The following is a 60,948-nucleotide window of genomic DNA, read 5'->3' as shown; positions in this document are numbered from 1 at the left end:
CCAAGGGTTATCTTGACCCTATTCAGGGAGATGGAAAGTTCCCAACATCTGAGTACGTGCATGTGTGCATGCGTAGCTGTTAGGTCCTTAGTCCCCAGGGGGGAGGGGAGCACTACTGCTGTGCCTGAGAGGGCTCAGAATTGTCCTCAGAATTGTCTTAAAGTTTTACACCACAAGGTGTCAGTCTGGTCCTGGGAGACGGATGGCCCTAGGGTCTGTTGTCCATGTCCTCTCTGGGCTGAATAGACATATTCCTCTCCCCAAGAAAACTTCCTGCAAAACTTAGTACCTGCGCTGGCTGATTTTTTTTTCAAGTTAAGGCAAGCTAGAGTGCTAGAGTTATCTGGGATCCTCAGCTGAGAAAATACTTCCATCGCATTGCCTGTCGACAAGTCTATCGGGCATTTTGTTGATTAGTGACTGATGGAAGTGGTCCAGGTCCGCTGGAGGCGGTGCACCCCTGGCGGGTGGTTCTGGGTGGCATATGGAAGCAGGCTGAGCCAGCCAGGAAGCAATGGTTGGTTTCCACTTCCAGGTTCCTGCCCCAATTTCCCTTCATGATGGACTACAGTTGTAAACAGAAATAAACCCTTTCCTCCCCAAGCTGCTTTTGGTCGTGGGGTTTATCACGGCAGTAGCAACCTAAATCGGACAGTAGCTAAACATGGGTTCCTACGGAACCAAAGATGAATTCGGCACGATTTGTATTGAGCCAGGATTTCTAAGAAAAAAGAAAAAAAGACAGAAAATCAAACTCTGTGTTTGTGAGACTCTCTGAAAAGCTTTAAATTTTGAGAAAAGTTTGGTGCCATGAAAGATAGAGTGGTTCAGTTTTAAAATTTCTTTTTTTAAAAAAAGATTTATTTATTTATTTATTAATTATGTATACAACATTCTGCCTCCATGTATGCCCGCATGCCAGAAGAGGGCGCCAGATCTCATTACAGACTGTTGTGAGCCTCCATGTGGTTGCTGGGAATTGAACTCGGGCCTCTCCAAGCTCCAGTTTAAAAATTTCTAAGCTTTGCTCCCACCACTGCCACACGGTATGCGGCGGAGCGGAAGACACCTAAGAGACACCCCGCCACGGACCCCCTCCCTCTTCCCATCCTCCCCACCCCTCCCCACCCCCCACCTCCCACCCCTGCTGCCATGCACCTCAGGAGGGGCATAAGACACTGGAGAGGGCCCTGCCGGGTAGAGTGGGCACCCCTATGAGCAAGTATGGGGTGGAGGAGAGCTGAGAGGGACCGACAAGTGGAATGGTTTGTGCGCTAGGCAGAACTGGAGTTTCGAGGGTGGTGAGGAGCAGTTTCACAGTGAGTTGCCTACACTGCCACCTGAGGCCATGATGATGTCCTGGGAGGGTTGACCCCCCACCCCTGCCTGGGGGACAAGGGAGAGCTGGCTGGCCTTGATGGTGCTGGAGAACAGGTCCCACCCCTGACTGGGGTGATGTGGAGATTTGGCTCCGCCCCTCAGGGGCTGCGACACCAGGGAGAGCAGTCCGCACCTGGCCTGGGTAGCTCAGAGGAGCTGGCCCAGGTGGCAAGGGGCAGGAGAATCGCCCCAAGGGCGTGAGAGCAGGCAAACTGGCCCCTTCCCTTGTCAGCTGTGCACTTGGCTGAGCTGGCCTCGTCCCTGGTGGCGTGGGTGAGGAAGAGCTGGCCAGTGAGCGCTAGAGAACACGTCCTGCTCCCTGCCACCTGCCACAGACAGGAGAGCTGGCGGCTAGCTCTGCAGCAGCAGCAGCAACAGCAGCAGCAGCAGCAGCAGCAGCAGCAGCAGCAGCAGCAGCAGCAGCAGCAGCAGAGCAACGGGCTGACAAAGCCAACAACCACCCAGGCCCACATCCTCATCCATGAACAGGCGGAGTGCACAAGGGGCCGGTCCTGCAGAATCAACGGTGGGGGATCTCCATGTCGCAGGGCAACAACAGGATATCAGAGAGGAGTCCCAGTGAGGTCCCGATACTGACAGTGTATCAGAAGCCAGAGACCTCGAACCAGACCAGTGACTCTTTGCAATGGCCATTTGCAGTAAAGCTATTTGGACAAAAGGATGTATACTGTAAGACACACCGCGGTTTCCATGGTGAGATTTTGGGTTTGGTCTTATTTATTTTCTTTTGGTGTTTGGAGGTTGCAAGGGCAGAGAGCGGATATGGAGAGATGGGGAAATAAGTGGAATTGGGATGCATTAAGTGAAATTCACAAAGAATCAGTAAAAAGTTAAAAAAAAATAACAACAGGGGGCTGGAGAGATGGCTCAGTGGTTAAGAGCATTGCCTGCTCTTCCAAAGGTCCTGAGTTCAATTCCCAGCAACCACATAGTGGCTCACAACCATCTGTAATGAGGTCTGGTGCCCTCTTCTGGCCTACAGACATACACACAGACAGAATATTGTATACATAATAAATAAATAAATATTTAAAAAAAAACAACAACACTAAGCTTGTCCCGGGGAGGGCAGTTAGTCCCTCCAGAACAAGCTGTGCACATCTCTAAGAGGATACAGAAATTGTGGCCAGGCCTGGCCAATAGAGAGACAGCAGAGACTCACAGCTTGGCCCAGAGACTGTCAAACCTGCCGTAGCCTGTGAAAACATACCACACACACACACACACACACACACACACACATACACACACCACACACACACAGCACATACATACAGAGTCAAACCTAGGGAGCCTGTGGGGGCATAGCACACACACCACACATAACACACACACACACACATACCAGACAGACAGACAGACACACAGACACACACAGAGTCAAACCTAGGGAGCCTGTGGGGCATAGCACACACACCACACGTAACACACACACACACACACACACACACCACACACACATAGCACATACATACAGAGTCAAACCTAGGGAGCCTGTGGGGGCATAGCACACACACCACACATAACACACACACTCATACACACACACACACACATACCAGACACACACACACACACACACAGACACACACACAGAGTCAAACCTAGGGAGCCTGTGGGGGCATAGCACACACACCACACATAACACACACACTCATACACACACGCACACATACCAGACACACACACACACACAGACACACACACAGAGTCAAACCTAGGGAGCCTGTGGGGGCATAGCACACACACCACACGTAACACACACACACACACACACACACACACACACACCTGGCTCTAGGCACTACCTAAGTCAGTCCTCACTGGCTGGGAGATGGTATGACATCCTGCGCGATGACCCAGAGTCAGGGTGGCTCAGGGAGGATGGCTGGATAGTGGAGTGCTGAGGTAGTGTCTCCCACTCGCCCCACTGCACCCAGCACTGACCTCCCGAAGAAACAGTTGCTACAAAAGACGGCATCTTCGCATGCTGTGTTTGACTTGCAGGCATTTCTCTTCAGTATCTGCTCAGCTGGCCACTTCTGAGACCAAGGGACTTTTGTTTGGCACAGGGGGTAGTGGGACTTCGTAACCCTTTGCAAATCTGTTTTATTTCAGGGATGATAGGCGGCTAACCTCTGAGGTTTAGGTTTTTTTTTTTTCTTATAAAAGCATCCAGAAGATGTGTAGGAAACTAAAGGAACAAGGAGAAGGAATCAACTCATACAGTCAGCCAGGGCACCTGGGAAATTCTTGGGAACTTTCTAGTTGGGTAAGACATGAATGACATACAACAAGATGAATGGGAGAAACCCTCAAACAGCTGGTGCCCTTGTGCACACTGAAAAAGGCCTCTACAAACCTTAAGGTTATTAGATGAAAATCCCAAAGCTGGGAACTGTTGGTCAGGGAGGTCCCAGGACCTCCTGACAATACCGGCTATTGTCACCGCTGTTGCTTGCTTCCCGTGGTAAAATCCCATGGCTGGAGTCACTCTGGGCTTTGTGCAGGCACTGGGAAATCAAGCTGGGATGGAACCATGAGGCTCCCCGCTACCCGCTACCTTCCACAGCGCTTGAAGGTCCAATGCAGGCTCCTGGGGGAGAACTGTTAACAGTCCTCTCAGCTGTGGGTCCTGTGTGCCATGTATACCACCGGTTTACCAGGCAAGATGGTTCAGTGGTGATGTGATTGATATGCAGGTATTCAGCTGCTTTCTGATTGGACTTACGGCCCATTCTACACGAGGAAACTCATAGCTGGCCCAGAGCCTGAGGCTGGGAGGTCGTATGCTCTAGTGGGCGAGTGGCAGCTGTTGATTTGCTTACTGGATGTGACACACCAGTGAAGCTGCCTTCTGAACATTTACGCTTAGGCCTGTAGAGTAGTGTCGCTATCAGCTCTAGTCAGAGAAGCTTCTTTTTATGAAGGGTAACAGTTACTGCAGAGACCCGGAAGTCATCCGAATAAGTGGCTGTTGAGTGGTCAGCCTTCAGTGGCACAACCGTATTATTTCCAAGGCTCAGGGAACATCAGGGAAGAGGGAGTGGAGAGAGTGTGAGCTGGACAAAGGGGTGGGGAGCTGTGGAACACTGTCTTCTAGGTGTGACATGGCCATTGTGCCAGCAGCTACGCTTGTCGAAGGGGGACCTGCTCAAGATGGCGCTCATGGATTTTCCATCACAGGGGGTGGGGGAGGACTCATGAGGCCATGCTCCAATCCAAGATTTACAGGCAGTTAACAGCTGTGGGGAAGGGAGACATTTCTATTTTCTTTAGTGGTGGAACTGTTTGTAAGTTGCCCAGGACTCTGTATGGAACCCTAACTAAACTCATTGTTTCCCAGGCTAGACTTGAGTGGAATCTGTTGTAGGAGGTCCACGTGGGTAACTATATGTTTGTCTCCACACACACACACACACACACACACACACACACACACACACACACACACGGGCCCTGGCACAAAGGGACACAGACTGGTGAGGACATTTTCGGCCACTGTTTGATGTGAGGATTAGCTTGCACACAGAACATTCTTTGGACCTGGTGCTTTCCCGAGGACTTAGCACTCATGTAGCTTGTCTGCTCTTCACGTTGACCTGTTCCTGCTGCAGCTGTGAGCCACACTTCAGCCTGAGGAGGCTGAGGCACTGGGAGGTGACTGTGCTTAGCCCTGCAGAGAAGCTAACGGCAGAGTCAAGACCTGACAGTTTCTGCTCCTCCTGGCTGTGTGGTTTAGGCCACGCATGGCTAGAACAGAAACTTCCTTTGAGCAGGGGTATTCTAACAGACCTACCTCTGTCCAACTACCCAGACAGAGGAGGCTTGAGTCAATGGGACAGCGGCTCTCGCTCTGGCTACCTTGAGAAGCTGAGTCGCCAGGAACTAATCTCAAACCTCCGAACACCCCAAAGCTCCAGGAAGCAGACTAAATTGTTGTCACGGCTCCCATCAGGCCTTTGATCTAGGCAAACTCTCTCATCCTTCATGCTCAACCTGGAATTAAAGCCAATTTCCAAGCTATATGGAGAGCTGGTGACCCAGGTCAGAACAGACGTCTGTTTCTCTAGAGCCCCAGAGTCTGGAAACCACAGTTTCTGGTGTGAGCTTGCAGGATAATCCTCTCTGGAGCTTCTAGATAGAGTTCCTCGTTGTGCAGGAATCTGATATCACTAAAAACAGGACGATGTAAGATGCTAGCTGCCTGAGAGCCCAGTGTTTGTGAAGCTTTAGGCTAGAATCTCACCAGTTCAATTTAGGCCGCAGAGTAATTCTCTAACTCAAAACACAAAAACAGATTTCTTCAAAAAAAACGAAGACAAGATTATGTAAGAAAATATGCTGGGTGTGGTGGTGACCCTAGGGCAGGCATGGGCAACTTTACTAATAGGGACTTGCCCAGTAACGTATGACCTGGGGCGTGTTCTTGCTTCAGTGCTTGGCTTAGCACGAATGCTAACTCCTGTCAACCTAGATGTTCCGACAACACTTAATGTTAAAGGTTTGCGGCAAACCCACACATCTCTGCCAGAGCCCTAACCGTCACGGGTTGCAGCCACAGAGGACTAGTGACATCAGTTATCAGAGAGGCTTCAGCATCCCCCTTACCTCAGGGGCTCATGCTGCCTGAAAAGCGAAAGGAAAACTGTATTCCGTCGTCCTAGGTCATCCCCCAGAAGAGTGACAGCTCCGTGAAATACAAGACAAGACTCGAGGACAGGCAGGTGCCAGTAAAAAAACGGTACTCATTTTCGATGACTGTGCTATGTTTTAAGGCAAGTGTCACACATATACAAAACATCGAGAGATGAACATGTTAGAAAAATAGTAAGGAGACATTTCAAACGGTTACAGCGGAAGCTCTCTCATGACTCAACCCCATCCACTCTTCCGGGAGCCAAAACTCAGCTTCTGGCCTCCAAGAGGAAGATCCCATGTCTGTCACCTTCCTCCAGACCACGACAGCACTCTTTATTGGGGGTCCAGGTTGGGACCCAAGTGTCTAGCCAGTTCACTGTCCAGCTCCAATCCCTACTTAACAAGATTCTTTAGAAACTGGACTCTCAGGATGTCAAAGACATAATTTGTATTAGTTCCCCCTTATCTGAACTCAAACCTGCTTGGAGTTAAAAACCACGCAACACACACACACACACAAACACTGTACATAAAATATATGTAAATACTCAAAAAAAAAGATTCACTGAAACTTAAAAAATACCAAATGCTCATTCATAATCAAACATTGGGATTGATTCCCCATTAAAAACAGTGTTGGCAACGAGGTCTGGCCACTCTCTCCTTAGTACACGGTCGCTCCTGGCTCCACAGCAGAGTGAAGCAGCTCCGTTGTTTTAAGAAGCTGGGCCTTCACACTTGGGGCTCTGTTCCTTGTGGATCTTCCCCATCCCCTCGCTCAGCATAGTCCCAAGTCTGTGGGGCCCAGCGATACACATACCGGGGAAGCGAGAGGATGAGCGGGGCCAATGACTCTGGCCGAGGCTTAATCTCCTACTCTGGGAGGGGTTGGCAGAACTGTGGTGGGAGGTGGTGGCCTGCCAAGGAAGAGGCCACGCGGATGGTTATCACGACTCTTCGGAACAGTTCTGTTCAGGAGAGCCGCTCAGACCAGGAGGCAGCCTCCATGGAGAAAGCGGTCTCCCAGGTTAAACAGGGCGCTTACAGACGCAGTACTTGACTTCCAAGAAGCAAAATGGTAATTTCCACAGATTTCCTGTCTGCCTTACCAGATCCGAGTGAAGTAGGTAAGAGGCGGGTAACGTCAGACCCAGGACTGTGGAAACCAAAGCCAGGGGCCTGGGCACAGAGTTCCTCCCTTGACTAGTGAGTGAGTTTATTGGGGGGGGCGGGTACTTGATTCTGCTGGTCTAGGGGTTTTAGTGAGGACTTCGTCAAACTGTAACAGGAAAGTGACCGACCTATATGGGTCAGCAATGCAGTGACCACATCCCCCTCCCAGAAAAAAAGAGGTCTTAGGGTCTGTTGCCAAGTCAGAATGGAAATAGGAGGTGCTGGCAGAGACCCCCGTCTCAGAAGGAGGGAGTTAAGTGCCTCTAGTCTCGAATGGGAACAATTCTGTTTTGTCCTAATTGGGGTGCTTTCTAGTCTTCCCTGACCTCAGACTTGAAATGGCTTACTCAAGCTGAGACCCCGGCTGTGCTTACCACCACCTGGAGTAAATCCACCACTGGGCAGCACCTCTGGTCCCTCAGAAGCCACCCTCATGGGTGGAGTACAATTCTTTAACCTGAAGGCCGGCTCATGAGATTCCAGCCAGTCTAAGAATCCGGGAACTTCTTCAGTGCCTACTGCTGATGATACGCAATCATAAACCCCTCTGGTTTGCCCAGAAAGCACCAGATGCACAGGTAGCCAATGAAGAATAAATCTGCCTTGCCCCGACCTTTACCCCTAGGCCTCCAAGAACCTGGAATTCCCTCCAGGCCTGTCAGCTTGAGGGGGTTTCCCAATAAAGTCAAGGTATATCTACAGCTCCACTGAGACATGGATCAAGTCAAACGTCAGAGTGTTCTGGTCCTCAGTGATCAGTCCTGGCCTGGGAGCCCAAGGCCTGTGCTGAGGGATCACCCTCAGACTGGTGATTGGGCCAACGCGTTGATTGGGCCAACGCGTTGCTCGGGAGACGAAAAGTCTGAGGGCTAAGCCCCTGTCTAAATGATGGGCAGGCTATCTGGGACGGGCTGCTGGCAGCTAGAAGGCTGGCCCAAGACCCAGCACCATCACAGCACCGACTCCTTGGATTCGAGTTCTGGAGCAGTGGCCACGGGGCCTGCCGGGTTCTGGTGTGTCACCAGAGGCGAGGTCTCCTCCTCCGACTTGGAGTTGGGAATGGCTTCCACCTTCACTTCTTGCAGCTCCTGTTCACCTTTCTTCGTTGCCTTCTGATTCAGGTGGTTGAGTATTCCGGCTCCCAGGGCATCCCCCTCCACATTCACCACAGTAGTAGTGCGGTCCCTGGTGGAAACAGGGAGAAAGGACTGACGTTATCCTTGGCGTTACCAGTGGAGGGCACTGTCACAAGCTGGTGGCCTGAGGAAGGTGTGCAGGGTGAATGTGTACTGTCTGATGTGCGCACGGCATGGCAAGGACTCCAGGGCTTCAGACCCACGGGAGTGGAAAAGCCTTCCCCACGTGGGGCCTCAGAAGGGATGGCAAAACCTTCCCTTGGTCCATGTGAGGATGTGTGCATGCAAAAAAATGTACACTGTAGCATGCCACTCACAGAGAGAAAACATACACCGTAGGGCAACACACACACACACACACACACACACACACACACACACACACTTTATGGCCTGGAGGCTGTTCTCTTAGAGGTTAGCTAAACTTGTCTCCTTAGTCAGCCGTTTACCATGAACTCTGCATCCCTAATTCAGCAGTTGGCAATAACCTTGCCTCCCTGATCAAATGTGTCCAACATGCTCAACTTCCTGGGTGCTGTGGCTTCTCCATCCAAGAGCCTAGTACAATGGATCCCAGCCTTCCTGTATGTTTGTCCTTTCTCTATGTCCTTGGCACCCCCCGTTGGGGCAATCCCTGCCCCTGGAGTCCTGCTGGATGCAGCTGTGCTACTGGCGGGCACACCACTAACAGACCTGCTCTAAACTGCTTTCCTTGAGCAGCATTTACTCCTAGGAAAGTAATAGACTTGTAGAAAATACCGGAAAAAGAGGAGTGGAAGGTAGCAGACACTCCCTTGCGCATATTCCACAGCTCTGGGCCTTGACCCGAGCAATGCAATCTAGTCCCTTCCAGCCACCTTCCCACACGGTTCTGTTACATGCAACGGGTCCCACTACAGAGAACAATGCATGCATTTGGGAGAAGAGAGCAGATGTGGTTTTGTGTTCCACGTTTCTTCCGCTCGGTGTTCAGTATACTAGAACTTCAATCCCGCTTCCGTCGGCAAGAGCATGCCATGGCTGTGGGCAAGCATGTCATGGAAAACAGCACTGGCTTCCCCATAGCCTACTTAGCACAGATTAGCTCAACATCTACCCCAGTCACTGAAGGCCATTTTGAAGACAGGGAAATAGTGATCCTTCCGAAAGGCCCTAGAGGGCTGGAGTCCTGTCTGCGAGTGGCCCGTGTGCCCACAGGCCTCTGCTGGGCATCCAGCATGGTGCCAATTCCCTTCCCTGCTGGGCATCTCTGAGATCCATTCCCCAGGCACGGGAGGCAGCAGGAAGGACGAGACAGATGATCCCTGCTATTGCTCTGGTCCTGGCCAGCCCAGGGATGAAGCTTCCTCTGGTGAGGTGTCCGGAACTTATTGGACACTTCACCCTATTTCCGTGAAGAGTCGTCAGAATTTGGCAAGCGAGCTGTTTTAAGTTGGAAAGGCTACCACTTCCAAGTACCCTCGCAGATCAAGTGCCAGGCACCTGAAGTGAGTTCCACCCAGCGTGGCTGTGGCAGTCCAGCAGGACTGTCCTCCTTGTTACATGTTTACCGAATGTTGCTCCACCTGCCCCGTCTTCTGTGCACTGCACACATGCTGACTCATTTACCCTCGCCACGACTGGTGTGGTTACAGGAGCAGACACACAGATGGGCCGGGCTCAGGCCCCAGTGGTTTACCCTGTGATCTGTGCTTTCTGCATCACTACCTCAGCCAGCTTTCCTATAGGACAGTAGATTTATACCTACAAAAGGTATCACAAGGCTCAAGCAATCAATATCTAGAAACTCTTGTGTCTGCATGGAACCCCAGGGACAGCAGCCTGGTCATCTGCTTACCTAACATCTCCTGAGTTCAAGCATAAGGTGTTTGCATGCTCTCCTTGCATAGAAACCATTTTTTGGATGTTTGCCAAGGCCAAGGCCAGCCACTGCACCAATCAGTTATTATTCTACTCTGCCATCACCTGCATAGTTCCTTGTACCTACTTAATGCTACAAGCAAGTTCTGATGATTGTGTCTCACGCCATTCATGGATGTCCACGAGCTCTTGACTATTATACTGTTGACCTTATTTTTCTTTTTTTTGAGATAGGGTTTCTCTGTGTAGCTTTGGAGCCTGTCCCGAACTTGCTCTGTAGACCAGGCTGGCCTCGAACTCACAGAGATCCACCTGCCTCTGCCTCCCAAGTGATGGGATTAAAGGCGTGCGCCACCACCTCCTGGCAGGTGTTGACTTCTTAGAGTTCTAAATCTGGTTTTGCCAGCTTAACTATAGACTCTTTCCCCAGCAAGGATGGTTTTAAGTTTCTCTGCACATTCCGGGCCCAGTGGAGCATCAAGTTCCCAGGGGCCTCAAGAGACTTTCTTTACTCCAGGGTCCTTGGTATCAGCTACTTACACAATCCAGTCCACAGCGAGGATCAGAGAGAGGTATTCTGTGGACAGTCCAATGGCCTCCAGGATAATGGCAATGGTGAGGACCCCTCCAGCCGGCACACCCGCTGCTCCGACACTGGAGGCCGTGGCAGTCACTCTAGAGGACGGCAAAGAAAAGTCAGCCATGACCACAGAGCATTGCAGCCAGGACTTACAGAAAACACCCATACGCTCTGGGGCAGTGCTTCTCAGCCTTTCTAACGCTGTGACCCTTTAACACAGTTCCTCATGTAGTGGGGACCCCCAGCCATGAAATTATTTTCGTTACTACTTCGACTGTAATTTTGCTACTGTCAGGAATCACAGTATAAATATCTGATATGCAGGATATTGGATAATTGGCTCCTGTGAGAGGGCTGTGACCCCGAGGTTGGGAACCACTGCTCTAGGGGCTTAGGGGATGAAATAGTCTTCAAGTACACTCAGACCTCTCCTCTTCAGGTTCTGTGTTCACAAATTAAACCAACCACAGATCACACACAGTGAAAACAAACAGTCGCTACTCAATATCTACAGGTCATTTTCTTCTTATTGTCTTAATGATACAGTGTAACAACCACTCACATAACACTTACATCATATTAAGTATAGAAGTAGTCTAGAAATGATTTAAAGTATAGAGGAAAATGTATACAAATTATAGACAAGACACAAGTTTGGATCTGAAATGTCCCTGCAGGCTCATGTTTTAAGACTTGTTTCTCAGTTGGCCGCTGTACTTTGCAGGCCATGGAGTCTTTGAAGGTGGGGCTTGGCTGACCCAAGTAGTTCACTAGGGGCGGGTGGGCCTTGAAGGCTATATCTGCCCCAGGTCCTGTCTATCACTGTGTGAACACAACATCATTCTTCTCTCTCACGATGGACTAAAATAATATCCCTCTAAGCCATGAGCCCCAATAAGCCTTTCATCTTTTAAGTTATTTCTGACAAATACTTTGTCATAGCAACGCAAAAAGCTAACTACTCAACCATCCATTATCTGCGGGGGGAAAAAAGGCCCTTGGTCAGCTGATTTGGACAGTTTGCTTAAATTGGGAAACACCTGGGGCCTTAGTGGGGCACACTTCTGGGTGTGTTTGTGGGGGCATTTTGAGACAGGGTTAAGTGGGGTGGGAAGACTCATCCTAAAGTTGGGGAGCACCATCCATAGGCTAGAGGCCTGGACTGCATGGAAAAGGAAGAAGGAGAATGGCAACTAAATGCCAGTACACATCTCTCCCTGATCCACTCAGCTGTGAGCAAACAGTCTTACACTCACTAACTCACACGTCCATACCTTTCCACAATGGCGACGGACTGTGTCCGTTCAAACCATAAGCCAAAACATAGCTTTTTGCCTTAAGTTGCTTTCTGCCGGGTATTCTGTCCCAGCAGTAAGACAACTAAATCCCAAGATACAAGGGATGATGGTGATGAATTCTCGCTGTCTTACCAATGAGACACTGAATAATGGTGAGACTGGCTTTTCAAAGGAAATCACAATAAACAAACCAACCAAACAATAAAACATTTTTTTTTTAAACTGAAGTTTTAAGTCAGGCCTAGAGATACAGGAAAGAATAACAGGCTCACAGAATGGTGAAGATCTGTCCTGCGTTCAGGTCCACGTTGTTGAGCTGGGCGATGAACACGGCGGCCACGCACTGGAAGATGGCTGCTCCGTCCATGTTCACAGTGGCCCCAATGGGGAGAATGAACCTGCTGATCCTCTTGTCCACACCATTGTTTTCTTCAATGCACTTTATCATAGACGGCAGGGTAGCCGAGCTAGAAGTGAACAAAACAATCCAGCATGAAAGTAGTCCTTCCCAGCCAGGTGAAAACCACGTATCTCAGAGCCGGGAGCAGGCCATGGACAGCATCCTAGCAAGCTTCTCTTCCCTTGAATTAAGACTTCTTTCAAAATCTCCAGTGTAGCCAAAGGCTTTGCCAAGACCCACTGGATTCAGACATGACTTCCAGGGTCCACTTATTCCATTATTCACTTAGATTCAGCCAAGAGCCACATCTTGCCTCAGTATAAAATTGTTGGGGACTGCAGACCCTCAGACCCTGAGTTTTCTGTGTCCCCCTTGCCTGTCTGGAGTAAATGGTTTGTTTTCCTGTGCTTGCAGCTGCTCTGGGCACAAGACCCTCATGAGTTCCTGATGGCAGGGGAGTGGTTTCTGGTGGGCTTGCAGCTGAAAATCCCAAGAGCTGGGGCATGGCCATTAGTCAAGGAGAGCCCTATGTAAGCTGCCCTGGAACACAATAAAGGGGGCATTCTTGTTTCAAGGATGACCTGTGTCTCTGTCTGTGTGTGTGTGTGTTTCAATCTCCAGCCCCTTGCCTGACTCGCAAACCACCCCATGGTGGACAGGAGGAACAGAACATCAAATGTTCCAAAGAGAGCCACGGGGCTCACCTGACTCCACTCCCATAGGGTTGAGTAGCCAAGGACGTTCCCGAGCTCACTCACCTGGAACAGGTGGCGAAAGCTGTAGCAAACGGCGTGAGGAGGCCCAGGAGGAATCTGTAAGGGTTTTTTCGTGTAAAAGCAAAATAGACAAGAGGCAGAACAATTCCTCCATGAATAACATGGCCCAGGATAGAGGCGAAGATATATTTCCCAAGGCTGGTCACAAGCATGACGATGTCCTTCATTTCCACAATCTTGCTTCCAATCAGGAACGTGATGCCTATCGGTACGTACCTAGGTCACAAGCACAGACACTCATCAGGGAGGTGCTGAGGAGGGGCTGGGAGATGCTGGGTCTTTGGCGAAGTTCTGAGGAGGGCTGGGAGATGCTGGGCTTTGAGCGAGGTGCTGAGAAGGGGATGGGAAATGTTGGGCTTTGAGGGAGTTGCTGATGAGGGGCTGGGAGATGCTGGGCCTTTGGCGAGGTGCTGAGGAGGGGCTGGGAGATGCTAGGTCTCCCAAAACAGGAACTTTCAACTGGTTATTTTCATCACTGCATAGAGTTATTCTAAAAACAGGAAAAGATGGAGCTGACCTTTTTTTTTTTTTAAAAAAAAAATAGATTGCGTGACTGATTGAAATGAAGGTCTCGCAACTGAGTGCATCTGCACACGTAGACCGCTTTTCTTTGATCTATGCACACTTACTTTATTTTAGTTTTTCTTCTCTCCTCTCCTCTCCTTCTTCCCCTTTCCTTCCTTTTAGACAAGGTCTCACTACATAATCTAGATTAGCCTGGAGCATGAAATCCCCCTGCCTCAACTTCCTGGGTGCTGAGTTTACAGGCATGTAAACTGGCTCTACATATGTTCCTGACCGATGGATTGCTACCAACTACCTGGCAACTAAAGGCCCTGAGACTACAAACTTGACTTTCAGCTTCGCTCAGACCTGTTCTGAGAACTCAGAAAGACGTGAATTCTGCAAAACTGCTATGATAAAACGGAACATAGCCCGGGGCTTCTGGGACGGTCTACATTCTTTTTGGTTTAGCAGACATGATTCTGTGGGAAAAAGTCATTAACAATGAGGTTCTGGGAACACTGCCAGAACAAGGATCTTTTTTTAAGTGAGAAAAGGAATAAATTATAGAAACTACAAAGAACAAAAATCAGTTCTGTAAATTGAGCATCAATTCAGTAATAGTCCTACAATCGTTTTAATTTATACATTTTAATTTTTACTTAATAATGCCTCCTAGTTCAGATTTCCAGGGGCACAAAGGGTGAGTAGCATGAGCCTCTCCTGTCAGCCCCGAGCGCCCAGTGGAGACGGCCAGTGTGACTGGCTTCTTGAGTTTTCTTTCTAGAGACATTCTACGCGGTGTTAGGAATTTTAAGTCTTATCTTCAATAACAGTTCATCCTCCAGAGGACAGGCACACTGCTCTTTGGTGGCCGCCTCCAGCCAGCCTCTCCTTAGACAAGCACTCCATATTACGCTACCAAGATATTTTCATATCAGTATTTAGAAAGCTACCTTTGCTTGCGATGAAATAGACACAAAATTTAGCGTTTAGATGACCCACTGTGTAGAGTTGATCGTCACTAAGGACATTGGAATTGTGGGGCAGCCATCACCACCCATACCAAGGGTGTTTCCATCGTTCCTGAGTGAAGCTCTGTTCTCGTTGGATTGCAGCTCCCAGGCCCTCCACCCCAGTTGGCCTCTGGTACACAAAAGCAGAACACACATTTTCGTCCTTCTGTGACGACCTGTTTCATTAGCCTAATGCCTTAAAGGTGCCTCCATGCTGTAGTGTACACCAGAGGATCATTTTTACACCACTCCATGTTATAGATACAACATCTTGTTTATCCACCTGCTTGCTACTGATAGACATTTGCATTGCTCCTAACCTTCACCATGCTTTCTTTCTTCAAAGGAAGGGGTTTGAGGCAGGGTCACACGTAGTCAAGGCTGTCCTTGAACTCCTGATCCTCTTACCTCCACAAGTCATTGGCTGGGATTACAAGTGTGCATAGCTCATGGCCTTGGTTTTTAGTATTTTCTCAAAATGGAAGTGCCGTGGTTTCTTCCTAGGTTCTCATCTTTGGAAACATACCTGCTGGTGCCCATATGCCTGTGTTCTCTAGTCAAGATATCAAGTGGGGGCCCTGCTGACTTGAAGGTGTGCACATTTTAAATAGTCAGTGGTGCTGTATTGTTCTCTGAAGTGTGTGCCAATCCTCGTTCCCACTAACAGTCTAGAGGGGAGCCATCCACCCTACTCCTGCCCCAGTGGCCACCCCGGGGGGATTTCTTTTCTCTTAGGGCACTTTTGGAGTTGTCAGGAAGACATTGTCATGACTTTGAAGGCCAGTCAAGATGGCAAAAGTACCAGGGTTAAGAACCTTAATCTCATCCTCATCAATTCCTGGCAAAGCCAACTTGCTATTACTTGATTTTCAACTGGGTGGGCACCCTTAGGATATGACTGCTCATGCCAGCTTTCCCTTCTGTGCCCTGCCTGCTTGCAGACCCGTCCGTTCTCTAACAGTTCAGACACTCTGTTTTCAGGAGTAAGGGCACTTACGTGGGTGTGCTAGTGTAGGTCTGCCAGTACTTGGGAGAGTCAGACATGGGGATCGGGAGCTCTAGATGGCTGCACAGCAAGTTCAAGGCCAACCTGGGCTACAGGAAACCCTACTTCAAAAAACCGAACCGAATTAAACCAAACCACAGTTCTCTCTTCAGACGATGGCAACCAAGGGAAGAGGGACGCTTGCAGTGAGAGTTATACTGTGTCATTTTTACACTGAGCAAGAGAAACACCACTGATAGGGTCCGGATTAGGCCTGTCAGTTTCAAATTTCTCCTAAATCCAGTCCACTTGGAACCTAAGTCATCAGAGAGAATAGCGCTGGGATTGTTAGCGGTCGACAATAAAAGAAATACTTCGTGCATGAAAGCATAAACTAGTTTTTAACAACTAATGGGTGGAGGTTAAAATTCTGAGGTCTGCTCAGCGGATGTGCTAGCGAATTTTTAAGGTCAACCTGCCACAGGCTAGCTAAGTCACTTGGGAGGAGGGAACGGCAATGGAGAAAATGCCCCCACCTGATTGGCCTGTGGCGTAGGGTATTTTCTCGATTGATGGTTGATGGGGGAGGGCCCAGATGACCTTAGGCAGAGCCACCGCAGGACGGGTGGTCCTGGGTACTGTAAGAAAGCAGGCTGAGCAAGCCATGAGGACAAGCCAGTAAGCAGCACCCCTCCATGACCTCTTCATTAGCTCCTGTCCCCAGGTTCCTGCCCCGACTTCCTCCCATGATGGACTGGGATGGGGAACTGTAAGCTAAAATAAACCCCTTTCTCTCCACGCTGTTGATGTCATGGTGTTTAAGACAGGTGAAGTGCCGGAAAAGCTTTGAAGACATGAGGTCTGAGACTGGCTGGTTTCAGGGAAGCTGTTTTGAAGGAGATGGTCAAATCATTATCTTTCAGCAGGAATCAAGCTAATGATCTCTATCAAGCGATCGTCCTTCCATTAAGATGACACAGAGGAGCACTTATAAATTAGAAGCTTTCACAAATGGCCACTTCAAGTTTTACCCAAGCAGGGTGAGAAGCGTTTGTCTTCTTTGTTGTAAAAGGTCACACTGGCAAGCCTCCTCAAATCTTAACGTTTATCATTGGAAGATACAAGAACCTTCTTTTATTCAGCAGACCACAAGCTGGACATGGCAAACATACGTGCCAACATGGGAACCCAAACATGGACGGTGGTGATCGGAGTCAAGGAGTCAGTCAGTGTGGACACCACACGGTAACAATGGGCACACCAGATCTCTAGGAGATCCAGACAAGAGGAGAGATGATTGCACCAGCATCACTTTTTAAAAGATTTAAAACGTCATCATCATGGTCAATGCATGTGTGTGTGTGTGTGTGTGTGTGTGTGTACATGTGTGTGTATGGGATGTCTGGGTACATATGGAGGTTGGACAACAACTTTTAGGCATTTGTTTTCTCCTCCCACTGTGGGTTCCAAAGATGAAACTCAGGTTTTCTAGCTTACTCTTAGCCACTGAACCATCTCACATGGGTCCCATCATTACACCTTGTACCATGGCTGGTTTGTATTTCATTAACTGCACACTGGGCATGAGGCCAGGAGTCCCACAGGGTAACCTAGAGTATCAAATCTTTCCTAGATGCGAGGGGGACAGAGGAAGAGAGATGGCAGAGTGACACTCACCACATAATCCAGGACACCAGCACCATCGTTGCCTCATTGAAGGAATTGAAGAAGCGGATGAGCTCTTCTCCCTCGGGGCCTAGCTTCTTGAGAGCCACTCCTAACACCAGAGCAAAAAGGACCAGTCCTAAAATGTTCATCCCTTCAATGTCGGTGACAATGGGGACCTGCAGATCAGAAGAGATAGATTTATATTCAACAATCACAAAGTGGGTCACTTTGGAGAGGGTCTGCTCGGGGTCTGGGGCACTGTGTGTTGAACAATCAAACTCTTACATTTTCTTTAACCTTTAGCGAGTCAAAATCAAGGGAACGGAAAACAATGGGACATACAGTCAAGGATACACAAAACCAACAAATAAAAATTTTACCTACGGGCCTGGAGAGATGGCTCAGTGGTTAAGAGTACTGACTGCTCTTCCAGAGGACCCAGATTCAATTCCCAGCACCCACATGGCTGCTCAAGATGGCTCAGTGGTTAAGAGTACTGACTGCTCTTCCAGAGGACCCAGGTTCAATTCCCAGCACCCACATGGCAGCTCACAACTGTCTGTAACTCCAGGTTCTGACACCGTCACACAGACATACATAAAGACCTTGAACTTTCCAAAGAGACCAAGTTGATGTAAATTCAAGAAAGACACCATTTTGTCTTAACTTGACCAAGTGTCATTTTCCATTTTAGAAAGGTGTGTTGACAAGATAAAGTATCAAAATCCAAATCCCTGGCACAACATGTCCACCTGCAGGAGCAGCTGTGGCATTCTGGGTTACCGTACACATGATAGATGGAAAGTATTGGCTTAGCACCTATTTTCAAAAGATGCAAAAAAAGTACTAACACTATTAGGCGAGATTCTGCCTTACTGCTTCTGTTTATTTGTGACTTTTGTTATTCTGAGATGGGCCCTTGGACTATGTAGTCCAGGCTGACTTGAAACGCCCATCTCAGCCTCCTTAGTGCTGAGATTTTAGGACCTACAGCAGAGAAACTTTATTGTATTTATAGCGATGGGGTTTTACCATGATGCACTGGCTGGTCTTCACCCTGGGCTCCGGATCCTCTTGCCTTATTTCCACATGCCACCATGCTTTTTTTTTTTAAATAATTAATTTTATGTCTGAGACAGAATCTTTCTGTATAGCCTAGGCTATCCTGGAACTCACAGTGATTCTCTTGCCTCAGCCTCATAAGTGCTGGGGACAGTGCCCTATCAGTACCAGGCCCCACTGCTTTTTAAATCCAAATTTATTAATTCCAAGTAGATGGAAATACACAAAAACTTTGCTATATCTTCCAAATTGTCCATTTACATGGTAAAATATGTATTGGGTTATTATGCTATTTTTTTTTTTAAAGATTTATTTATACAGTATCCTGCCTGTAGGCCAGAAGAGGGCACCAGATCTTATTACAGATGGTTGTGAGCTACCACGTGGTTGCTTGGAATTGAACTTGGATCCTCTGGAAGAGCAGTCAGTGCGCTTAACCGCTGAGCCATCTCTCCAGCCCTATTGTGTTATTTTTATTTCTCCCTTATATCGTGTTAGTTTTTTCCCAAGCTCTGTGTGTACACTGTCACTTTCCATCGCATTAGGAAAGAAGGAGTGTTGTTCGGAAAGAGCTTACAGACCTCTGAAGATTCCTGTGCTCCAGACTCTGGCAATTGGGCCGTGGTGGTAAGGAGCAAACCTAACCTGGAGGCTTTAAATATCCCATTCAGAACCCCCAATTTCCAGCCCCAGGAAGTAAAAGACGTATGGTGGAATCCTTCATTAAGGAAGCTGATTTGCTTTCCACACCCCTTTGCGATCTTCTGGAGATTCTTACCTTCTCGTAGGTCACGTTCCCCGAGCTGGTGTTATGGGTCACCATTTTGTAACTGGTTGCAGACTGATAGAGAGGAAGAGAACCCATCGTCAGTGAACGAGTCTAGAGGCACCGAGGGCATAGTGAGGTCTTATTCTACTGCTATCCTGTGAATGTGCTGGTCAGGCTGCACTTGGCTGGCCCGACACTGACCTCTGAAACCTGCACAGAAATCCCATTAACACTAAGGCAGCCGGCCCTAAGAAGCTTTTGGGTGAGTTAGCGACCCAAGGAAATAGAATTCCCACCTGTTCCTTGGGCAAAAGGTTAAAGAAGAGGTGCACAATTTCCTGCTGATAGTTCGGCACTCTAACAGCTCATGCTCAGATTATCTGAGGTTTGGCACACATTCCAGAAAGCTAAAGTCCATCACGTTTTTTCATTCATTCATTTCATTTGTCCACTGTGTTCCAGAATGGCTCACGCGTGGCTGCTCTTTGGCATCTGTTTCTAACCTGGCGTGAGCTGTCACCTCCAGAGGACGGGGCAAGACAGAGTCTGCTGGCCAAGTCTCCCGGGCCCTGGCCTACTGTTGGCTGAGCAGACACACCTCTGCAGGGTGTGCACCACATCTCTGTCCCCACTACTGCGCGGGCTCTGCAGGAACGCAGGTCTCATCACAGCTACTGAGGTCGTGTGGCTCCAGAGCGGTCAGATGTCCAGACAGCACAGACCCAAACGTCTGCTTGTGCCCATTCTCTCAGCTTTATCAAAGTTTTGGAGAGGCAGATGTATGTAGCTGTCTCGTGATGGGGGCGGGCAGGGAAACCAACCCCACCCCATCCTTTTTGTGACAAGCACCAAAAGCTCTATGTAGCTACTGTTCTCTCTACCTCACATTATATATACAGTTCACTCCGTGCTCACATGCAGATTAAAAATGCAAAATAGGTAGCTTTCCTCTGTGTAAAAAAATATGCAAAACAAAAACGAAGAAATAAAAAGAGCATTTTTTTTTCTCATAAAAAGCAATCAGATCAAAATGCCTGGGCCTATCTACTCATTTTCTGTGTGAACAATGGCTCGAGGTCCTTCTTTTCCACACTGCTTAAAAAAGGGGGAAATCTACAAACAACCTATACATCCTACAGGGCACAGGCAGAAAAGTGTGCTATATTCTTACAGCCACCAACTTCTTGGCGAGAGGGAAAAGGTTCGTCCTAGGCTGCCATAGAAAGGGTGCGTCATAAAGCTTATTTGTGCATGTATACGTGGGAGCCATATATGTGCATAATTATGTTTAAAATCTGCATTCACAGGGTTTAGAGAAAAGGTAGAACACTGGCTGCTCTTCCAGAGGACCCGATTCAATTCCCAGCGCCCACACGGGTGCTCACAACTGTCCATAACTCCAAGGGATGTCCTCCTCTGGCCTTCTGAGGGCACCAGGCATGCATGTGGTGCACAGATATACATGCAGAAGAACATTCAAACACAGAATTAACAACTAACTAACTAACTAACAACTAATTAACTAACTAACTAACTAACTAACCTGAAGAATATACACCTAAATGTCAGTGAAAAGTTATTCTAGGTAGTGACTGTGGGAGGCTTTCCTCCTACTTCTTCTTTTTTTCTGGAACATGTTCAGCAGAACAAAAATACTATTTCTAAAAATTCTACAATGTTTAGGACATTCTCCAAACAATGGTTTGGGGGCATTTTCTAAAGACTGTAGGGGGTTTTGAAGCCCCCTTTCTACATTTTAGAGTTTTGTCATTTCTTAATCTTGTTCCAAGTATCCTTCTATAGAAACCAACCCTAATGTTTACTTATAACAAGATCCCTTTTGATCGTTCTGGAATGTCTGTGAAGAGGTTCCTCTGGCCTCCCCTCTCATCCTCATGGCACTCCCATCTCTTTTATTCTCGCTATTAATGAGACTCCTCTCCAGATTTCACAGGGAAGCCCCCTCCCTTCATGACCACACCGTTTGACTCTATTATAGATTGTCCATTTTGTGTGTGTGTGTGTGTGTGTGTGTGTGTCTGTGTGTCTGTGTGTAATGCTCTCCTTCCCTCGTTGAGGCCTGATCATGATTTCAGGGCCATTTCTCCAAATAAGACTCATTCCTGAAGGGTTTGGGGATGGTCTACAGTAGGATCCATCCTTACTCGACATTATCACATTCTGGGCATTAATTAATACAGTTCTTCAATCAAAGTTTCATGTACTTGACAAAGTAGCAAACCTTACCGTAGAGAATGCTGCAACCACAAGATTAGAAGGAAACAGGTTTCTGTTGAAAAAGAAAGTATTTCGTCAGGATTGTATATTTGTCTTTTTTGTTGTTGTTGTTGCTTTTCTTTCTTTTTTGGTTGTTTTTGTTTTGTTTAGTACTAAGGTTTGATAACTTGGGGCTCTGCATACAACAGGCAAGTGTCCTAACATTGAACTATACCCCCAGCTCATTCTTTAAAAATTTATAGCATTTTATGTAGCCAAGACAGCCTTGAACTGGGTGGGTAGCAGAGATGATGCTGAACGTCTGAGCACCACAGGCTTGGGGTTTTGTCATTGTTTTAAGATTTACACTTATGCCATGGTGGTGGTGGCTCACACCTTTAATCCCAGCACTGGGGAGGCAGAAGCAGGCAGATCTCTGTGAGTCAGAGGCCAGCCTGGTCTACAGAGTGAGTTCCAGGACAGTCAGGGCTACACAGAGAAACCCTGTCTCCAAAAACAAAAGCAAGATTTACTTTTATTGTTTGTGCATGTTTGTGCATCTTCTCGGCCACGCACACATCTGTACAGGCACCCCCAGAGGTCAAACAAGGGCGCTGGATCCTGCAAGGTGTAATTACAGCGGAGTCACCTGATGGGGCCTGGGAACTGAACGCGAGTCCTTTGCAAGGGTAGTCAACCCTCCTAAAAACTGCGCCATCTCTCCGGTCCCAGGGATTCTATTTGTTTAATTGTAGAACAAAGTTTACTGTTCCAGGCCGACTTTAAACCCTCCACCTTCCTTCTTCGGCTTCCCAAGAGTTGGAATTATAGGTGTCTATCACTACACCTGCTGAACCAATGGATTTTGTTTTGTCACATTAACTGAGATCCATTTATGGAACTGAGGGACTTTGGAAGGGAGGGTACTAGGGTTCAGAAATTTGTCCTGGCAAGAACAACAAAATCCTTTATGATTAACTTTCCCCAAACCCCTAGACTCCCCAGGGTTCAGCACGATAATAGCCTTATTTATAACCACCCGAGCCTTGACTAACTCCAACCAAGAGACTGTGTTCTTTCATTTTACAATTTGAACACACGTTCAAATTTCCAGGAATACAGTTACTATGTAAATTACAGAATAATGGTTTGTTTTGTTTGGAAAGTTTCCAAGAATTTCTCATCTTGCTAAGAAACTGCAGAACCAATGGTGAATTATAAGATCTGAATCCTTCCTTTTCCCCTGAAGTCCAAGCATCAGCCTGCATGTCTGCTCAGCGGTGATTCTTTTTTTAAAATTTTTTTTTATTGATTTTATTGAGCTATGTATTTTTCTCCCCTCCTTTCCACTCCTCTCCCTTTCTACCCTCTCCCCTGGTCCCCATGCTCCCAAATTACTCAGGAGATCTTTTCTTTTTCTACTTCCCATGTAGATTAGATCCATGAATGTCTCTCTTAGTGTCCTCATTGTTGTCTAGGTTCTCTGGGTTTGTGATTTATAGGCTGGTTTTCTTTGCTTTTTGTTTAAAAACCACTTACGAGTGAGTACATGTGATAATTGTCTTTCTGGGTCTGGGTTACCTCACTCAAAATGATGTTTTCTAGATCCATCCATTTGCTTTCAAATTTCAAGATGTCATTTTTTTCTGCTGTGTAGTACTCCATTGTGTAAATGTACAACATTTTCCTCATCCATTCTTCAGTTGAGGGGCATTTAGGTTGTTTCCAGGTTCTGGCTATGACAAACAAAGCTGCTATGAACATAGTTGAGTACATGTCCTTGTGGCACGATTGAGCATCCTTTGGATATATACCCAAAAGTGGTATTGCTGGGTCTTGAGGAAGGTTGGTTCCTAATTTTCTGAGAAATTGCCATACTGATATCCAAAGGGGCTGTACCAGCTTGCACTCCCACCAGCAATGCAGAAGTGTTCCCTTTACTCCACATCCTCTCCAGCATAAGTTGTCATCAGTGTTTTTGATCTTGGCCGTTCTTACAGGTGTAAGATGGAATCACAGAGTTGTTTTGATTTGCATTTCTCCGATGACTAAGGATGTTGAGCATTTCCTTAAGTGTCTTTCAGCCATCTTAGATTCCTCTGTTGAGAGTTCTCTGTTTAGATCTGTACTCCATTTTTTAATTGGATTATTTGTTCTTTTGATGTCCAATTTCTTGAGTATATTTCTTTGTATATTTTGGAGATCAGACCTCTGTCTGATGTGGGGTTGGTGAAGATCTTTTCCCATTCTGTAGGCTGCCATTTTGTCTTGTTGACCATGTCCTTTGCTTTACAAAAGCTTTTCAGTTTCAGGAGGTCCCATTTATTAATTGTTTCTCTCAGCATCTGTACTATCGGGGTTATATTTAGGAAGTGGTCTCCTGTGCTAATGTGTTCAAGTGTACTTCCCACTTTCTCTTCTTTAAGGTTCAGTGTGGCTGGATTTATGCCGAGGTCTTTGATCCATTTGGACTTGAGTTTTGTGCATGGTGATAAATATGGGTCTATTTTCAATCTTCTACATGTTGATATCCAGTTAGGCCAGCACCACTTGTTATATATGCTTTCTTTTTAACACTTTATAATTTTTGCTTCTTTTTCAAAAATCAGGTGTTCGGAGGTGTGTGGATTAATATCCGGGTCTTTGATTTGGTTCCATTGGTCCTCTTGTCTGCTTTTATGCCAATACCAGGCTGTTTTCAGTACTGTAGCTCTGTAGTAGAGTTTGAAGTCAGGGATTGTGATGCCTACAGAAGTTCTTTTATTGTCCAGGATTGTTTTGGCTATCCTGGGTTTTTTGCTTTTCCATATGAAGTTGAGTACCGTTCTTTTCGAGGTCTGTTAAGAATTTTGCTGGGCATTGCACTGAATCTGTAGATTGCTTTTGGTAAGATGGTTAGCAGTGATTCTAATCAGAAATAAGGGTCCAACCTCTGATTTATAGAATTTACATGTTTTTTAAAAGACTCGTTTACTTGTGTCTGTGTATATGTTCACTTGGCATGTGTGTACGAACGTACACTATGGTCACACATGCTGACGCCAGAGGCTGAAGTCAGGTATTCTCCTCAATCATTCGCAACCTCATTTCTGTAAGAAGAGGTTTCTCACTCAATCTGGAACAAACAAATCCCCAAATCCCAGCAATCCTATCCCTTCTCCTCCTCAGAGCCGGGGTTAAAGGCACACGTGGGTGCCTGGTTTGTTCCATGGGTGCTGAGAGCCAAACTCTGGTTCCCCATGATATGCAGCGCTCACTCTAACCACTGACCATTTCTCCAGCCCTGCATTTCTGGGTGTCTGGAGAGTGGTTCTTAGTGGTTAAGAGCATAAATGAGTTTTTAAAAGAACTAAGTTCAAAATAATTTTTATTGATGTCTTTTTCTTTTTTTTTAAAGACATCTCACTATATAGACTAAGCTGGCTTTGAACCCCCGGAGATTCACGTGCTTCTGTGTCCCATGTGCTGGGAGTATCCCCTTTGGAGCCAGGCTCTGTGTAGGATGCTGGTGCTGATTTCCATGCTACCACACTCCAGTTGTGTACTTCCAGCAGGAACGGGAAGTCTGGAAGGATGAAAGGCTCAGGGTCGTCATTACACAGATGCTGATGCACCAGTTCTGACTCTTGTGGTGTGAGTAGGAATGGCCCCCATGCTCTCAGGCTTAGCCCACAGGGAGTGGCACTATTAGGAGGTGTGGCCTTATTGGAAGAAGTGCATCACTGTGGAGGTGGGCTTTGAGATCTTTTTTTTTAATTAAATTAATTAATTTATTTTACATCTTGACCACAGTTCCCCCTCCCTTCCCTCTGCCCCTGACCCAATCCACTCCTCCTTTGTTTCTGTTCAGAAAGAGGCAGGTTTCCCATGGATATCAACAAAGCATGGCATATTAAGTTGCAGTAAGGCTAAGCACCTGTCCATGCATTAAGACTGGGCAAGGCAACACAGTGTGAGGAATAGGGTCCCAAAAGCCAGCCAGGGCTCTGAGGTCTTATATGCTCAAGCTATGCCCAGTGCGACACACAGTCTCCTTTTGCTGCCTGCAGATCAAGATGTAGAACTCCCAGCTCCTTTTCCAGCACCATATCTGCCTGCATGCTGCCGTGTTTCCTGCCGTGATGATAATGGACTAAACCTCTGAACTGTAAGCCAGCCCCAAGATAATCTCTTCAAAGCAACAGAAATCCTAAGGCATCCTGTCGTTGAAGTGAGATGGTGAGTTCATTATCAACTTGGCAGCATCTAGCAGCATGTGGGAGAAAGGGCATTCCTTTCAGGGATTATCTTAACTGGGTTAATTGAGGTGGGAAGACACAGCCTGAAAGTGGGTAGAGCCGTTCCCAAGGGGTCCTGGATTGACTAGAAAGAGAGCGTGAGCTCAGCACACACGTTCACTATTCTGTTTTCTGATGTGGAGGCAATGTGCCTGGTTGCTTCAGGCTCCTCCCACCTTGGTGGACTCTACCTTGAACTAGAAGCCAAATAAACCTTGTCTCCCGTAAGTCACTTCTGTTAGGGTGTTTTTTTATCACAGCAACAGGACAAGAAGCAAACACACAAACAGACAGCACTGGGGTGCTGACCCAGGATGGTGTGGTTATAACCCTGTGGTGGGAAATCTAAGAAAGCTTTTTGGTATTCGGTTTTGCATAATCCCCTTTCCTTGTGTGATGGGGTCGATGACTTCCTTGTAATTGGTACACTGCTCCAAAAGCGATAGGACATTCCTTCCACCGTTTGGTTACCTAACACGGGAGCTTCCCATCCTGTTAGCATGCTCTCCTGCCAGCCGTCTGAGCTCACGCACTTGGCTACGGGAAGCAGCTCTTCTGGAAAGCCCCACCTGAGGAACTGAGGGTGGCTTCCAGCCAACAGCCAAGTAGGAACCATGGCTCTAAATCCAAACCTCAAAGAGCTAAGTTCGGCCAACATCCTCCAGAGTAAGTCTCCCCGAGATGAGCCTTCAGATGAGAACCCGGGCCTGGCTGATGCCTGGACTGGAGTCCTCTAACAGAAGGAGGCCGAATGCCAAGATTGTTGCTTCACAGGTAGGTCTCTGGGATGATATCTGGATGGGGTTTAAGCTGCTAGATTGCAGTCCATTTGTTATGTGGTACTAGATAGAGACAAATGTATAAATGAGATGAAAACCAACCCCCAAACTTCTTTAGAACTCTCACTGTGCTTCCAGAGGGCAGCCAGCATTTACAGCCTCCCCACAACTCCTGGTTTATGAAGCCTGAATCGCTTTCTGTATCCTTAAGGACAACCAGCAAGTATACGCCTACATGAGAGCAGAACAATAGTGATTCTTGGCTTAATTAGTTGTTGAGAACTGTGGTAAATTCCCACCTTGGGCACATTTTCTTTAAACAAGCAGATGTGGACTGAGGGTGTAGCTCAGTTGATAGCATGGATGAGCTGGATTTGGTCCCCAGCAGCACTTAAACTGGGCACATACCTAGAACCCAAGCCCTTGGGAGGTGTAGGCAGGAGGATAGGAAGCTCGAAGTCGTCACTGGTTATATCGTGAGTTTAAGACCGGCCTGGGTTACATCCCCCCCCCCCTCATTTTGAAAGATAAACTAGCAACTTATATTGGTTAGTATCTGGTATATCTGTGAACAGCAATGCATTTACCGTCTTTCCCTTACAAACCAACTTCCTGTTGCATCTGCATCCTGTGGCTAGGTCTGTCATCGGCTTCTGTTTGCTAGTCTCCTCAGGGGCAGCAAGAGCCCATGCCAGCCTTCCCTGTCTTTACCAACTACTTGCCAATTCTCAGTTCCCAGACCCAGCTGGCCAGAGAGTTCTCTTTCTGTGAGGACAAGGAAGTTGTGGAGACTGCCAAGCCAGAAAACCTCCACCTTCGGACTTGACTAGTTGTATGTCAACTTGACACAAGCTAGCCCTTTCACAGGGGTCACAGGGGTCACCTAAGACCATTGGAAACCACAGGTATGTACGTTTTGATTCACAACAGTAGCAAGATTACAGTTATGGAGCGGCAATAAAAATAATTTCATGGTTGGGCGGGTCATTACACCATGAGGAACTGTATTAAAGGGTCTCAGCATTAGGAAGGTTGAGAACCAATGAGCTAGAGTCATTGGAAGGGAGGAAACCTCAGTTGAGAGAAAAAAAAAAAACCTGCCTCCCTAAAATCCTGCCGTAGGGCATTTTCTTAATTAGTGGATGATGGGGAAGGGCCCAGCCCACTGTGGGTGGTGTCAGTCCTGGGCTAGTGGTCCAGGAAAGTCCTGCATGGCCTCTGCAGCAGCTCCTGCCCCCAGGCTTCTGCACTGCTTGAGTCCCTGTCCTGACTTCCTTCAACGAGGAACAGTGATTTGAAGTATAAACTAAATAAACCCTTTCCTCCCCAAATTGCTTGGGTCATAGTGTTTTATCACAGCAATAGAAACCCTAACTAGGAAAATCTTTCCCTCCTACAAGGAATAATTTGCCATGCAAATGCTTCCTAAGATATAGATATAATACAGGCAAAAGAACTCCCGACCCCCCCCCCCCCGCCCTTGCTGCCCCTCCAAAAATAAAAAAGGGTAAAGGTCAAGAGAACTCAGTGTATTTTGGCAGTTCAAATACATTCTGCATGGCTCAGCACTGTATGCCTGGGTCTCTGTCCAAGAGAAGTGGAAATATGTATCTGCGGGAGGACCTGTGGGCATGACAGCATTGCTGCTAAGAGCCCCAGCCCCATGTCCGTCACAGATGAGAGAGCAGATGTGGTAGATCAATACAGCCGAGCACTAGCTGGCAGTAAAAGAACCCAGCTGATAAACATAACACAGAGCATCTCAGCAGCACGGTCCTGGGCAAAAGGAGTCAAAGCAAATCCATACTGAAGAAGCATGCTGACGAGACACAGGATCGCCAAATTCTTAGTAACAGATCTCAAGCCCTTGGGTGTGTGGGTGTGTGCGCGTGTGCGCATGCGCGAGCTAGCTTCCTGGAAGCCGTGTCTACACGCCACGAGAGAACAACTTGAAGGGAGGAATTATTTACTGACTCCAAGGTTTCCTAAGGTTCAGTGTTTCACAGCAGGGAAGGCAAGGTGGAGCAGCTCACATCCCAGCAGACAGGAAGCAGAGGAAGAGCTCCGGAGCTAGGATAGACCCAGCTCCGAAGAATACTGACTGACTCCTGGGAGCTCCTTCCCCTGCCAGGCTCTTCCAGTCCCACCGCCCCCTAACAGCCCATTCAGATTTCGAGTCCATCGGTGAATTATCCACTCCTTACATCAGAAACCTCACGACCCACCACCCCCGGAAACTCCCTTACAGCCACGTTTAGGAGCGTGCCTTCCCCATTTCCTAGGTTCTCCTCAAACTGTTTAAGTCGACAGCAAGATTAACCCTCACAGCGCTCACCTAAAACCTACTTCTTTCACTCTGGGCCCTGGCTGTTAGGCACCAGGGGTTGGAGGGCCTTCCTCTGGCTGGCTCCCAGGGACTGCAGCGGGAAAGCACGGATACTCATCTCAGCCCACACTCCTGGACTCCAGGAACAGCGGCTTGTCAGGCAAGCAGTTCCATTCCTTCAAAGCTTCGTCTGTAGGCGCTCTCCCCACTTCGTGGGCTTTCAACACCGAGCGAGCGGCAAAGGATTCTGAAGGTGACTTTTCACCTTCCCAGGGCCCAGAGTCATGAAGTTGATCTCCTTCCCTTTGTGGCTTTACCTGGACCAGCCCTGACCAGTAGGAGTATTCGTTTGAGTATTGCCCAGTGGTGACTGTGGCTACTGGAAACTTCCGGAAGCAGGCAATCATAGCTTTGCAGGCTGGGACTCCGCTCAATTTGGGCTATGCATACTTCTATCTAATAATACGCTTGACAACCCAGGCCCTTTACCTACATATCCTGTGTACACACACGCCTCTGAACAATGCACCTGGCAATGTTAGCAACCTAAGTCCTTCTCCACCGGCATCAAGCTATATCACATGCCACCACAAACAATGGACTAAGTTTCTCCTCCCCTCAATGAACATCAAACACAAACAGGTTCTATTCAAACGTATTTTCAATACCTCCTGTAAGAGGGTAGGAGGGCCAGTCTCTCCAGAACTAGTTTGTGTGAATGAGCATAGGACAAACCGTGTCCTTTGCACGAATTGTTAGGAAGGAAAACTACTTACTGTCTTATACCTGTGCTTAATTGGGAATGCATATGATTACAATTAGATACATTATAGAAAATATGCACAGGGAACAAAGGTTTACATTGTGTTATTCATAACAGCCCCAAGTGCCATCCATTAATGTCAATCAAGACTGTCAGTTAAAACACAGCCACCCATGCTATGCCCCTTAGCAGCCAAACTCTTCTTTCTCTATTTGATTTATTAATATATTTTATGTGCATGTGTGTATGTGTGCCTGAAGAGGTGAGAAGAGGGTATTGGATCCCCTAAACCAGGAGTTTCGGATGGCTGGAGGCTACGATGTGACTACCGGGAACCAAGATTGGTACTCTTCAAGAGTTCAGTATGTGCTTTGACCTACTGAGCTATTTTTCAGGCCCCTCTTCTTTCTCTTGAATCCCACCAAAGGCAGTCTCAAATTGTAACCGGGGCCCTTGAGTAACCTCACTCATGTGGCCTGCTGTTTTCTTTCTAATTGGTACTATCACTTGGCTTTCAAATAAAGTTTCCTTACTACTTTGTAGGTCAGTATAACCCTTTATTTTAATTCCTCAAATAAGAGGCCAATAACCTGAAAACACCTAGACTGGACATTGATAATCAGTTAACAATGCAACTGAGGGAATGGAATTTTACTTACTTGTAAATTTATTATTCTATTTTGAGACAGGATCTCATGTATTGTAGGCTAGCCTTGACTATGCCACTAAGGATGGCCTAGAACTTTTGCTCCTCCCAAGTGCAAGGATCACAGGCAAATGCTACCTTTATGCAGTGCTGGGGTCAAGCCCAGGCTTCATGCTAGAATTCTAGGCAAGCTCTCTACCAACTGAGCTACCTCCCTGGCCCTAATTTCATTAAGTAACTACACATGACTAGTGTATGTCCCCGCTGGGCAGCACACACATGCAGTTCTGAGACCCAGAATCTGAAATACCAAACAGTCTTTCTGGACTCACCTCTAGATGCACTAGATCTCCCTGAGCATAGGTTTTTTTTTTTTTTTTTGAAATACAGTTTTATGTAGCCGATTGTCCTGTCTCTACTTTCAACAGCTGGAGTTACAGGCATGCACCACCGTGGCCAGCTGTGTTTCTAACCCTGGGACTCTTCCTCTTACCTAGTAGCTAGTAGCTTTCCATTTCTCTCTTCTTTCTGTTGTTTGATCCCAATTTGCCTTGAGTTGCAGAACACTGTTCAGGCATTAGACCAAAGTGTCTCACGCATGAGTTGGCCACAAACATCAATTTATTGGCAACATTTTAGAAGGGATCAAGTACCACACTGAAAACAGTGTTTACTGTAAACTTGCTGTGATTTGTGTACGTGCATCTGGGGAGTATATATATATATATATATATATATATATATATATATAACATGCTGTACTATAAAAAGTATGTCTCACTATGGGCCAAAATGCAAACACAAAAATGCTGAGTGTACCATTCAATCCAGAGAGTCAGTCACCCTGGCCAAACGTAGGCAGAGCGAATGGACAGGTCTTCACAGAACAGTACGAATCTCTGGATATCTCACTTAAACAGGAAACCAGGTGTGAAGCACATCTGGACTGGCAAATGGAGAGCTCAACTGGGGTGCCAAAGACCCACAAGCACCGTGCGGAAAAACTTCAAAAACGTTTTTTTCTGTATACACCTGGCGCTGTCTGTCCTTCTGATCTATTGTCAAGGGTGGTATACGCATTTCCCCGTTCTCTATAAGAATATGAAATCGTGAACTTTTGCTCCTTGCTGTTGCTGCTGCTTCAGAAGGATTTCCTTTTATTTAAGTTCAAAACTTCTTTACTAAGTCTGTGGGAACTTCAAAGACTCCCGAACAGGATAAGGCATGGTATGTATATCTGCTAGGGATTTATTAGCCCTGGTGTTTATTGTCTCAGAGCTGGTTAACAAAGATGTCTCCCTTCAGATCTTGGCACCCCCTATGAGGATGGAAGCTGAGGAAGGGCTGGGATGGGAGACTGGCGGGGCTGGTGTTGGTGATCATAGCAGGCATGCGCGTGTTCTCAAGCTTGAGGCCAGCCTGAGCTATGTGAGTTCCTAGATAGCCAGGGCCAGTGTGTGAAATCTTGTCTAAAAACAAAAACAAAACAACAAAAATCGGGGGAAAAACTGATCTAGAGACTCCCTAAGCCCAGGAAATACTTCCAGGTGGTTTGGGCCTGTTTCCTGTCAAGATATTGGAATCAAATCAAATCTGAGCAGATAGAAGCAAATGTTCCATCACTCAAGTGCTTCATCCAAAGACCCAGTTGGAAGGAATAGGCACTGACCTAGCTGAATGGCAGTTCCTCTTCTTAGTTCCTCTTTTGCTCACAGCAAACATCTGTGAGACAGTGGCATTAGACCAGCCACGTAATACCTTTATCATACACTCTGCCTTGGGGAATGAGCAAGATAAACGGCCAGGAACCACGGGGCACAAGACCCATTGTTCTCCTAAGCCCCCCATCCCTGGTGAGGAGGGTCAAACTCAGGGCCTTCAGCATGCCAGACAAGCCCTCTCCCACAGAGCTATAAACCCCTCTTCTTGGTTAAGATTTCACTAGTAGTGGCGGGGCTTGTTGGGATCATGGCGGAGAATCACTGCGAGCTGCTGCCACCGGCTCAGAGCGGCCTCGGGGCGGGGCTGGGGGGTGGCCTGTGCCGCCACTGCAGCGCTGGGCTCGGTGCCCTGGGCCCCAGTGGCGTATCCAAGTGGGTCCGGCTTAATGTCGGCGGCACCTACTTCCTCACCACCCGGCAGACACTGTGCCGAGATCCGAAGTCTTTCCTGTACCGCTTGTGCCAGGCGGACCCCGACCTAGACTCTGACAAGGATGAAACGGGTGCCTATTTAATTGACAGAGATCCCACCTACTTCGGACCTGTGCTGAACTACTTGAGACACGGAAAGCTGGTTATTAACAAAGACCTTGCAGAGGAAGGCGTGTTGGAGGAAGCAGAGTTTTACAATATCACCTCACTAATAAAACTTGTAAAGGATAAAATCAGAGAACGAGACAGCAAAACATCACAGATGTCAGTGAAGCATGTGTACCGTGTGCTGCAGTGCCAGGAGGAGGAGCTCACACAGATGGTGTCAACCATGTCAGACGGCTGGAAGTTTGAGCAGCTGGTCAGCATTGGCTCCTCCTACAACTATGGAAATGAAGACCAGGCTGAGTTCCTCTGTGTGGTCTCCAAGGAGCTGCACAACACCCCGTATGGAACAACCAGTGAGCCGAGCGAGAAAGCCAAGATTTTGCAAGAACAGGGCTCAAGGATGTGAGCAGTACTGACAGCTGAAGAAATGATTTTCTTTCCCCAAGACAAAGTGAACCGCCATGTGCAGAAAGCATGGCTGTGAGAAGAAACCTGCTTTTGATCATTTCTGTGCCTGGGATGGAGGCTGGGGCGGGAAGCCTGTCCACCTGGCTTCTGGAGCTGACACTCCAGGTCATGTTGAACATTCAGGATGTTTACAGCGCAAACATGTCTCCTTCTCACTGGCTGTCATTTCCTCGTATAACTATGCAGTTCTCTTGTATTTCTGGAGTGTTTGAGACTGCACAACCTGCATGGGCTCTGTCCACCTGACATGACATTGGAGCTGCCAAGGTTCCTGTAGAGGCTGCGCCTGCTGGCTTTGAGACAGACCTTTCTTAGCTGGTTAGGAGATGTAGCAGGCCATAAACTTGGCCCAAGCAAGCAAGCTCTGTGCTTCTTGACCCCTGACTTCCCAAGGGAGCTGTGCAAACTGACCACCATGGCTGCCCGTGTGCTGGTCAGAGCCTCTAACACTGTTTCAGATGCTTCCAGAAACTTCTTGCCTAGGCCCTCTTCCTTCTCCTCTGCCAGTAACTGATTAATCGAGTTCTCCAGCATCTAGGACTGACCTCGTCTTTTCCTAAGGTCTGTTGTATGTTGTTAAATGTTTGGCTTAAATGATTCATAAAAACCTTTCGGTTGGGTTGATTGGGCTCAGCAGCCCTGGGGGCAGTGGTTCTGCTGTTGGCCATGGGGACTACTCTGGGGAGCGCTGGACAGTTAGCATTGTTTGATTTATGACCTTGACAATAGATAGGCTTGTGGGGGTTTTTGTTTTTTAATTTAATGATATTAAAATTTAATTCACTAAAATTCTAAGGGGATATTTATACTTTTATACTTTTTTAGGTATCCGTATTTTATCAGCTTACCGTTTAATGCCTAAGTTTCCCCTGAAAATAGTAAATAAAATTGTGTATTTATGAAAAAAAAAAAGATTTCACTAGTAGCCCAGGCTGGTCTCAACGCTGGAGATGCTCTGGCCTCTGCCTCCTGAGTGTCCTCCATGGGCCTCTGTCTCCATGAGAGCCCTCTCATCCCTAATGTTCGGCTCAGTTTCCTAGACTGGAAGCAGGGTTGTACCTCCTGTCCTGCCCTGATCGAGTGGAGCTAGTTGGGAGAAATCTTAGAAAGCACTATTCCACCCTCACAGGCCAGAGAAAGTGCTTCCACGCTTCTCTGTGCCGGGTGTGGCCCTTGTCACTGAGAAGTTACACCTACATTGACCCTTATTGACCCTTAAGCCATGGCACTGGGTCACCATCCCCTTAGAAAGCAGGAGCTGAAGGACTTGGGTCTAAAACCACAGCAGTAAAGCACTAGAAGTCCTTTCTCTGATGGCAATGAGGTGTATTTCATGCCTCGAGGCCCCAATTTCTGGTCAGTTACTTTTGCAGAGATGAAAGAACATTCTGAAGGTTCGCTGTGAATTACCAAGAGATGCACAGATGAACATTCTGGGCCACAGATCATTTAAAAAAAAGAATCCTGGGACCCCCCCCCCCACAATTGCCTTTCCTCCCTGATACAAGCCAAAGGGGCTCTGGATTTCAGCAGGTCTCAACCTCTAACCCAGAAGTAACTGTAGTTACTCCTCAACCCTTAAAACTCCCAGACTATCGAGCTGCCTGGCGGGGACCAAAGGCTCCAATCCCTTTGACATCCCCATAGGCTACCTCCACTTGCTCTATTTGCAAGAATTTTTTGGTCCTTCTCATCAGATTTTTTTCTCTCAATACCATGTCTCAAGCTTTTAAATTTTGTTTTAGATGAACAATCACTTTCCTAAGTGGTAGACAGTTGTCACATTTTCCAGATGAAGACATGGAAACAGGGGAGAGGCAAGTCGCTGGCCCAGAGTTTTCTGGTTCTCAACACCTCAGCAGTGACTCAAGACAAAACATACCACTAAAACTCAAAAATCTGGTAGGGGAGCCAGCTGGACTCCTCACTCAAATGGACCGGGTTGGATAAGTAAACGCCTGCAGGCTGCTGTTTCCCCATCTGTGAACTTTGGATTAGTGTAGAAACACAGAGGTGAAGCTCTGGAAACTACACCACATCATCTAGGGATGAAATACAACCTCCGAGTAAAACAAAACAAAACAAAACAAAAACCCAGCAAAGCTAAGTGAAGACTTGACTCTTAACCTTCTGGATCTCACACCTTCCTACAAAGAAACAATGTTAGACACCTGTCCTGACGGAGTCACCAACCTGTCCCAAGCCGAAGGGAGAGTTATGTATCTGGGCAACGGGCCCCACATAACTAGCTCCAGGTTTATTATTATTGGACACATCCACAATTCTGCAGAAAATTGCCAACTTCCTTCACAGACCAAGGGCAGAGAAGCCTCAGACTGAAATGGCTCCACAGGCAAATGTCACTCAATGTGCCAGACGCTTTGAGGTACTGTCGGGGAGAAAAATGAAGACTTTCGAGTCATGATGGGTACAATTAAAAAAAAAAAATTAGTGAGAGCAGCCCATGTCTAAAGAGTAGACCTAACGGAAGACTGGTTCCAGCCAAAAGCTGTGGCCTCCAGTCTTTAAAGGTGTGACTAGCATGCAGCCCGGGGGAGCAATTTTGATATTTCACGTTAAAGGACAGCAGTAGCTGAATTAACTCTAGGTGATGTGAGTGTACGTGGCGGAGAACTTTACCTGAGTAAGTCGAGGAAAGAGTCCACCGTCTCTTTGGAGACCGGAGGAGACCCCGAGTCATCCAGTCCCAGGCTGCTGGACTGGAGGGTCTGCGCGCCCGCCCCTGGCTTGATGATGAACGCCAAGGCGACCGCGAGTGCAGAGGCGCTCAGCGTGGTGAGGCCGAAGTAAGCCACCGCGATGCCGCCCAGACGCCCGAGGGAGCTGGCATCCAGGGAGGCGGCGCCCGACACCAGACTGCAAACCACCAGCGGCAGGATGATCATGCGCAGCATGCGGAGTAGCATCTCGCCGGGGAAGGCCAGGTAGGTGATCTGAGTGGGGGTGAGCTGCAGCCCCCGCAGCGCCGCGCCCATGCCGGCGCCCACCAACACCCCCGACACAGTGAGCAACACCAGCGCCTGGCGCCGAAAAAAGCCAGCGCACCGTTGCGTTTTGCCAGCCGCCGGCTCGGGCGTGCGGGGCCCGGCTGCAGGCTCTGCCTGGGTGCTGTCGAGGTAGCCGTTGGTCTCGCTGCTCTTCTCCATGTCGCTGCCCGCCGCTCCAAGCTGCAGCACGCAAGGAACTTGGACTCGGAGAAAAGATCGGCTTCCAATGAATGGATCAGGCGGAGACAGGGGCCTGCGCCAGCTGCGGCTCCGTTACTCTGTGAGTCCCTACAGGAACAATTTCTAGAAAGATGAGGAGAGAGGTGGGCTGTGGGCTGAAACCGAGGCAGAGCCCACCGCGCCGCGCCCAGCCTTCTTTCAGACCTGCTGCTGGCTGGAGATGATGCAACGCTGGAGGCGCGCCGGAGGCTGCAGCCTAGAAAGGAGCTCCGGCCCCGCCCATATCGCCCCGCCCCCGAGATTACGACCAATCAGAGCCCTGAGACTCGGGGCCCCCGACTTTCCCAGGCCCCGCCCTCCTAGAGGCACCGCCAGGGGAGTGAGACGGGCAGGCGGGGCTCTCCCGAGGCCGCGGGGCGTGCGGCTGTCGGCCAATCCTGTCGCTCGGTCGCTTCCCGTCCTGGATAACGGAAGTAGTGCCCAGTGTAGGCGGAGGTGCGGCTCGAGAGAGACCCTCCAGGGCTTCTCCACGCTGCCTACCGTCCGGGCCTCGTGGTGTTCATGGAACGCCGCGGTGTTTTCACCCCGGTCGGTGGACGAGAGTGCCCGCCTTCCGCTTTGTGCCAGGGACGATCCCCTCTCCCTCCTGCGGGAAATCCTTTTTTCCAAGGGTCCTGTGTGCTTCCGTGAGGTGAAACTTGCTTCGGTGCAGAGACAAAGGAGTGGGTGAATGAGAAAGTCTCCTCGCGTGCACGCATAGGACTCTAGCAGAACTTTTAACTCTTAGGTGGCCGGGGACTCCCGGTGGGTTCCAGCGTCAAGGTTGCGCCATCGCACGCACCAGCTCACTCGGGCGGTTCCTCGGGTCTCTGGGCAACAGCCTGGTGTAAGACGCAAAACTTTCGGTGGCGTCTCTGCCACATAACCTCAGCAGAAACACAGGTCACCGAATTTTAACTATCTCCTCCCAGGGCTCCAGACTTGGCATGACAACTGCACAACCAGGTGTTTGGCCAGTCTGAAAAACGGTTTCATGTGGTTACAGTCAACGGTTTTTTTTTTTTTTTTCGAGACAGGGTTTTTCTGTAGCTTATGAGGCTGTCCTGGAACTAGCTCTTGTAGACCAGGCTGGCCTTGAACTCACAGAGATCTGCCTGCCTCTGCCTCCTCAGTGCTGGGATTAAAGGCATGCGCCACCATAGCCTGGCAGGATATTTTTTAAGAATAAATTTATTTGCTATTTTTTATTTACTATCTTGACCACAGCAGATAGAAGGGGAACTGCTGCAGTCATTTAATGTATAACTTATTTATTTAATTTAATATATAGCTTATCCTACCCCCTCCCAGATGCCCTAGAAAGTCTTAGGTGTAGCTAACTTAAAAGAAAGATGAAGACAATGTGCAGAAAAGTAATCCTTAAAGCATGTCATAACGGATACCTGTGTGCAAATCAAGATGACCTCGTGAGGAACTTTAAGATGTTGTCCAATTTTTGAGAAAGCGAAAAGCTCCCTACTTGAAGGCCTTTAGCTGTCGGGTAGAGCTTGTTGAAGCAGAGGCTTATTGGTGGGAGGGTAGTGTGCACAATAGACGAGGACCTGTACAGGTTTTTATCTTGTTCCCCAGAACATGATTTATCTCTCAGTGTGCAAGGATGAGTAATTTCTACAGGCCCATACTCTTCACTTCCACGTATCTCTTCCTCCCTTTGTAACTCTTATGCAAAGACTGAAGTCACGCTCTGTAAGTGGGTTTCCAGCTGTCCGATTTACACCTCCACCCAGACATCCTGCAGCATCTCAACTCGGCACACTCAGAACTGATTTATGATTGCCTCCCTCCAGCCTGCTCACCTGTTTCTGTTACCACCGTCATTATGATCTGCCTCTGTGAACCTTCAAATTGCAGTCTTCTCTCACTGGTCAGTTGTCAAGACCCAAGGACACTGCTTTTGTAACGTTTACCGGGTCCTTTCTCTGTTCCACTTCCGATGATTCCTTATTAATTTTTTGGCAGATTATTCCCATGTAACCCAGGCAGCCCTTGAACTCAGCCTCCCTGCCTCAGCTTTCCAAAAACATGTATGTGTCACTGCACCTTGTTTATTTCCATTCTTCTAAATCTAGGCATTAAACAATGACTATTTTATGTGTTTATTTTCTGATGTATATGTGTGTCCCTTTGTGGAGGCCAGAGGAGGGTGCCAGGTTTCTCGTTCTATTATTCTTTACCTTATTCCTTTAAAACTGGGCCTCTCGCTGAACCCAGAGCCAGGCTGGTGACCAATAAGTCACAGGAATCCTCCTGTCTCTGCACCACAGCCTTGGGGTTACAGGAGTGCATAACCACACCCAGATCTTTGAGCAAGTGCTGGGATCTGAACTCCTACTCACAGAGCCGTTTCTCCAACCCCCTTAGCAAGGCTTTTGAAATTTTGAGATTTTGTTGTCGTTGTTGTTGTTTTGGGTTGTCTTGAGCTCTCTAGGTAGCTACAGATGACCTTGAATTCCTAATCTTCCTGACTCCAGCACACAAATGCTGGAGTCACAGGTGTGTGCCACCCGACTTGGCTGCACCCAGGGCTTTGTGTATGCTCCACTATTCCTTTAGGGCAGGGTCTCTTCCTCAACCCAGGGCCAGTGATCGCTTGACTAGGCTAGAAGTCATCAAGCTCCCAATTACCCTCCTGCCTCTGCCACCCTTAGAACCGAAATTCTAGGAGAGCGCAGGACTCCGATTTGTTTGGCATGGGGCTAGGATCTGACCTCTAGTCCCCCAGATGGTGCAGTAAGTGCTTTTAACTGCTGAGCCATCTCTCCAGCTTCTCTCCTTTTAAGAGAGAGTCTTGCTATGTAGCCTAGACTAACCTTGAAGCTCAGACTGGACTCTTGAGCCTGCAGACTCCTGTGTGTTGGGATTAGAGGAATGAGCAACTATACTCAATTATTTCCTCTCTTGTCTGGTCACCCGAATTGTTCTAAGCAGGCTATGCCATCAGTGATTATGATTGCTCCAGGGTAATGCTCCTTGAGGCTTGGTGGCAGTGAAGACATGAATTCTTACTTTACCTTAAAAAAAAAAAAAGCCAGGCATGGGGGCACATCCTTGTAATCCTAGTCTTTAGGAGGCAGAGCTCGATCTATTTAGGTTATATAGTGAGAGTTGTTTTTTTTTTAAACAAAAACAAACAAAACCGACAACAACAAAACCCACATTATTTCATTTTTATTCATTAATGAGAACTTAGCCAAATGACCACACCCAGCTGCAAGAGATAGAATCTTTATTTGGCACCGTGAAATATTGGGGCTGATGTCACTACGGAAGCATGGAAAAGGCTTTGGGGCTGTAGCTCACTTGGCAGAGTGCTGGCTTAGCATGCACAAGGCCCTGGGTTCAGTCCCTGATTTGGTTGGTGATTGACTGTAATCCCAGAAGTTCAGAGATGGGGGAATGGGAGTGTGGAGGCGAGAATATCAAGGTTATCCTCAGCTGCACAGGCAGTTTGAGGTGAGGCCAGCCTTGTGTATATGAGACCATGTCAAAAATCAATCAATCAATCAATCAATCAATCAATCAATCAAAAAGCACCTGAGAATAATGGTAGATTGATGCTCCTTGTTGAAAAACTTCCATCGACATCCACGGAATTAACACATTTTTCATCCTGACGTTTTTGGCCTGTCAACATCAGGCTTCATCTGGCCCTCTTGCCTTGTGCCTCTGGACATGTGTTGTGGGCCCTGCATCATAAAAGTCACTGTTTTTAGAAGCCTGGTAGCTCTTGTATCTCTTTGAAGAAGTCTATTAGAAAGTTTCTTTGGACAGTGTTCAATGGCAGTACTCGGAAAACTGGATATCCGTATGCAGTGACTAGAATTAGACCTGCCCCACACACTGCAGAAATCTATCAAAATGAACTAAGGTTTTAAATGTAAATCTGAAATTGTAAAACTGCCAGAAGAGAGTTGGAAAGATCATTGATATATTTCTGGGAAATGTCTTTTTTTTTTTTAAAAAAAAATATGCTCTCCAAAATCACAGGCAAAGCAATAACAAAACTTGACCATTAAAATTACTTCAAGCAAAAAAAAAAAAAACTACAGTGCAAAGGAGACTATCAACACAGCCAAGAAGCCACCTCTGAAATGGGAGGATGTGCTCCGTCTAGCTTTCTGTCTACTCGACAGAGTCCTTTGGGAATAAGAAGGAACTTCAGCTGAGTGAATGGGCCACTTTCCTGACCGGTGGGCAAGCCTGTGCTTTATTTCCTTGATTAACGGTTGGTGTGAGATGGCCCGGGCCATATCATTCTGGACAGGTGATCCTGGGGTGTATAAGAAAGCAGGCTGAGCAAGCCTTGAGGAGCCAGCCCAGAAACGGCACTCCGTCAGCTCCCGCCTCCAGGTTCCCGCCTTGAGTTCCTGTCTTGATTTTCCTTGGCCATGGAGTGTATGTAGCCTGAAAGTTCTAAGTAAATCCTTCCCTCCCCAGAGTGTTTTATCACAGCAATAGGAAGCAAATTAAGACTGATATACTGGAGAACTACGTGATAAGGGGTTAACTCCCCAAGACGTAAGAAATTCAAAGAACTTAATAATAAGAAAACCAAACAACCTGATTGGAAAATGGGGTGGGAGTTGAAGCGACGTTTCTCAAAGACACGAATGACCATCACCGATCGCCAGGGAAAACAAGTTATAGCTGTGGTAAGATTCTACATCTGTAGGAGGAGCTGTTGTTGAACCAGGTATGGAAGGTCCACGCCTGGAACCCCAGGCCCAGTTCTTGGAAAGTTAGGCAGGAAGCTTCAGAGTTTAAGGCTAGCCTGGGCTACCTAGAGAGATCTTGAGTAAGAGAGAGAATGGCTATTACAAACAACAAACAACAATAACAAAAACCCTGAAAACCCTGTTCTGATGAGGATGTGTGGGTAGGGAACCTTGGGCTTTGTTGGTGTGCGTGTAAATTAGTACGGTGTTATAGAAAACAGTATGGCAGGTCCTTAAAAATTTAAAAGCCATTTGACCCAGGAATTCCAGGTATAGTCAGAGCAGGTAAACTCAGCATGCTGAGTTCATTTATTAATATTAACTGGCACTTAATATTTTACACTTATTTATTCTGTGTATGGGCACTTGGGTGCTATGGCACTTCCTGTGGATACAGGAACTCATCGGTGTCTGTTCTCTCCTCATGAGTATTCAGGGATGGAGCTCAGACTGTCAGTGGCAGGTGCCTTTGCTCACTGAGCCATCTCACCAGGCCAACATCTGTGATCCTACTCACAACATCCAAGAGACAGAAGCAAATTAAGTGTTCATCTGTGGATGAATCGATAGATAAGGGGACCATTTCAACTGCTGAATCTGATGGAACCTAAACCTTATGAACCTGAAGGACACTATGCTAAGTGGAATAGGAAAAACAGACAAATATTGTGATCTCACTCGTACGCGCAGGTTTGTGTGTGTGTGTGTGTGTGTGTGTGTGTGTGTGTGATTCAGAGGCTGTAAATTTGGCCAGAATGGAGGAAAAGGCAGGCTGAAGCCAAAGCAGAAACCTTGTCCCTAGTTTTAGGAAACAACTGAAGTGCATTAGCCGATGCCTTCTTCGAGAAACCCGATAAGGCAGAAGCACTGTAGAAGATGAGCTAACCAAATGGGATGTAATTAGTCTGGTGTCTAGGATTTGTGGGCGAATTTTTGAATGTAGAGATTTCATTCAATGATACAAGATGTCTATGGAGTCACGGAGAGCAAAGGACTCTGTGAGGCCCCTAGAGCTGGGGTTAGGGGAGTAAAAGCTGAGATGGTGGCTCATGCCTGAAATCCCAGCATTTCAGAGTCGGAGGCAGGAGGATCACTGAATGTTCAACATCAGCCTGGACTAGATACTAAATTCAAGGCTAGCTGGATTTACACAGTTAAGTCCCAATATTGCGTGGTCTACAGAACAACCTTGTCTCAAAACAACCACAAACCGAGTCCAAATCAAGAACAACAGAGCCCACTCCCTCCATCTGTAAAAGAAGATAAGAGTTACTTGTTTGGACCCAGGCATAGTGGCCCAGATCTGGGAGTCCAGGTCTTGCTAGCTATGACAAAGGACTCTGGGTTTGAGGGCAGTCTGAATATGGAGAACTCCAGACTTGCCTGATCTACGGAGGAAGACCTTGCCTCAATTTCCCACCTTCAGGGGTGGTGGTGAAGGGCTTGAGTGGTTGGCTAACATGCATATTCTGAGGCTAGACCAGAGCTGGGGACCCTAGATCTCAACAGATGAGCCTTTCCTCCCTCCTCCTGCCATTATTTAATTAAGGTGTGTTTACAAGGGTGCTGAGTGGACAGATTAGAATTAAAGCAAAGCCCCAAATCTTATTTGGGGTTGTTCAAAAGTCTGTTAATGAAGTCTGTTCAAAGTCTGCTCTTCTTTCTAAGTGCAAGGCTACAGGTGAGAGGCTTGGGCAGATAAAGTAGAAAAGAAGTGAATTTCACTGAAAGCCAGTCACAGATTTTACTAGAATTTGGCGCAATAATTCACTGAAGTAGATTAAGGTCTACCGGGAGAGATATACATGGATACCTTTAACCGGTACAAGGAGAACCCAGTGGTCCCCCAGCTTGGCTGCTGCAGAAAGGATTGGAAATGATTACAAATTACAGATTCCGAATGCTACACATGAAGGAAGCCAGGCATGTGCCTCATATCTGTATTCCCAACGCTTGGGAGGTGGAGGCAGGAGAATCAGGAGTACAGGGCTAGCCTTAGCTACACTGCAAGCCTGAGGCCAACCTAGGATATATGAAATCCTGTTTAAAACAAAACAAAACAAAACAAAACACAATATCAATATTTGTGTAATTCTGGGGCAGGACCCAACCATCTGTACATACTTTTTCTTCTTTTTCTTTCCTTTGGGCTGGAGAAATGACTCAGCAGTTAAGAGCCCTGGCTGTTTACCTTTTCCTGTTTGGCTGAGACTTGGCATGACTAGGGACAAGGGCGGGATGAAAGAACAAACAAAAGCTGGAATCAGGTGGGCTGTACGCACTGGGATGGAGCTGCACCAACCACGCAGCGGCTTAGAACCTCAGCGTGATTCCTGTGTGCAGTGCAGAGAGGAGTTAGCTAGGCTAGGGTAGGAGGTCTCTCTGGGCAGCTGTTTTCAGGCTGTAAATACCAAGGAGGAGGAAGCTACAATTGTTTGCCTTTTCACACTGGGCAGTTGTTCATAAATGATCATACTTATACACATATATACACAGAGCATCCATCAACATAAAATCACAATAAACATATAAATATAATATAAATATAAAATAAACACACACACATATTATATACCGGAGGAAATATCCTCCAGTTTTCCCCATACACCCCCAAGCCATCCCACAATGAACTTCATGTCTTTCTCTTTAAATACTCATTAAATCTAGCTAATGCTGCCTATAAATGCACGGGTATGAGAGCATCCACCAGAGCGTGGAATTGCTATCATCGGCCCCACTCATTACAAAGAATGATTCTCTTTCCCCAGAAACTAACAGCTGCCCATAGCTGCTCAGTATGGGTGGGGCCCAGAGACCGTCTATCCTGTTTATGCTGGGATTTTGGCTAGCATTGTCTTGGGCTATCAGTTATGAACGCACAGCGCTGCAGTGGCTTGCCGCTATATGCGCATATTCTTTCAGTTAATAAATGAAAGCGATGTAGCAACCAGATGCAGTGAAGTGTGGGTTGAAAGGGAACTAAAGCATAGTCATGACCCAACCGGGAAACATTTTATGGACTAGGTGTGGATTTCAAACATTTTATGGACTAGGCGTGGAATGCAAATGTTTTATGGACTAGGTGAGAGTTTTAGGTGTGACGTCCGTGCTCTGGGTAGTGGAACCGTGGCCTCGTTCGTGAGAGGGTAGAGAAGTCTTTGGGGGTGAAGTTCACGGCATCCGCACACGGGTCCCAGATGTTTAGTAGGAGGTGGCTGTAGTGAGCCGGACAGGATCGCCATTACAAGATGGCGCCGACATCCTGTCTTGTTGGTTATAAACAACTCCATATTTGGCTAGGGCTTTGAGAGCTGCGCGTCCCCGCTTCCCGCATGCGCAGAGGATGAGGATCCTTGAGCCTATCCCGATGCGGTCTGGTGTCAGCTGTTGGTGGCAGCCAATCACAGGGCTACCCGTGTGCCAATTCCCTATTTAAGCGGCTGCCTTAGTGCACCCCGGTCCCTTCGCTTCCTGCTGCCTCTCCCATCTGCTCCCTGTTCCTCGTTTTCCCGCCCCTCATTCCATGCTCCCCATCAATCAAGGGCACTCCAGTAAAAGCGTGATCTGAGTGGAATCCTGGTGTGGTGGTCATTCTTCATCGCCGGTCGAGAGGTCCGCCACAGCTGGTGCCGAAACCCGGGAACTTCGGTCGCCAGGCGAAGGGCCGAAGAGGATTCTGAACTCAACACGCGGAGTGGCGACGTCGGTAAGTTTCTCCCAGTATGCTAATTTCAGTCTCCCCAAGTATGCTGTTTGTGGGAGTGGGTTCTTGGGTGTTTGGTCTCGTGTTCGTGGCGTTTGTGATGTTTATACTGGCCTGCTGTCTCTGGTTGCACTGCCGTAAGTCCGGCCACAACCTCGGGGCGGGGAACAAAGTTGACGTTCCGAGAGAGGGGCGAAAGGCCCGCATTAAACACAAGAACAGTTTTTCAGATTCAAAGGGAGGAAACTTGAAAAGGCCTAAAAGAAAAAAAGTAAGAGAAAAGGATCCTGGTACAAACCTCTCTAAAAGAGAGGCTAATGAGAAGGGGAGAAGTCCCCTCTATCCAACGCTCGAGGAATTTGCGAGCCTGGATCGGTCTGAGGAGGAGGTAGACCCTCAGGAGGATGAAGATCTGGAGAAAACCTCCGCTGACTATGAGGAGGAAGGATATGGATGGAGGCGGCCCCCTGCACATAATGAGTCAGCGGGGGTGGGTGTGGGCCCATTGGCGCCACGGGAACCATGCCCGCCCCCTGTGCTTCCATCCTATTCACAAGGGAGAGGGGGATGCCATTTTATTAAAAGAGATACATGGGCGCGTCTAGCGTCTGCATTTCCAGTTTTTGAAGACCCGCAGACTAATGAGAGACATTATGAGCCTGTATCTTATAAACAGTTAATATTCTTCTGGTTCGAGTTACCAAGGCCTCCAGATTTTGTAGAATGTGAACAGCTGTGGCTCCAAGATACAAAGCTACAAACACAGGACCTGCCTTGAGGACTGACAGGCTAGAACGCTAGGCCACTCCCAGTGTGGGCCTCAGGGCATAGCGCAGCAAGACCCTGGTGAGGCTCACCAGCTTGAACCTCTGTCCTAGCCCGGAGCAACCAGCCTGGATCAGGTCGGCACAACTGCTCCGCTCAGCCACACCTCCAAGCAAGGCTGAGCACATGTTCTTGTGGTTAAACAACTATGTATTTAGGCCCAAAAGGGGTATTGCTAAGTTTTGAGGTAAATATTTGCCTAATTTTAAAAGATAGACCTAATGGGAGACTCCCAGTGCTGGGGAGACTCTCACTAAGGTCTAGGGATGGCGCGGGCCCCCACATGGCTCGCCGGAGACCGTCCTTGCTGAGGTCACATAGCTTTGATTGGCGGGGGAGGAGTTCGACCCCTAGTGACCTGGGGAAAGAATTTTTAAGAGGCCACAGCCCTATAGTCAGGGAGGGTCATAAATACCAAAAATCCAATGGTGGTCGCAGGGGGACTCCCTGCCTCGCGACCACTCCCAAGGTCGTAATCAACTAGTTCCTAAAACACAGCAAGCTGATAATCACAAGGAGAAAACTCACTGTTTATCGGGATTGTTATCAGGATTGCAGTCTGGTTTTGTCTTCAGCTAGTTCCTGATGCAGGGTCGCTGAAGCGGCTAGTCCTGGATTTTTGGTTCTTCTCTTCCTGCTGGAGGAGTCTAGATTTGTTCAGGTTTTTCAATACGATGTGTGATCCAAAGATGGCTGTGTCGGTTTACACTTCCAGCAATAAGGTTTTTTCTTTACCCACATTTTCTTAAGCATAAATTGTTAGCAATAATTTTTAATCTTGGTCATTTTTATAAGGATAAGGTAAAATCTCAGAGTTTTGGTTTACATTTCTCTGAGGGCTAAAGGTTGTTATGTTTAAACATTTTTTAAATGTCTCAGTCATTTTTAAGTTTGTCTATTGAAAATTTTCAGTTTAGGTCTATAATAAGTAAAGATCTTTTCCCACTCTAGCCTTGTTATACAAAAGCTTCTCAATTCAAGAGATATAATTTATGGTTTCTCACAATGTTTGTGCCACTAAGGCTATGTTTAAGATATGACAAAGTGTGCTTCAAAAATTTTTCTCTGTAAGATTCAACATAATTTTTATATGCTAAGGCCTTTGGCTCATTTAAACTTAAATTTTGTACATGGAGATGGATGTAGATCTATTTTCATTTTTCTACGCCGTTGGGGCCTGGTCTTGGCACCCGATGAGATCCAAGAGACTACTACTATAAAATTTCTGGGGGCAATTATATCCCCTTTGACGGTGACCCCTCAAAAGATTTCCATTCGCACCCATCATTTGAGGACACTTAATGATTTTCAACAATTATTGGGGGATATTAATTGGATTAGGGGGTATTTAAACATCCCCCGGGCAAAGTTGTTGCCCTTGTTTTCTATTTTGGAAGGTGATCCAAATGTTAACTTGGACAGAACTTTGACCCCCTTGGCTGAAAAGGCTTTAAAACAGGTGGAGAAAGCAATGACTAAGGCACAATTGTGCCGAGTCGATCCTGCTTTGCCCATATTCTTATGCATCTTAAAAACTACACATTACCCTACTGGGGTGCTATGGCAAGATGGCCCTTTATGGTGGTTCCATGGTAATTCTTCAGGTACCAAAGCTATTCAATATTATCCTGAGTTGGTTGCTTCTCAAGCGGTATTGGGGATAAAACATTGCTTAACATCTTTTGCAACCATGCCAGATAAATTAATTATTCCCTATACCAAGGGACAGGTGGAGACATTGGCAGCTACAGTAAATGAATGGGCTGTTTTGGTTTGCGCTTTTCCTAACCTTATTGATAATCATTATCCAAGACATCCCATATTGAATTTTGTGGAAAGGAACTTAGTGTATTTTCCTAAGGTTACCTTTAAAAAGCCCATTAATATGGCCTTGACTGTTTTTACTGATGGCTCCAAAACTGGCAAAGGTGCCATAGTAATTCAAGGTAGGGAACCCATTTTGCTTGATTTTCGACCTGATTCCCCACAAGTCACGGAATGTATGACCGTGCTGGAAGTTTTTTAAAGATTTTCAGAACCCTTCAATTTATTTTCAGATTCTAAATATGTGGTGAATGCTGTTGCCTCGTTGGAGGTGGCCGCCTTTGTTAGAAATTCAAGTACAGTTTCCAATATTTTATGTCAAATTCAAGCGTGCATTTTACAAAGGGATAATCCCTTTTTCATTGGACATATTCGGGCTCATACTTTGCTTACAGGACCCATGTCTGAGGCCAATGATTTGGCTGACTGCCTTACCCGGTCCATGGCTTTGGTCGTCTCGGACCCTGTAGAATTAGCACAAGATTTTCATAAGCTTTGGCATGTGCCTGCCAATACCCTTAGAAAAAATTTCATATTTCCAGACAGATAGCCAGAGATATAGTTAAAGCCTGTTCTTCATGTGTGACCTTTTTATACCCTCCTAATGTTGGGGTCAACCCTAGAGGGCTGCAACCTAACGCGTTGTGGCAAATGGATGTTACCCATCTGCCTGATTTTGGCAAATTAAAATATTTACATGTATCAATGGATACCTTTTCTGGCATTATTCATGCCACGCCCCTAGCGGGAGAAAAGGTGACTCCTGTAAAAACCCATTGCCTTGAGGCCTGGGCTGCCTGGGGAAAACCCCTACGCCTGAAGACAGACAATGGCCCGGCATATACCTCCCATGGATTTAGTGCCTTTTGCGCACAGCTCCAAGTGACCCACATTACGGGTCTTCCATACAATCCACAAGGACAAGGTATTGTGGAGAGAGCCAACAAAAATATTAAAGAAATTCTACAAAAACAAAAAGGGGAAATAGCTGAATCCGCTTCCCCCAGGAAAAGAATCTCCCTTGCTCTCTTCACACTTAATTTTTTAAACCTGAATGAGTCGGGTACTGCAGCAGCTGAAAAGCATGCAGCAGGCCCTATGGAACAAAAGAAATATGTGATGTGAAAAGATATATTGGATAACAAATGGTATGGACCGGATCTTGCGGTGGCAAGATCCAGGGGAGCTGTATGTGTTTTTCCACAGGGCCAAGAGGCTCCACTTTGGGTTCCGAGCCGGCTGACACGCATGATCAAGGAAGTTCCTAAGAAAGAGGCTAAGTCGCTGGAGAAAGTTCCTGCTAACATCCCTGATGACGTGGATCCAGGAAAAGGTGGAGCACAAAAGGAAAAGCCTGTCAGCCTTCCCAAAGGCGATGCCCGTTCGCCATGATTTCCCCAGATTTTTACCACCGATAAAAACCTTGAGTTATAAGTCTAAAGTGGCCCTTTTAGGAAAAGCACGTAACATTACAGAGAAAGGGTCCCTGTGCTTTCAGTTCCATGGGCATGTTTTTTGGCAAGCTGCCTGGGTGGCTATGTGTTGTGCCTGTGGTTGGTTTGCTGCCTTCGAGCCCAGACCAATAGGGATAAGGCTATATTGGGATAAGGTTTTAATCTCTCAGGCTTTAGCTACCCTGGAGTGTGGCTCCTTCCCCCAGATATGGCTGTCAGCACTAAGAGACGCTTAGGGCTTCCATCCTGCACAGCCTTTGCACCCCATGGGATCTGTTGATTGATCCATTGCACTTGGGTAGGTGTGCGGATGTAGGTTCCTCCTGCACAGCCTTTGCACCCCATGGGATCTGTCGATCCATTACACTTGGGAAGGTGTGTGGTTGTAGGTTCCTGCGACACAGCCTTTGCACCCCCGGGGTTCCTCGAGTACCCATTGCACAGGGGAAGGTGTGTCCATGGAAAATATCTTCCATCCTCGATCGACCAACACATCATGAGGTGGGGGTCAGATTGGATGACGTTAGTCCTGCGCTCATTGCTTACAAACAATAAGGGGGAATTGTAGTGAGCCGGACAGGATCGCCATTACAAGATGGCGCCGACATCCTGTCTTGTTGGTTATAAACAACTCCATATTTGGCTAGGGCTTTGAGAGCTGCGCGTCCCCGCTTCCCGCATGCGCAGAGGATGAGGATCCTTGAGCCTATCCCGATGCGGTCTGGTGTCAGCTGTTGGTGGCAGCCAATCACAGGGCTACCCGTGTGCCAATTCCCTATTTAAGCGGCTGCCTTAGTGCACCCCCCCCCCCCCCCCCCCCCGGTCCCTTCGCTTCCTGCTGCCTCTCCCATCTGCTCCCTGTTCCTCGTTTTCCCGCCCCTCATTCCATGCTCCCCATCAATCAAGGGCACTCCAATAAAAGCGTGATCTGAGTGAAATCCTGGTGTGGTGGTCATTCTTCATCGCCGGTCGAGAGGTCCGCCACAGGTGGCATGTGCAGAGAGGTAGGTGGAAGGGGCAAGGTGTTAAAAGTCACGAACCTGGCTGACAAGTGTGTTGGTGGCCACTGCTTTATTCTGGAAACTCATCTATATTAAAAAATGCTCAAGCTTAAAAAACAGTTGTTTATAAGAATGAACAAAGGATGCAGCCTGGGCCTCAGCCTCCATCCTGTGGTACTATAGGGGTGGGTAGCCTTAGCAGAGAGATCCAAATGACAATCTTAGAGAAGTCACTGTGACCTGTGACTGGGCTCCTCCACCCACTTTCTGGTATGCTAACTATGAAAGTTGAGACTGTACGCGGCTCTCACAGGCACAGGTGGGTTCAGGTAGGGTAATTCTTGGCCACCAACCCGGAACATAGCAGATGTCCCTTCCACTTAATAAAGAATGTTGGCCTAAAAATAAGCGATGTTATTATGGGAATAACTGAATCTATTTGAATTTATTTTGAAAACAAGCATGTCCTAAATTTTGTGTGAAATGAGTTTGTAGAGTCAAGAAATAATTTTGATGTACCAATGAAATATAGATTCTTTATTGTCTGTAACATACCTAATCTTTGTCACAGACAGCCAGGGTCCTTGGGTCACTTACTGTACAGAGCTAAAAATGTCTTTAACTCATGAGTGGCCATGATGGAAATCCTTCCTGGTTTAAGTTGCCTGTGATTCAGAGTCTTTCTGTAATTTCAGACTCTATGAAGAAAAGAGTAGATGATGATCTGATATGAAAAGCTGTGAGTGGTTGGCTAAGTCCAGTTTTGAATCTGGTCCCTGCCACGGAATTTTCTCCAACCAATGGGTCAAGCTCACCCGAGGGAGGCAGAAGTCTCCAGTGGGTTTCTACATGGCCTATAAATTTGCCTTTTCCATTGCCATCAGAACAGGCTTGGGCTCACCTACTCACATAGAACACACATGAGTCCCCCGGTCATTATAGTGTGGGTCCTCCTAGGACAGGTGTCAATCAGGCCACCCCAGATAGTGGGGCAAGCATGGCTGAGATCCCCCCACCACACCCATGACCTGTGGAACATTTGAGGTGGTGCCTAGCCAGCAGAAGCAGGGTCCTACGAGAAGGCTTGTGAAGGTTCCTCCTGCCGCTGGTTTTGCCCTTGCTTTCCATCTCTCTATGTGCTGTGCTGTGAACAGCCTCCGCCACACTATCCTGCCTCCTGGAACTGATCTGACCTACCTCACCATGCCTCTCCAAAGTGATGGAGCAAAAAAATTCTGAAACTCTTAGTCAAATTAAATCTTCCCCAGGGTTGGAGAGATGGCTCTGCTGGGAAGAGCGCTTGCTGCTCTTTCAGAGGACCTGATTTGCTTCCCAAGACCCATATTGGGCAGCTCACATCGGCTTCCAAGTCTGGCTCTATGGGATTTGATGTTCTCTTCTGGCCTCTGGGGGCACCTGTACACATGACATATATACTTATGTATACACACACATGCACTCACGGAAGCTGGAAGCCTGAAACTTACTGCACAGCCTGCAGACAGCTCAGCATGCTGGGGCGTGTCCTTTCCAGGGGGTTCAGTTATTCTGAGCCTCTTGTCTCTGCAATCCTTACTGCTTACATGTGGTTGGGGAGGGAGGAGCCTAGTGAATGTGGTCAGTTTCAGGGACTTCCTGAAATCATTGAGTTGTTTTCTTCTTAAGCTTAATGAGCTTCCCCGAAGGGTGGAATACATCCCCTCCCCTTTATCACTTTGTGTCTTCAACTTCCCTCCAACCGGGAAGGTTTTCGTCTTAGAGGATGCTGCTGTTCAACAGACTGGCACATGTCTGTCTACTCGCAATACAATCACCATGTCTCAGAAGGGCAGTTCTGCCTCCAGGGGCGTTTTGGAAATGTCTGCAGTCAGAGATAAATGTAGAGGACTTTAAAGATTGGTTAAGAATTTTGGATTTTACTGTGACTGACATAGAGAGCCATTTGAGAGTTTTGAGTATTCTTGACTGATCTTAGGGAGCTCTGTGGTTATCCAAGGGAGAAGAGCCTGGGGTCAGGGAGATAAGAGACAGTGACGCGCTATTCACCTCTGAAAGTATTTGTAAGATAGAGCCACCAGGACTTGCTAAAGGATGCGAGAAGTCTAGGGATAAAGAAGACTGATTGGAGCATGGGCCCTTGGAGAGAGGGAAACGATATTTAGCGGATACAGGGAGGTCGAGTTGCACAGGGATTTCTGGAGGGTGGGAAGGGAGAGTAGAAATTGAGCCAAGAGTTTATTAGTCCTGAAATGGCTATCTAGTCATCTGGCTGGAGATGCTGAGCTAGCATTTGAAGTCTTTCTAGAGGCAGGAAGAAGGTCTTTCCCGGCGTCTCACTGAACTATTCCTCATGGTAGGATTCTGAGCCATGTTGGTTCCCCTCTGTGATGCAGACTGAGGGGCGTTAGTATCTGAACTGTTGATACTGCAAGAGAAAGAGGTGAAGTCTCACACTAGCAATGAAATACATTTCTTAGCCAAAATCAGTCATGTGGTCATGATGAATTTTTAAGAGGATGAGGAAGGGCTGTTGATGTTTGGGAAAGGAGGACCAGAAATATGGGTAAATAACACTAGCACCTACTGGATATAGAGATATAGGACAGACTCACTGGCACACAGGATTTAAAGCTGTGGGACTGGCCGAGGTGACCAGGAAGTATAGAGACATAGGAAGTTCAAAGACAGAACCCTAGGGAACCTCAATGTCTAGAGCTCATGAATTCAGTTGATATGATAACCTTTAAACAATCGCTCTGTTCCCTTTGGCTACACAAACAATCCTAACTCTAGGATGAAGCAATAAGACAAAAACCTTGATAAGCTATGTAGGTATAACATTTTAATCTCCGTGTTACTCATAAGGATCTCTCTCTCCATTACTCCATTATGTGGTACCTACACACATGTGTATGCATAGGTATGTGCTTCTGTGTGTATGTGCAGAAGTCAGAGAGGGGATATTGGGTAGCCTCTCTTACTCTCCATCTTGTTACTCTGAGGCGGTATCTCTCTTTGAACCCAGAGTTCATGTTTTTGGCTAAGCTGGCAGCTGGCAAGCCTATGAGCCCTTCTGTCTTTGTTCTCCACAGCACTGGGGATACAGGTTTGTGCAAGATCATTATCCCTTTGTTATGTGGATTCTGAGATCTGAACCCAGGTCCAAATAGTTCCTCAGTAAGTGCGCTAAAGCACTGAGTCATGTTTCCAGCCCCTGGTTGTTGTTTTTTAAATTGAGGCTTTAAATTATTAAGACAACCTGGTTTACTTATAACATGCGTAAATCGACTTTCCTAGAATCACTCACTAGATTTCCACGTCTGCTTTGGATGTTTGAAGTTCTTTCAGATAATTCGGTAATGTTATATTTGTGTATGTGATTTGAAATCTCTAAAGGAATTTAATCAGGCTTGTGAAGTGTTGACTATTTTAGGTGCGAAATCTGTCAAATGTCAAAGCTTATTAAGTATAAACTAAAATTAATGTGGAAATGTGTTTTATGTTAGCACAAGACATTGCTAGGTCTATAAATAAATAACGCTGCAGGCTGAACTTCAAGGCTTTTAAAAGCACTAACTAATATCAAGCGTTCTTTCCCATGGAGTATTCCCACCCAGTGAGAAGCTCACCCGGTACCTCTCTCCCCGCCATGGCAACATCAGAAGAGCAACAAGCCAACCTATGGGGATGCAGGACCCCTTGGACACTTGCTACCCTACTTCTGAGGTGCTGTTCAACATCGCTTTGTTGTTAGTCACTGTTCTGTCTGTCTCCTGATGGGTGGAGGGCTTTTTCTGACGGATTGAGACCGAACTAATTAAGCATTTTGAATATTACTGGCGTGTTCCATGCTGTGTCCTCTACCTTCAAATCCCCATGCATTTGAGGTCATTATTATCCTTGCCAGAGAGGCCTCCTTTTGATAGTGCTCTCCCAATAGCCTTGGGTCTGCTCCTGTTCAGGAACTACTGAGTCCCCCATCTTTTTGGGAGTAAGGGAGTCAACGGTAAGTCCTTTTTCCGGGACCCTGTGACATCCACCTTCCAGTTCTTAGCACTTTGCAAAGCTGTTGGGAACACTGTTAGCACTATTAATGACCTGAGGTGATTGGGCAGTGTAGCAGGATTGTATAATGGCTTCCTGTCCCGCCCTCTATATGGATACCGTGGTGATCATGGCAGTGTGTGTAGCTAGAGGGTGTGGTGTTTATTGGCCAGTGGAAATGTGGTGTGGCTGGGTTTGAATGGGGCAGCAGTGTGGAATGAGGAGGGAGAGGTGCTCTGCCCTTTGCATCACACCTGTGCGCTGTAATCTTGGGCTCATTTAATCGTTGGATGTCATGTTTCCTCTACAAACTATAGCTAACAGAGGATCAAATGAGGCAGGCACATAAACTAATCACCGTGCTTTTTTTCCTTTTATGAACTAAGGTCTTGCTGTGGTCTGGCTGGGTAGCTACAGGATCCTAGATAGCCTCCTTGAACATGATAAAATGCTTAGTAAGTATTAAATAATTCTATTCTTTTATTATTATTTTCTGTCATCTATTTGAGTTACTTCAATTTGACTAGTAGGCCAGTATAAAGGGGGTGGGGGAACCCATATCCGGATTCTTCTATTCAAGGAAAAGACATTTGAATTCTGGTTCATAATTCACTTGAATAAGGCAAGGAAGAATCCAAGAAAGCCTTACTGTGTGATGGGGAAATTTTCAGATCTAATGCCTCCCTTTCTTTTTCTAATTCCTTGTGTTTCAGCCAAGTCTTCCTGAACTCTCACAGCCCTGATGAATGCTGGGGATGAATCACCAGGCACAGGCAGGCCCTTGCAAGAGACAGGAGCTCAAAACTCAAGCTTCACCATGGAAGGTCACTGCTGTTTATTGGGAAGAGGTTTGGGTGTTTAGCCTTGTTGGCAGCTGGTCTTGGTCCTTGGCAAGCATCTCTTGTGAGTTTGGCATGTGGCAGAAGTAGGCAGGTTCTCTTGATTCCTCTCTCTACATCCTCCTCCCACGCCCGTAGCTGGCACGAAGGTTGCAAGTCTCTCTTTTAAGCCACTTGCATGTTTAGACTTCCCAAGTCATGCTGACTAAGCTACTATTAAAACCCAGGGCCACACCCAGTCCCCCGATCCTTACCTGGACATGAAAAACACAGGGAAGTCATTTGGCAGTGTGTACAAAGCAATCCATCTGCATAGGAGGCAAAGTCAGCATCAATATTGTTGAGTCATGGTGATAATGTGTATCCTTAGCCTAATATGCTGAGAATGGGCCCTTCTTTAAATCCATGGCTCCTGTCTCATCATTAATCAAACAGCAGACATATCCCAAATGAGGGGATGCAAAAGGCAAAATCAGTGCCCAAAGACATAAAAAATTATGGAAAATCTGAGAAATTGTCATAGCCAAGGGGGGGGGGGCTTCAGGAGATGTACTGAGCAAATGTATAGGGTGGGATCCCAAACTGGACCCTGCAGCCGGAAGGAGCGTTGAGTCTAATAGAAGGATGTGCAAATCCAGTATGGGATACAGTCGCTGCGGGCTCGTCAACTGTGAAAAGGAGATCATACCGACATGAGATGTTGATGACAGGGAAGTGGCTGTGGGAGTATGGGTATTCTTTGTATTGTTTTGGCAATTTTTAAATGAATCCAAAAGCATCCTAACATTGAAACACTTGTTTTCAAAACTCTATGCCGGAGAAATTGACAGTGCCGCACCTTGGCCTGTTGACTGTGGTTGTCACTGGGAACAGGACGGAGGTGAGGGTTGAGAGCCCCTCATGGTGTTGGACAGAGTGAAGAGACAAGAGAGGAGGAGATAGGCAGGCTCTGTCCTGCAAAGAGGACTGGACATACTTCTACTATAGCTGGCTTTCTTTCAATGCACATGACCTACTTTCATAATCTGATTTTTTTATGAATTAAAACAACATACGAGATCTGGATGTAGCTGTGGATCCCTGTAATCCCAGCACTTGCAATGTGGAGGCAGGAAGATCAGAAGTTCAAGGCCACCCTGGGTCAAGGGAGACTCTGTCTTTAAACAAAGCAAAATTAAGATTAACCCAAAAAGTAACTTCAAGGTTTTCTTTTTACTACTCTTTTAGAGTAAATATTTTCACTTAATTTTAGAGTACAAACTGTATTTTAGTTTTGAACCTATGGCTTCCTACTTAGACTGCTAATTTTCACATCTGAATTCCAAGTGAATAAATCGAAGCACACTAACCTCTTACTGGATAACTCTTCCCACAATATGACCCAGGCTGGCTACAAACTCAAGATCCTCTTGCCCATGCTTCTGAATGTGGCACTCTGAGCTAGCTGGGCCATCACATCTGATTTCATAGCATTTAGTTTAGTTTTGTTTTAAACAGCACATGGTCTGACATAGAAGGGCTTCTTGGGAAAGCTGCCTGCACACATGTGTCTTGTGACACTGAGATTGAACACAGACACTCACACATGCTAGACAAGTCGCTCTACCATCGAGCTTTCCCCAGCCTGGAATAGATTCTTTCCCTTAGTACAGACTCGGGCGCCTTCGGCAGTCACAGCCTTTACTCGTTTGATCAATGCTGGTCCACTTCCTGCATGAAATTGGTTCCCTTTGCCTGCATTCAATTCTAAATGATTTCATTTCTTAATTAATTTATTTTTAATGTGTATGTGTGTTTTACCTGCATGTTACAGTGTATGTGCCCCACATAAATGCGATGCCTGAAGAGGCCAGAGAGGGCATCAGCTCCCCCTGGAAACTGGAATTATAGTCAGTTGTGAGCCTCACGTGGGTACTGGGAATTGAACCCAAGTCTTCTGCAAGTGCAGCCAGGACTCTCAATCTCTGAGCTATCTCAGCCACTAAATTATTTTATTTTTAAAATAAATAAAAAGATATGGCCTGTTACTTATAAAAATACTACAAGCTTGTTATAAAGATATAAAAAGCATTGCCAATATTTTTATTTTAGCTTGCAAAGGTCCACCCACACAGAAAACAATGACCTTATTTATCTTCTTGTATTTCATCAATTCATGTGTATATGTATAATAGATAAAAAGCACACATAAAGATTATCAGCCGTCGACATAACCTTCCCTCCCTCCCTGTCTCTTAAAACCCAGGCCTTGGTGCATGCATTCTACCGCTGAGCCATAATCCCAGCTCCGCCCATGGACATCTGAAAACACATTTTGTTAGGAAACTCCTCTTTTGTACCGCAGGTCGGCTTAAGAAAAGGCAGATGAGGCAACTTGGCCAATAAGAGGCTTAAAAATAAGTCCACTGGTAACTTCTGGGAAATCCTCCTCGTCCCACGAGGAAGAAGCAGTTGCTGGTCCTCCGCTGGATGCTGCTTGATCTGAACTGCATCGTGTTTATATGGGAAACCCATCCGACTTGTTGAATACAGACTTCTTGTAAGGATGTGGTTGAAGATGATTCATGTTGATAAAATGTGGTCTTCCTAATTCTGCAACTAAGAACATCTTGGTGTGTGAGCAGTCTTTGAAGAGTCTAATCTCATTGCCTAGGTCGATTGCTTTGTTGAATGGAGCTCTCCAGTCCTTAAAACTGAATGCTCCTGGGTGTTTAATAGACTAGGTTATAACCTGGGTCCTGGCTGCTCTAACAAGCCAGGCTTGCAAACCTATAGCAATCAGCCAGCTAAAGTGGCAACGACAGAAAGAAATGGAGAAGGGAGACCTTCCAATGCAGCCTCATTGGGATGGGAGACAAACAAAGAGGCCCAGTGACCCCACCATGCTCTATGGGAAGGTTCCATGAACATAAGCTGTATCCTGTTGAGTGTGAGAGAGGTGTGTGGAACTAAGTAGTCTGGGTCCCAATGGGCTCCTGCCCTCCACTGACCCTTAAGTGTCTCAGCACGGGTCTGTCTCTTCAGCAAGATTGTCCGATAAGTTGTCGTAACTGTGACATCTCTGGTTCTTTCTCTGGCTGCCCCCAGACTTCAGCCTTTCCCTCCTCCAGAATAAGGGAATTTTAGTTCTTTGAGAACCATTGTTCTGAATCTCTGCTAGTACAAGTGTCTTATTTAAAATACCTTTTCTCCTGTCATAGCAGTTATATAACCCTTTGTCTCTAGAGATCCCACACTAATGCAGTTATCTTTCCACATTGATACATAAGTGCTTATACTTTGCTAATTTGCAATAATAATTGCTCTGGGTGATTCATCTCGCTAGTACACATTTAAATTTTTAAATTATTGTTCCATGTGCACGCAAGCGTGTGTGGTGTGTGTGAGCGTGGGTGCCGGTGCCGTGGTTCACACATGCATATCTGAGACAAGTTTATGGAGATTTTTTCCTTCCATCTTTATGTGTGGGCAGGGATTGCGCTCAGGTCTCCAGTATTACACAGCCTTTTCCCGCTGAGCCATCTCACCCGTCCTCTCTCACACACGTTTAATCCATCCGGTCTATTCTTTCTGACAGTTCTATCATCCCCTGTTGGTTTTAGAAGAAGAGTTTTGTAAGCTTTCACTTCTCAAATCTTTTTTTTTCTCTTTGCTTGCAAGATTTTATAATATAGTAATTGTCAAGTCAACAAATCCATAGATGAAAGACACCAAGAGTCCTTAGTGAATAAAGGAACTTTGTGTCAAGCGTGATGGCCTGAGGTCAGTCCTTGGAACCCCCCTGGTGGAAGGGGAGAGCCGTCTCCCAGAAGTTGTCCTCTGGCATGTGTGCCGTCACGCGTATGTCCATACACAAGAATAATATGAAATATTTGACAATTTAAATCTTTAATTTGCCTTGTTTCTGTCATATCTGCCCCCCTCCACCACATCTGAGACCTTCCCTGTCCCACCTGGAATTTGCCATTATCCCACAAAAGGTACTCAGTCCCTCCATATCACTCCAAACAATGTTTCCAGACTTTCAAAGTTGAAATGAATTTGCGGGAATTTGGGTTTTCCCTCACTCTGAAGCTTACGGCAGAAAATGATAGAGGTTTCTAGGGAGTAATTAAATCAAGAAATGATCTTCAGCGACAAAGTCTTCAAATTACCAGAGGCTGGCAGCTCATCCCTGTAACCTCAGCACCTGGGAGGCTCAGAGAACAGATTGCTCTGTGTCTGAGGCCAGCCTGGGCTATGCAATGGATTCCAGGCCAGCCTGGACCGCAGACGGAGATCTTGTCTCAAAATAAAATAAAACAAACAAAAATGAACTCAGGAGCCGGGAATGAGTCAGCAGGATACAGGCTCCAGTCACCAGAGCCTTCTCCTGACTTCCTTAGACTGAACGTAAAAATGAAAAGCGGAAGGAAGGACCTGACCGCTCCTAGGTGTGGTGGAGGAGAAAGCTTACTGCAGATCTACGGGAGAGCAGAGCCAGAGGCAGGGACATCTGGAGAGTCCAGAGGGGATATGACCAGACAGAGCTGGGCCATGTGAGGAGGGAGAGGAGAGGAACAGGGGGATGAGGTGCAGCAGCCAAGAGGGCAAAGGTACCAAAGGGTAGGTAACCAAAAATGTCTGGATCATGTAGGGAGGAGCCTCTGGGGGAAGGGCAGCTGAGCCCCTGGCCTGGAAAGCTCAGGAGAAAGGATGTACACCAGCCATACCCTGTAACAGGTAGGGACTGAGGGATGCTGGGAGAACCTGGAGGCCAAGTGCCCTTAGATAGGTTAAGTAGGCATCTCAGCTGTTGGTCCTGGGTTTAAAACGTAACATACACATCTACACATGGCCCCTGGAAGGAAAGAGAACAAAACCAAGCGGGAGAAAGAAAATGCCAATGAAGATGGGGAAGGACTGTTGACTGGGCAACCAGTGGCGTCCCCTGAGCAAAGGACAGCACCCCGCACTTTATACCTAGGGAAATGGGAGTCGCTCAACAGTCTTTCATATAGTGAATTATGACGTGGGGGGGGGGGGGGTTAAATATAATTACCTGGAGGGGGTTTCTGTGGCCTGTTTATTGATTCTCAACAAAACATTAATTAGCTACTGCACCTCTAAAGCTCGGTTTAATTGTCTTGTTAAGCCTCTCTCTCTTCAAATCAACTTGGATTTTCAAATATGGAGAATTTAGTGGGTGGCTTCTTGCCCTCAGTCACCCTCTGTGTTATTCCAGGGCAGGAGCTGATGCAGAGGCCATGGAGGAGTGCTGCTTATTGGTTTGCTCTCTGTCTGGTTTCTTATACACCCCAGAACCACCTGCCTAAGGATGGCACCACCCACGATGTGTAGTGTGGAGCAGCGGGCTGCGTTCCTGCCGTCCGGCTCCTGCACGGCTAGCTTTATGCCCGGAAATAATTACACGGAAACTGTATTCTTTTAAACACAGTTTGGCCCATTAACTCTAGCCTCTTACTGGCTAATTCTCACATCTTGATTAACCCATATCTAATAATCTGTGTAGCACCACGAGATGGTAGCTTACCGGTAAGATCTTAACCTGCATCCACCTTGGAGAGGAGAGCTATGGCGACTGCCTGACTCGGCTTCTTTCTCCCAGCATTCTGTTCTGTCTACTCCGCCTACCTAATTTTCTGTCCTATCAGGGCCAAGGCAGTTTCTTTATTAACCAATGAAAGTAACACATAGACAAATGACCCCCCCTCCATCAGTTAATGGTGAGGCTGTTGACATTGTCTCGTAGAAGGGTTAGCAGAGTCAGAGGTCCTCATCTGGGGTTCTAGTCGCTTCTTTCTCTTTCCAGCACAAGATTGATGCGGGTTTCCCCCTCTGTATGCTGTCATTGGTTAATAAAGGAACCGCTTTGGGTCTATAGCAGAGCTATGCACACAGATGATGATGCGGGAGGGCACACGCCTAAACTGAATGCTGGGAGAAAGAAGACAGAGTCAGGGAGAAGCCAGGTAGCCCGCCCCCCATAGATGCCGGGAACTTTACCTGGTAAGCCACAGCCTCATGGAGACATACTGATTACTAGAAATGGGTTAAATTAATATGTAAGAGCTAGCCAAGAAGAAGTTAGAACTAATGGGCTAAGCAGTGATTTAATTAATACAGTTTCTGTGTGATTCTGTGTGATTATTTCGATTCTGGGCAGTCGGGACTAATAAGCAACCTCCTCACACAACACAGGATGCTGGAGGGAGGAGCTAAAGCCGAGAAAGGTTGACAAGGAGGTGAGGACTTTTAAGTGGCCCAGCCAGCCAGCCCTCCTGCAATT

General features: G+C 47.1%; 2 protein-coding genes and 1 long non-coding RNA gene across 3 annotated transcripts; 2 read left to right on the top strand and 1 right to left on the bottom strand.

Moving 5' to 3' along the window:
- Window positions 1-6,152: 6,152 nt before the first annotated feature.
- On the bottom strand, window positions 6,153-36,510 carry Slc1a4 (solute carrier family 1 member 4). The gene is made up of 8 exons (XM_041669327.1): window positions 35,647-36,510; window positions 21,517-21,559; window positions 19,279-19,341; window positions 17,448-17,614; window positions 13,248-13,481; window positions 12,362-12,556; window positions 10,752-10,886; window positions 6,153-8,400 (listed from the first exon to the last, which is right to left on the bottom strand). Exons 1-8 carry the CDS (start codon window positions 36,171-36,173, stop codon window positions 8,166-8,168), a joined length of 1,599 nt encoding a protein of 532 aa, XP_041525261.1. The 5' UTR covers window positions 36,174-36,510; the 3' UTR covers window positions 6,153-8,165.
- LOC121459493 (BTB/POZ domain-containing protein KCTD5-like) lies at window positions 32,246-33,042 on the top strand. Its single transcript, XM_041669328.1, has one exon. The coding sequence runs from the start codon at window positions 32,246-32,248 to the stop codon at window positions 32,942-32,944; it is 699 nt and encodes a 232-aa protein (XP_041525262.1). The 3' UTR covers window positions 32,945-33,042.
- Window positions 36,511-44,098: 7,588 nt separating the features above from the next.
- On the top strand, window positions 44,099-53,505 carry LOC121459897. The gene is made up of 3 exons (XR_005975994.1): window positions 44,099-44,180; window positions 49,763-49,779; window positions 53,381-53,505. It is a non-coding gene; the product is annotated as an uncharacterized LOC121459897 (long non-coding RNA).
- Window positions 53,506-60,948: the final 7,443 nt, after the last annotated feature.

The sequence above is a fragment of the Microtus oregoni genome, unplaced genomic scaffold (assembly GCF_018167655.1).
Source record: "Microtus oregoni isolate MIOR12 unplaced genomic scaffold, Mior012 000019F_ref0000042, whole genome shotgun sequence".
In the NCBI taxonomy this organism is placed as follows: Eukaryota; Metazoa; Chordata; class Mammalia; order Rodentia; family Cricetidae; genus Microtus; species Microtus oregoni.
Note: the sequence above shows the minus strand (reverse complement) of the source record. Positions and strands in the feature narration are given on the sequence as shown.

Bases quoted from the DNA above. Each gene is read 5' to 3' on its own strand.
- LOC121459493 (XM_041669328.1), top strand. From the start codon at position 32,246: ATGGCGGAGAATCACTGCGAGCTGCTGCCACCGGCTCAGAGCGGCCTC.
- Slc1a4 (XM_041669327.1), bottom strand. From the start codon at position 36,173: ATGGAGAAGAGCAGCGAGACCAACGGCTACCTCGACAGCACCCAGGCA. The intron at 17,615-19,278 runs GTAAGAATCTCC...TCTGATCTGCAG, and splicing joins GGAACGTGACCTACGAGAAG to GTCCCCATTGTCACCGACAT. The intron at 8,401-10,751 runs GTAAGTAGCTGA...TGTTTCCACCAG, and splicing joins CTCGCTGTGGACTGGATTGT to GGACCGCACTACTACTGTGG.